A 72089-nucleotide genomic window follows, 5' to 3' on the forward strand; every position below is an offset into this window, starting at 1 on the left:
TTCTCTCAAGCAGGACAAATAAATATATATATACTTTCTCTCAATTTTTTAGTAAAATTTTAGCATATCTCTGATTATTGAATTGTATCGTAATCTCAGATAAAATTGCATATGATATTCTATTCTTGAGGCCGATGCTTGTTAGATAGGAGAGGTCAGAGGACTATGGTTAAGCACAAACAAATGTTGGAGAAATAGAAGTCAAAACAGAGCCTATTTAAAGCTCAACGTGAAGGGGTCGACAAGCAAATATATTCGGTCGATCAATCATTATATTCGGTCGGACAGCGGTCGAGACGGTAGCGTGGGCATCCTCTGTGTTTAATATGGGTCAAATCATGTTGTATCACATATATTGAATAGATTCTGGACGCACATGATGATTCCAGTCTTAATCCAATGGTGAGAACGATACTTTCTTCTCTACCAAATGTCGTACTAATCTTAATCTTACATTATGACAGGGATGTAATCATGTTTATAAATTCGAATAATCACAATCATAACCTTTGAAATAATATGATAAAATCTCCATGGAACAAATTTCATAATAGTGGAATTTAGGGTTTAGGGTTTTGAATTTAGGGTTTAGGGTTTAGAATTGTTTGGGGTTTAGGGCGTCTTATTGCGGGTCCGGTGAAACCCAACAAGTTCAAGCGCGCAATCCCAAAAAGACACGCTAATGAGTCTGGATTCGATTCTTTATCACTATTTTACTTTCGCGGTATTCGAGGTTATATAGCAATGTAAAGTACAAATATTCACAGGATTGTCACGTGGCCTTCTAATAAACATCAATCGATCACGTTAGCATATCAAGTTTTCAACAGTCGACAGCCAAATAATGATTAGTCGCCTATTACATAGACGCCGACTGGTTAATAACATATACATATTACGTAATACTGTAATATTAATCATAATCGTAAGCAATAACGTGTAATTCATAATCATAACCCAATTGGTTAAGTTGAATAACCAAATTTATTTATATATGATGGTTTTCCATAAAAATTAAAAAAAAACATGTTTTCTTTTCTCTCAAGTAGGACAAATAAATATATATATACTTTCTCTCAAGTTTTTAGTAAAATTTTAGCATATCCAATGGTGAGAACGATACTTTCTTCTCTACCAAATGTCGCACTAATCTGAATCTTACATTATGATAGGGATGTAATCATGTTTATAAATTCGAATAATCACAATCATAACCTTTGAAATAATATGATACAATCTCCATGGAACAAATTTCATAATAGATTATTCTCCACCAAATTAGAATCCAATTTAATCCTACATTATGATGATTTTAGTACACACGGACGGAAAATGCCAGACTTTATTTATTGCCCTGTTCAGTTCATGAATAATATTACTCCAAAAAAGACACGCATACCGAGGGATCAGCACGCATGCACATGATTATTTATTTCCCGGTTCAGTTCATGAATAATATTACTCCAAAGAAGACACGCATACCGAGGGCTCAGCACGCATGCGCATGCTGTTTGCGCAACCCGAAGACGACACGCAAATCGAGGGATTTAAGAACCGCAATTGTATTTATTTTTGTCCCATTGTTCATTTTTTATTTTTTTCTTTTGTTTTCTGGTTATTACTAGGTTCCCTTTATTATCTTAATGTTATTATTATAAATATATAATGTTTATAGGCGAAATTCGTTAAAAAGGCCGGTACACGCACTCTGAGAGGCTCTGAACTCTCATCGTCTGTCTTTCTTCCTTGACATCTCCACAGAATAGTATCTATTTTCAAAATACGTATTATGGGTTCCATCAGTACTGATAGATTTTTTTTTCTCATTCCGATATTGTATTATTTCGTGTTTCCATTACTAATTTGTTTTGTTTTTCTTGCATTGTAATGTTAAATAGTATCTATTTTCCACTATGTTGGTTATGTTGGTAATACAAGAAGAGTCATTACGGACCTTACCTGCATGTAACTGGGTTTCCATCAATAGGGTTTTTTCATTTGTTTTCCTAATGATAATAATAATGATAATAATAATACCGTGTAAACAGTACTTATGAAATTACGTTTACGATTAGTTCACCGAAGAGACGTCAACCAATTAATAAAGCATATTAATTGAGAACATGCATTCAAAACGTCCCATCGCATCGGATACTCACGATAAGGATGAATACACATTTGCAACTTTCAATGTTTGTCTATAAATAGTGCATTTACGTGTTTACGTAATATTACGTTCTGCTCAAACTCTTGCCCTCTTCTCTTTATTTTCTTCTCCTCTCTCGCATTCACTTTCCAATGGCAGGCGACGGTTCCAACGTCAACCACTACATACAACATGTGAAGAGGATGTACGAAGACTTTGTCTATGAGAAGACAATGTCTACATGGTCGAAGATTGAGGAGCTGAGGATGTACAGACAAGCGCCAATACCTCCTCGGCGAATGTCAGACGCCAGAAGACTTGATCGCATAGAGGAAAAATTTAAGAGGAAGCTCCGCATTTCGAATTCCATGGACATTTTCAAAGATGAAAATGTTCGCCGTTTAATGTTAATGAAAGAGTCTAAACATGTGAGGAAAATTTTTTACTCTTAAAATTTTATGAAAATCGCCTATGATCACCCTAACTCTGACTTGTACTCTTGGGTTTCTGAATGGAAACATTCACTACTTCAAGATTTAGGGTTGTAAAAATTTCCTTTTATTATATAAAATTATGTTTCGTTAATGAGTTTTTCGTTACACATGCGTTGATAATTCTTGCAACTGTAATGAAGATAATAATAACAATACAACCTAAATGTCAACAGTCTTAGTTCAAAATATTATATCCCCTAAAAAAAAGGCTTAATATATTATATTTAATTACAAACGGTAGTCGATTGTGAATGAAGGTTTACTCCACATAATAACCGATCGTCGATGATTTTGTTACCGAACGGAGAATAATTAAATATTAAATAATGCCCTTGGTCAAATGTGAAAAATGTCGGTCGATCCCATATATTAACCGGTCGTCGCGGAATTTGCTATCGACCAACGAATTATATTCGTATTCAATGTTTAATAATTTATTACGATCTAAAATACGTTTTATATTGTACTTATATTAAATCTCATATCAACAATCTATTTTTGTTATTATATAAATTATTTTTTTGTATTTGTTCTGTTAGAATTTTATTGTGAATTATGACGGAAAAAAAAAGAAAATCTTAATCTACAAGTTCAAAGAGAGAAATAAAGAATTGCAACACGTATTATCTGTAATACTAATCATCAATTTAATAATAATAATTATATACAGACGTATTATTTCCTAATTTTTTCTATACCCAATGAATGTGAATAAATTTCAATTTCATAACCAAAACATTTTGTCTCATCTCTATCTCATGCCGATCGATAACTGTTGCGCACGTATGCAACATTCACCGCCTCAATGTTCAGGGGCGGATTTATTTTTTATATATATTATTATATTATTTGACCGCCTAAAATTAAAGAAGTTTGCATTTGACGTAGTGGTGGGTCTTCCAATTTCATATCATTTGGTTCAAGTTCGAATCCTTGCAAAGCCATCTTTTCCTTTTTTTTTTTATTACGTATTTCAATTTTTGTCTATAAACAGTGCCCATCGAATAGTCACGCGACTGTTCGGGTTCCCAGACTCTTCACCCTTAACCTACCCTGACTTCTAATTTCTGATTATAAAAGCACAACATCTGTGATCATTTCGAAACAAACAAATCGAAGGTTAAGTATACAATATGAGCAAATATGGACGGAGCAAGTTCTTTAAGGTGATCACACACGAAGCAGATTATGCCAGAAGCCTCGGAATTTTCAGCTTTCTCCTGCCATTCCGAGCAAAGTTTAGCGGTAATGCAAATAGAGTTATCTGTCACTCAGATTGATAGAGAACTCTCTTTGCATGATCATGGTTCGTGAAAGACATGGTACCCAAAAACTTTGATCGGAATGGCAGGAAAAACATGAAACATCCTCAAGGTGTTGTTGCCTGTTGGGGATATCAAGGAATACCTTAAAATTGATTATGCTATCCTCAAGGTCATTTCCATGCCAAATTCACGGGTAAAAATTTAATTATTATTTTTTTTGGAAAAGTTGTACAAATTTAATTATAATTATACATAATAAATAAAATAGGAATCCGGTCGATTGATGGTCCAGTCGGTCTACTACATATAATAATCGGTCGTCGATGATTTTGCTATCGAACAGATTACAATTATACATATCAGTTGATTAAAATAATAGTATTTATATTCCTCGTCCTCCTAATAATATTCGTACTCATCGTATTAGTTTACAATTATAATTATATATATTAAATAAATAAAGAATTCCTTCGGTCGAGTGTGAATAACGTCGGTCTACTACATATAATAATCGGTCGTCAATAATTTTGCTATCGACCACATTACAATTATACATATCAGTTGATTAAAATAATAGTATTTATATTCCTCGTCCTCCTAATAATATTCGTACTCATCGTATTAGTTTACAATTATAATTATACATATTAAATAAATAAATAATTCCTTCGGTCGAGTGTGAATAACGTCGGTCTACTAGATATAATAATCGGTCGTCGATGATTTTGCTATCGACCACATTACAATTATACATATCAGTTGATTAAAATAATAGTATTTATATTCCTCGTCCTCCTAATAATATTCGTACTCATCGTATTAGTTTAAAATTATAATTTTACATATTAAATAAATAAAGAATTCCTTCGGTCGAGTGTGAATAATGTCGGTCTACTACATAAAATAATTGGTCGTCGATGATTTTGCTATCGACCACATTACAATTATACATATCAGTTGATTAAAATAATAGTATTTATATTCCTCGTCCTCCTAATAATATTCGTATTCATCGTATTAGTTTACAATTATAATTATACATATTAAATAAATAAAGAATTCCTTTGGTCGAGTGCGAATAACGTTGGTTGACTTCATATAATAATCGGTCGTCGATGATTTTGCTATCGACCAGATTACAATTACATATATCAATTGATTAAAATAATAGTATTTATATTTCTCGTCCTCCTAATAATATTCGTACTCATCGTATTAGTTTACAATTATAATTATACATAGTAAATAAATAAAGAATGTCTTCGGTCGAGTGTGAATAACGTCGGTCGACTTCATATAATAATCGGTCGTCGATGATTTTGCTATCGACCAGATTACAATTACATATATCAGTTGATTAAAACTCATTCATACTGACAAAATTGATTTCTACTACAAATAAATATAGCGTACAATGCCAATTTTATATTGTTCGCATGAACAAATTAATTGTGCTTACATCAAATCTTATCAATAGCTGGAAGGGACCAGTCATTGAGCCAAATCGCTGTGGTCAAAAATTTTCTGAAATCGGCAATGACATCATCATTCAGTTGATATGGATCGCCATTGCTCATCTCAGCAGCAATTGACCTCAAAGCATACAAACCACACTCGCCACTGCACTTAAAGAAGATAATTAGCTTTCACTATAGACCAAATATTACTTAAACATTATAGTACAAAACATTGATGACAAGTAACGTAAATGGAAGACCTTGTTTTTTGCTGGGGAAATGCACACAACCTAACGCACGTCCATCTCCTTTCTGCACCTTCAAAATCCAGGGATCTCAGAGTTTCCGGGACCAAGCTAATGACGCCCTTCACAGCTTTGTCGAAGTTGCTCCGAGTTGTCGCACTTATATCTGAATCCAAAAAGTAAATTAGTTGTTCCTTGACGTAAACCATCATCGTAACCCAATGGTTGGGTAGATGGATAGGAGCTAGAACCAAACTCGAAGACCACCAAGAGGACGAGGGCCAATCTTCTACACATCCAGTAATGTGGCTTGTGAGTTGCTCAACGTCAATTGGCTTGTCCATGCTTGAGTACTCTATTTGGAACAACTGTGCGAAATTAACGTTCATCAAAGAAACGTTCTCAGCTAATATTTCTGGGTACAACTTCTGTAAGCTCAGGAGGCCACGAATACACTCTGTCATATGCTGGATCATAAAAATATGTTAAAGGTATATATAAAACACAATACACATGCATGTAATGACAATTGAATCAAAATATGTTGACATGGGGCACTCACATCATATTCTAACCACTGTTCAGGGGTCATAAGAGTATGAAAAAAGTTTCGATCATATTTCCCATGTTTTTGTTTGGCCCGCAATTTCCTTTTCTCCATCTCAACCTTGGGCCAATCACGCCTGACTCTAAGCAAGTACCGCTTCTCAAACTCTTGACCTTGAAGTGCAGTGTTGGTGCCATACATGGGTGCGTGAAAGGGGGTTGAAACGGCAGATGATCTCAGCACCTTCCTCCTGCGCTCGGGTGTCAGGTGACTGAATACAATCATCTTCGGCTCATCCTCAACACAGTATTCTTAAACACATTGGAATAAATAAAATAGTCAACTACATGTAATAAATGGCCCAAACCATATTTAATTAAGGACTTGAACCATACCGGTAGGTGGTGGTCGTCGAAATTGCATTGTACTACCTGCAGCCTCTTCTTCATCTGTCCGGGATCCAAGCTCCGCATTAGCCGGAGTGACGACTAATCGTCAAAGATTAACACAAGTGATTTTAGTATGTTGTTAGGATCACAAAAAGGGTAAGGAATTTGAGATTGAGGATCGAAAGATGCAATTGATCTAAGAATGTTGTTCGGAGTACAAAAAAGTAATGGATTCTAACATGACGAACACGTACGTGGTTCATGCTGAGGTGGTGACTGAGGATCCTTCTCTCTTCCCTCATTGGAATACATTCCTTCTGTATAGAGAAATAAATAAAAAAGTCAACTAGATGAAATAAATGGCCCAAACCATATTTAATTCAGGACTTAAACCATACCGGTAGGTGCTGTTCGTCATAATTGCAGTGTAGAATCTGCAGCCACTTCTTCATGATTTTTTGCCTGACTGACGACTAGTGATCAAATATTACAAGAAGTGAGTTTAGGATGTTGTTAGGATCACAGAAAACTTGGAGATTCTAATACGTCGGAACACATACATGGCTCACAATGTGGGGGTGACTTTGGATCTGCATCAACATCCACTTCTTCATCTGTCCGGGATCCAAGCTCCGCATTAGCCGAAGTGACGACTAATCGTCAAAGATTAACACAAGTGATTTTAGTATGTTGTTAGGATCACAAAAAAGGTAAGGAATTTTACATTAAGGATCGAAAGATGCAATTGATCTAAGAATGTTGTTTGGAGTACAAAAAAGTAAGGGATTCTAACATGACAAACACGTACGTGGTTCATGGTGAGGTGGTGACTGAGGATCCTTCTATCTTTCCTCATTGGAAGACATTTCTTCTGTATAGAAAAATAAATAAACATGTCATTTTAGCGTGTTGTTAGGATTCAGAAGAATGGTATGGTATTTGGACACAAACAAAACAAATTCATACGTGACTGGTGAGGTTTTGGCTGCTGCTGAGTGCTACTAGAAAAGACAGCAAGATGGGCTCGCAATATATCTTCCAACTCTGTCATCTTCTGTCTCATATCAGCAAACTCACCACGCATCTCAGTGACCTCACCTCGCACCTCAGCAAACTCGGCTCGCATCTCGTTCATTGAAATTTGCATCACCGTCCCCATGAAATCAATGGATGTCTGCATGGAACGCATCATGTCTCCTAACATCTGAATTTCATTTGGCTTAGGCGGCTGCAAGCCACTGGCATTGATTGGAGATGGTGGCGGGATCGTGGAGTTATTGGGGCTATTGGACACCAGAGGGTTTGTCATCTCATTTTGGGCATCAGGTGACCGATCATGGATGTGTGACGACGGGTTCCCCGGAGGAATATTCACATTCGGTGTATGAACAAAACGGGAAGGGGGACGCTGGCAGCGCTACACCTTCTTCCCCTGGGCCATAAAATCAACGATTTGATCAATCACATGATCTGGAGAAGGGTCTTCAAATATTCCAGTGCTGAAGTGTGCTGACATACGCTCCTCGTCAGTGGGAGCAAGGATCCCGACAATGACAGCCTACAAGTAATACTCATAATTTAATGCGAGTAATGGATTTATGAATGAATACCATATATCTAAGAGACAAAACAATTACTTTACTTACATTGTCAAGGGATTTGAAGCATGAATTAATTTCTTCCTTCTTAGGAGCATTCTTGCTGCTCCAGTCCTTCGTGCTCCAATGACACATACGCGGAAGTGGTAGACCAGCCTCATCTAAATGAGTTGCAAAACTGTCCACAACGCCAGGTATGCATTCGTAGGACAGGATCTGCAATTATATAACATTTCTATTTAATAAAAAAATATGACTCAAATGATATTATTACAAAAAATGACAAATCAAGATGACTTCTTACTTGTAATGGATTGATGAAACCTGCAATGGTGTATGTGAGCGAATTCTATTTTTTTTCATTCATTTCTTTCAATTTGTCACTTAAATTCATCGACCGCAAGCTAGCAAGGACTACATCATATGCGCAAGACCCCCAAGGATATCTATTAAAAACATCAAAGTCTTCCACTAACCTAAGACACTCGGTGCCCACGGTCACAGATTGCCAAGTTCTCTTGGTCAACAGAACACCAGCGACAAAAAGAAGGCACGCTAGTTTTAACTTCTCAAGATTTACCTCATCACCGCCCTCGCTGCTCAACACACCAAGCCTATCTTCCAAGTTCCGCACAAAGACCACATCCATATCCCCAAAATGTCTAGCTTTAAAATCTAAATTCATTGGAATCTCAGGAATATCTTTGGAGCAGTTAAGTCCTGAGATCAAACAAAACTCTAGTTTTGAAAATCTTATAGGTCTCTTTCGAATCACCATCCAGAAATCATTTTTCGGTGAGTCTAATGTCTGCCTACTTATCAAATACCATAACAAACTCCCAGACAATTTATAATAATTTGCACTACATATCAGGTGACCAAATTGTGTTCTGCTCATCATGACTTCCATCTCGGCCGGATTAAGATACTTCATTATCTTTTCAGAAACATCTACGTACCATCCCAATGTAGTCAGTTTGCAAGAAAAACGATCAACTTTGAACCCTTTCCTTTTAAGAACAACCTGAAAATGTATTAAATCAATGAATACCTAATTACGACTGAAATCAGAAGCAATAAATGTTCAAAAAAAAGTCAATATCAAAATAATAAGTTAAATGAATCAGTCGAGATTAAAATATGATACAGTCGAGTTAAGAAAGAAATCGGTCAGGAAATGGTCGATAATTCCTGGTAAGTAATACAGTCGAGATTCATAACTTCATCAGTCGATATATGAAGAAAATCGGTCGGCACATAGTCGAGATTCGTCCAACGTAATGCAGTAGAGATTCATATCAACATGCTAAGTAATACAGTCGACATTCATTACAACATAAGTCGAGATATGAAACAAAACATTTGGAAATGGTCGAAATCTACTATGACTGTACTACTGTTTCCCTAGGAATGGACAAACATATGAAAATAGAAAAACCTAGGTTTCTCGATGACTTACAGAAACGTTTTCCTCTGCCATTGCTGCAATGCTTCTTGTCGAGAACGAAAGAGGTTACGGGGAGTAAAAGAGCTACGACGACGACGAAGGAGGGCTTCAACGGCCGTTCAATAGGGTTCCGTTCCGACGGTTCCGTTAAAAATTGAAAAGCAGACAGAGGGAAAATTGAAATTGCAGTAAACCAGTCAATTACATCAGTCGAGAAATCATTTACCGAGTCGACGAGTGTTAAAATGGTTTGTATCTCATTTTGGATTTTGTTTTATTCAACTTAAGATTTTTACTTAAGGATAAAATTGTCTTTTTCATTCTGAGATATATTTGCTCAAATAAAAACAAGACGGGGTCCATATCCCTCATTTTCCCTATACCTACACATAAAATAAAAAATAAACCGCCAAGTGCAAGCCGCCGCCTCCCTCCCCTCTCCCCCACCTAAACCGCCACCTCTCCTCCTCGAAGCCGCCGGAATCACCTAGTCCCTCAAGGAAAAGTCTTCATCTCCCTCTCCTCTAAAATTTAAGCTAAGTTTGGGCATTATTTCGAAGGTTTGAGGCAAGTATACATCTTCCTTTTCTCACCAAACAAGCATATTATGTTGTGTTCTTGTTAAGGATGCTTGTGTTCGGTTTTCTCCATGATTGAGCTAGGGTTTTGGGTTGGTTCTTGAAATTTCAGTTAGGTTTCATGTATATTTCGAAATATTTTGTGGGTTTGTGTTGATTTTGAATTATGTTAGAGGTCTTTAATGAATTTATGCATATAGGTTGGTATTTCGAATTGTTGGTGGAATTTTATTGTTGTTTTTGTATGTATTTTAAAAAATAATGCTTTGATGAATGAGGGGCTGCCCTAACTATGAATTTAATCTTGTTGTTGGTGTATTTTGTTGGTGTATTTATGGTGGTTGAGGTTGCATTGAGGGCTGGATGTGAGGAGGATCATTTCTTATAGTTGGTTAGGTGATTGTGCATGCGTGTGGGTTTGGCTTGAGAAATGTGGGTTGTGCTTGGACCTGGGCTGGTTAGGGGTCTGGAAATGGTTCAAGTGATGTCCCATGGTGATTGTGTAGAGTGGTCATAGGCTGGCTGTGAGGGATAAGATCGAAAGGGGGCTTGTTGTTGCATGTTGGAGTTGTGCAGATTTTTCCGAGCCATGTGTAGGGCTGTTGGCATTCGGTTCAGGTGGATGGTTCGGGCTGCAAGGGCTGGGTGTGGGCTGGTCCTAACTCAATTCCCGGATGTTTGGAGTGTGTCGGTTCAACTTGAGAGCAATTCGGTTATGTTTTGATCGAGTTAGGAGAGTTACAAGGCGAGGTGGTTAGTGCAGATTTTTGTGCCGTGTTTGATGCTGTTAATGGTTCGGTTCAGGTGAGTGGTTTGGGCTGAAATGGCTGGCTGTTGGCTGGTCCTAAGTCAAGTCTAGGATGCGGGGGTCATTTTGGTTCAAGTGGAGAACAATTCGGATAAGTGTTGGTTAAGTTATGGGTGGTTTAAAATGGAGTGGTTAGTGCAGAATTTTGTGGAGGATAGGGGCTGTGTGGTGTTCGTGCAGGCTACTCGGTTTCGCACGAGAACTTAAGGACTGATCCTTGGGTTAGTTCAGGGTGTGTAGGAAGTGCCGGTTCAAGTAGGAATCATTTCGGGTAAGAGATGACCGAGTTGTGGGTTTTTCGGGTCCGGTACTCGGATTGCGCCACTTTTGAGAAGAGAGGAAGTTGAGAGAAATAAATTCTTAATTTTGGGGCAGCACCTTAACCATCATTTGCATCATTTAAAGCTCTCATTTTCAAGTGTGTAAAGTATATTCTTTTGAAGTCTATTTTTAAGGCGTTGGTGCATGATTTTGTAAGTTGACTCTCTTAGTGATTTTTTTTATCATGTTTACAAAAGAAGAAAGACAAGAAATTTATGTTGAGTTATTTTCAAAGAAATCCTTTTTTCAAGATAAGTTAAGTTTTACGCAAGTTGAGTCAAGAAAAATATTTTGAATGAGGAAAATTTGTTGTGACTATATCAGGGCAATGTGGGGTCGGAAGATGTCTTGGTGTCCTTGCCAAACTCAGGATAGAGTGGGGCCGAGAGATATCTTGGTTTGCTACCAAACTCAGGGCAATGAGGGATAGGGAGAAATCTCAGTGTCCTTGCCAAACTCAGGGCAATGTGAGGTCGGTAGAAATCCCGGTGTCCTTGCCAATCAGGGTAATGTGGGGTTGAAAGAAATCTTGGTGTCCTTGACACTCAGGGCAATGTGGGGTCAGAAAAAATCTCGGTGTCCTTGCCAACCTAGTACTATGGTTTATATATTGATCAATCAAAACAGAATTCACAATCGAGGATCTAAAGTCACAGAAAATGATTCAAGTAAAGTTCAGTTAAAGTTCAGCAGTTAAGTCTCATTTTCAGTTTAAGTTTCAGTTTCAGATAGGATTTCAGTTAAAGTTACAAGAATGAGTTTCAGTTAAAAATTCAAGTTTTAAGTTCAAGCTGGTTGAGTTTAATGCATGTGACCTCTTTTAGTTCAAGTCTTATTTCTAGTGAAAGAATTTTTCGAGTAAAGTTTCAAAGTAGTTGATTACAATTATTTTAAATGCATGTGCATGTATTATTTAGTATTTGCTATTAAAGGTTTAAACTTGTTGAGTCTTTAGACTCACTACACTTGTTTGGTGCAGGTTCTCACGTTGAGATCGAGGGGTGGGACACTTGAGGAAATTGCAATGCGGCAGAGCACGACACCCTTCGACCTATGCTAGCTTTCCGCAAATGTTTTATATGTAGAATTTAATGTCATGTATTTTATTTAAGGTTTATAAGTTAATTTAAAAAATTGTAGAAACCGTTTAGTTTGTTGATTAATATTTTTATGTTATGACTAAATTTGTAAGTTTACATCTGAGGACGTCTTATCCATAATTTTTGCATTTCAGATTTTTACTATTTTATTGTTTAATGATATTTATGAAAATGATTTATGTCAGTGAATATTAATATGGGTTACTATTGACATTTAAAGTACAAGTTATGAATTTTTTTTTCGCGTTTATTAATTTTAAAACTTTAGATTATTCAGTAAAAGATTTAGAGTCCTCTCAACATCCATCCGACAAATGTCAACGATATGGTCATTGTAGATACATTTATTTTTTTTGGCATTCCTGCATTCATTCTCATTGATCAGGTGCATCGCATTATTTTATTTCTGCCTGGTTTGTTAATCTCGTCATAGATTATCGTATGTGTAGTCGTCCGACTCCTAATTAATCTAATCTACTACTTAAACATGATTAAGGGATCCTCATTTGGGTTTAAGAAGTTGAAAATCGGATTCAAAACGATCAAAAATGGTTCCGAAGGCTCCAAGTGTTGGGACAGTTCAGAATCTCCGAAGAGTAGTTCGGAAGCACCGAACTAGTTCGGAGGCCAGAGTTGGTAATCGGAAGTATCGAGCAGTTCAGAAGCTATGAACTAGAGATCGGAAGCTCCGATATTGTGCCAGTAAGACATGGTATGGGTTTTGATTGTGTGATTGGACTTGAGAGAGGTCGGAAGTTCCAAACTAGAGTTTGGTAGATCCGAACTGTGTCGACAACAATGTGTTGTCCAATCAGAGACATGCATTCAATAGAGGGAGTTCGAAAGGACGATCGGTAGTTCTGAAGTGCGTTCGGAAGATCCGAACTAGGGATCAGACATTCTGTTCGTGGTCTATAAATAGAGGCCGAGAGCTTCATTTTATTCACTCATTCCTACAAATTCTCTCTCGTTTCTAGTTAGATTTAAGGGTTTTTGGGTGACGTATTCAAGGCTAGGCGGTGACAAAATGCTATCGGGATCGTAGCACTGTTGCGCCTTGAGTTTAGGGCAATCTTCATCCAAAGGCTGACTACGGACACAGGTATATCTCTAGACTCTGATTAGCTTCAGTGAGTAGCTATTATTCAAGTTAAGGCATTTAGTAGACGTTTAGTGATACGGTTATTGTCTGCTTATAGGATTGGACTAGAGAGCTAGTATCGTTAGGTTGCTTATTTTGAGGTACGGACGTACTATCCGAGATACCCTGATTGAGTATTCATGTTCTATGCTTTCATGATTTATATGGTATGGCTTATGTGCATTTAATGTGTCATGACTATTATGCTGCATGCATTATCACGTTGAGCCTTTACCTTGATATTACCTTTAGAGGGGTTGCTCAGCCCCGAGGTTTTGTGGATGTATGTCATGGATTTGAGTCCGGATATTCCACATATTTCTTAAGGTATTGGAGTACCTCCTGATGCAATGACCCAGTGTACTACATACCATAACGTCATTTATTGAGCAAGAATTTCTACCGTGATAGGTTTCTGGAACCCGTTCATTTGCATTTATCATTCATAGTTTTCGTATACTCATATTTTCGTACTGAGTGTTGTTAGCTCACTTCTTTGGTTTTGGTTATGGACACCCCATTCTACGGGGAAGGACTTAGGTTGGACGGACCGGGTGAAACGTCCTACAACTCCTACTGAATTTTTTTTTTAAACTCTCAAACAATAAAATAATGAATATATATATATATATATATATGCCCATACATATATATATATATCATACTTAAAAATAAATTTTCTTAATTTAATATACATATACCCAATAAATACAATGAAAGTACACGGATGAAATTAAATACTTAAAATTAATTACTAAATAATCCTTTATAAAAAATCCATAATGAAATTTCTAAATAATAATTCTACTCCAAAATCCATGCAAACTTTAAAATAAATAATTAAATCTAACATCCATGCATATACTAAAAATCTAAAGTAATAAAACATGTGCGGAAATGAGTATCCTAAATCTCAACATAAAAATCATCATAGAGCAATGGTCACAGGTTCTAGCCGCCTGGATACTCATACGCCCTCGCCTCCAGTCGAGAACACATTATCCTCATTGACATTTTGCTCACCAGCACCATTTAAATCTAGTGAGCCTAGAGGCTCAGCACGTTCTATCCTTAAATAACAATATGAAATCACATACAAGCACACATTATATAAAATACGTGAATATAACTATACGTGCATGATCTTAAAATTATATGCATATAAACATGAAATAAATAACTATACTGCTTAATCATCATGCTATAACAGACATCATTATACTTAATAAATCTCATAAAATGACATAACATGAATTCTTAGTTTTCAACAGGTCGTATCCATGTCGGTGGCCTCATACTAAGCGATTAAATAATCTTAAAACCAACGTACGTGGCGGTGGGGTTTCCACCTCTGTGCTGCCATTTCACCATTACTCAATGCTGGATCCATAAGCTCATCATAACATAAACATTAACAGAAAGGTCACCGGGCCCAGTTATCCCGGCTTCCAACCACATCACTTTCCACCTTCACTTTAACTTCCATAAAAATATTATTTTTCTTAACATATCTTTAAACTTAACATAAAAATTCTTACATGGTGCATGAACTTAAAAATTCTCATCATTTCTTTATTTCATGAAAATTTGCCCGTAAATATATATTTAATTTATTTTCTTAAAAATCATACTTATATATCTAATAAAAATGCATGCATGGATTAAATATATATTTACGGACCTTTATTTTTTCAAGGACTTGTTCGAGCTACTGACCACTTAACTTAAACCCATAAATTCCTAGACTGACTCAATAAGCATTTAGCCTAGTAAGACTTGGCCCATATATTATCATGGACCCCCAGGCCCATGGAAAACTAATGGGTTCACTAAAAATATTATTTAAGTCCATATACTTATTTAACTCAAAATTAATCTAGTAATTATTAACTAGACCATTAACATAAAAATTAGATCATTAAATTACTAAACCCAACATAATTTGGCCCAATAATTTTCATGGATCACACGGCCCATGAAAAATTAGTGGGCTCACTTCATTAATTATTTAAGCCCATTAAACTAGTCCAATTAATTAATTAACCAAGCCCAAGCCCATTAATTAACACCTTAAACTTTTAATAAATTAAAAATAAAAATAACCGAGTCCAAATAATATAATCTAGACCCGGAAAAAAATAATTTGACCCAATATATTTTAGACCCGACCCGGACTCGAAAAGCGGAGCCCGGCCTGCCAAAACACAAGAAACAACCCTAGCTTACCTCTCCCAAAGCCCAACTCAAGGCAGCCTTGAGCGGCTTCAGAAAATCTGATCGTGCCGCCTTCTTAGGCCAGATTTGGCCATGAAATAACCTCCCATACTTAGCCAACACCCAGACGGTTCTAATACAACAAATTTTACCTTAAACCGAGCCCTGTAGAAGGAGAACGAATCAAAACAACAAAGCCCCTCTGCTGTACGTGCAGAACGCGACGGCTGATTTCCGGCCGTTCGGCCGCCCAGATCCTGCAACCACGGCTGGATCACCACCTGAAAAACCTTCGCAATGATCTTGGGGTTATAACTCAACTGGAACCAGCCTAAAACGCATTTTGTGGACCAAGAACGAGCCCTCGCACGCAAACCGCTCAGTTTGCATCTAAACCCGCGTCCAGCATGAACCTAGCCCAAACCAACGACTAAAGCCACTGAGCCATCATCCAACCATGACCCTAGGGACCCTATATCAACCCTCAACCCGTTGGTCAGCAAGCTAGAACAATCCATGATAGAAAAACGTGAGAAAATTGATTCATAAGCCTTCAAAACGTATGTTCTATGCATGTTCATGAGTTTTCTTCATTAAAACCACATACATCATGCAAGATCATAATTTTCATGCTAAAATCAAAATAATATGACTTAAATGGTGTTCAAGAAGGGATTCAAACGTGCCTTGTGAAGTTTTAAATTCAAAAACACGATGCCGATGCGTAGGAGGATCTCCGGGACGAACGACCTTTGAAACCTTGCTTAAATCTTCAGAAAAATCATGTGAGATGTGTGTGCGGTGATGAGGGAACGTGAAGGAGTCTGCAGATGGCGGCTAGGGATGAAAACGCGAGGATGGAGAACAAGAATGAGGGCCAAACTTAATTATTTGTTTGTGGGTTAATGGGTTGGGTTTTTGCTAATTAATTAAAATATTTAAACCCAATTAAAACCCTCTAAAATCTTATGCATTTTATGTAATTTTCGAATTAAACTAATGTGGGTTTTTCAAAGGCTAATAAAAGCTCTTAAAATGAGCTATTTTGGTGAAAATTGGGCTTCTACATATGTATATATATTAAAACTCTTATTTTCTTAAATAAAATATTAAAATACTAATTTATAACTTTTAAAAATTCTAGTCATAAATTTTTTTTGATGAAACCTTTTATCTCGTTTGTTCACGGTCTCGTCTACGCGATCGCAAAATATTCTTATCTCAAATCGTAAATCTCATAATAACGGGTTAAATGTTATACTAAATTTAAAACATGAAAATAAATCACATAATACACATAATAACACATAAAAATCATTTAACCCCTTATTCTTAATTTTCTTTAAAATTCATTAAATCCCTCTAGTTATGCATGCGGGTTTACGTAGCAAATTTTCGGGCGTTACACCGGGAGTAGCGGTCGTTGAGCAACAGTAGTCTGGATTGTACTGTACCAGGTTTCCATTTGTGGAGTTTTAGTATTACTTCGATTGAGTTGTATAAACAATTATCGTTAATTTCTTTTGGACCGGTTGTATTCATGCCGGTAGTTTTTAGTTGAATTAATTAAGTTTCTGCTGGTTTATTTTATTATTGAATATTAAGTTATTTTGCGTGCTTAAGCTTTGATTACTTAGTGATTCTAGGAAGGGTCACTACATTTTTTATATCAGGGCATGCATTGATATTTGGGATCTAGATAAACTTTATTGAGGTTAAAATTTTGTTACTTTTATTGATGGAAGGACGTGGAGACGAGAGCCATGGGAGTGTCGGTGGCATTGGGGAGACGACGAAGAGAGAGATCATCCTCAGAGACACCGTCACCACAGAGATTATAGACACCGATTCGACTTACGTAGGTTTGTGCATATGGATCCTAAGCCATTGGCAGACGGCGAGACTTCGGAAGACGTGGAGAACTGGTTAGATAGGATGGAGAACTACTTTGAGGTCTATCATTGCACTGATGAGCAGAAAATGCAGGCTGTTAAATTCCTTCTAGAAGGGAGTTCCCGCAAGTGGTGGAGGTCTACTTCCGTGCCTTTTGTATTTGCGTGAGGTTCAGATACTTGGGCCGAGTTCCATGAGACGTTTATGAAACTGTATTTCCCTCCAGCACTCCATCGGTCTAAGATGAACGAGTTGATGAACTTGAAGTAGGGCAACATGACCATCGAAGAGTAAAACTAGAAGTTCTTTGAGCTGCTACCGTATTGTCCATATGTTGCTAACAGCTTCGAGGCCAAGTATGAACAATTTCTGCAGGGCCTTAATCCAGAGATACACAATCGAGTAGCTATCTTCGACACTCTGACGTCGTATGAGGTGCTTGTTAACCGTTGTCGACAGACAAAGGACAACATTTAGCGGAACATGAACTTATCCTCCTTCCGACCAGGTAACTCTTTTGGTCCTAAGACCCAGTCTTTCAAGAAGCCTGGTGCATATTCTGCTTCAGGTTTAGGCACTACAACAAAAATGGAATACGACAACGGATGTCGTAGGGGTCTCAAAACCATTGTACTTTTGGGTGTTGTAAAAAATATACCCAATGACAAAGGTTTTTATCCGTTGTCGTATATCAAACTTTTAACAACACTGAAAATTACAACAGTTTTAAAATGACAATGACAACGGATTTTATCCGTTGTCGTTGCTAAAAAAACAAGAAAATAATTTAATATACATATTTTCAATATTATAAATAAATCAAAATTTAAAATTTCTAAAATAAAATTTAATATACAATTTTTCAATATTACAAATCCATCAAAATTCTAATTCTAATTCTAAATCAATCTACACTAGAAAATATATAGAGTTATCAACTAATCTATATAAATTAACTTGGAACACTTCTTCCAGCATAGATTAAAATCCACCATTATCCCCTGCAACAATTCAAAACAAGATTACAGTAGAAAATGAAAATTATCGAGAAGTGACACAAACATAGAATAAATGCGAATTTTAGTTTTCCTTCACAGGGAAAACTTATTCCAGCAATTCTCTCACACACAACATTACTCGAGTGACGTACAAAAGAAAATAACTTAATTTTTCAAGTTGATTTACCCATTTTATCTATTAATAATATGTTTTCAATGAATTAATTATAACAACAAGTATATTACAACAAATTTCTTTATCAGATAAATATTTGACACAAATAATCTTGGATAGTGATATCATTAAGAAATCAAAAGATATAATCCAGAAAATTTCACATTCTTGAACTGAAAATAATCAAAAAACTTACGAGATGTCTAGTAATGTGGACAGTACTGGTGCAGCGAGTGGAAGAGGTAATATGAAGAAGGAGCAGTGATGAGGCTTTTCTTATAAAGATGGAGTAGCTCTTGCGGTAGCAGCGCCAGCAATCATATGTCGGAAAATCAAAGCCTGCAGTTCAAAATCCTTCCATTGATCCAAGCTGAAATGGCTACCCTTCATGAAAGGAAACATGCCCAAATATAAAAGATCCAGCCCACAAAGCCAAGCCAACACACTGACAAAAGCTACAAACTTGTTAAACTTGTAAGCTAAAAAAATCCTAGAAAACTTTCGAACAAAGCAAGCAAGAAAGAAAAATAAAATTGAAGAAAACATGCTTTAAACTGCTAGCGCACCAACAATTGGGCGTGTAAAATGTGTGCGAGCAGCCTTCGATTTCCAGTTCCCCTGGAGGCGCCGCCGCCAAGCTACACCACTCATGCGAGAGCAATACTGCCGATGAGTCTTCACCACCAAACATGAGTAAATAATTTTCTTTAACATTACAAATTGCATTAATTAACAGAGTAGATTATTTTATCTTTAGGAGTGGAAAGTGCAGAGGCAGACCTCAAAAAATCATAGGTAACAGTGAGAGGCGTTTTTGGACCCGAACCTATAGTCGAATACGTGAAGAAAAGGACTGGAAAACAATCCGTCTTTATGGGAGCAGACACGGAGAAAGAAGGAGGAAAGGGAACTGAAGGTGGAGAACAAGAGAAGAAACCGAAGGAAGGAGAAAAGGATGGAGAAGCCAAGAAATCCGGAGAAAACAATGAAAATGGCCGTGGCAACGGAGGAGCTTACACACCTCCATTTTTCTAAAGTATCAATAAATAGTGACAGAGTATGGGTACACACATTAATAAGCAAGCACTCGAAACAATAACAACACATGGCACACAATATCAAACCACAAAGCTTTGAAATCCACCCCAATAAAAAACAAGAAACTCTTGATTCGCAAAAACCACGAGAACAGAAACACGAGAAAAGATTTGATGGAAAATTCAGCTCCATCAATATACTTAAGCAAAAGCTAAAAAGAAAACAGCTTGATCGCCATTAGCACACAAACCTCTGTGGCCAGAAGAATGAATTTGAGGTAGGCCATGAACTTGAAGCCTCGTTTTCTATTCAATAATGAAAATATCTACACTGACCTGTTGAAGAAACGAAAGCCATTAATGGTGAATCGATCTCTCCTTGCTTTCTGCAAGGCACTCTGCGGTGAAACAGATAATGTATATAATACACTTGTTCATGTAAAAGATAAAAGTAAATACTTTTTGTTATATATGATTTTAATTATTATTTACCGATGGAAGTTTACGGAGACGATTCCGGCTCGATACTGGGCTATTTTAAGGAACATGGGCATGGCGAGATCGAAGTGTGTCCTGGGAGGATTGCACTAGCAGCCATTATCGTTTCTCCTTTATTTTCTTAATCAATCTATCCATCAAGTTGTAAAATCAAATGTTAGAATCCCATAAGTACATCGGCTGATAGATCTTGCAAAGAAGTTCATCATGAGCAAGTCAAGACATTAATGCATCAACATAATATTCAACGAAATATTTATCAAGCTAATTAGAAGATCAATTTCGGGCAATGCACTCAGACAGATTTATTTTCATGTTCCATATATGATTTAGCATGTATCAATGATTTATTCGTTTGTCTTTACGGTTGGAATCTTACCATGGGAACTAAAATATCTTCCTTCCCAGTTTTTTGCAAGAACGTGAAGGATAGCATTCCGATACTTTGTGTAGCACTACAAGGGCAAAGAAAACAAAGATGATCGACTTGTAAAATTTTTGAGAAGATTGTGGTAACATAATTATAATCTACCTTCCCCCCGTCTTTCGTGGATTGCGTGAGAACACAATGACATCTGCCCCAAGTCTCATAGTTCTAGTCTTAAAACCATTTCCATCAAGTAAAAAATAGAGACCCTTTAGCATGTCACTGAAACCATTCATAAAATGTAATCACTCACATTAACCAATTGTGTTCGCCAGCTTGCTTTTTGCCGAATAGCCTAGAGACATAAAGTGTCGCATTTTATTAGGAGCCATGCCACCGTCATTATCTGTCAGTGGATAATTGTAGTCTGGACAGAAATTAGTATAATAAAAAAACAAAAATTAATTCAGACAAACTAATCGCCAGCATCTTGCAATCTCACATGATGAAAAAATTAAGAAATTTGTAATACTACTATGTAACTTCCACTAACAAGATTTTACTTTTGTCCTTCACGTTGTCTAGCACATCTATGTTGACATAAGTAGCTCCATGGAAAACCTGGTGAACAATCGAAGTTATCTAGTTCATAAACAACTCAGAGCACCTTTTCTCTATTGGATAGACCAAGAAAAAGAACAAATTTTGACAAGAAGAAAATAAAAAAAATCAAGAGTCCTTTGAGGCCTTCATGCATTCTGCTCATTAATCCAATGACTTTGAAATATCATGAGACAGAGAATCACATGAAAAATGAAAAATAACAGGCATGAATAATAGCTCTTCCCTACGACACTTAAAATAGGCCATGTATCAACTGATATATTCTAAAATGCAACACTCACGTAGAAGAGTTGGATCAGTTAAATAGGAATAGAATCTAAAAATACCCCAACATGGTTCTTCCAAGTAAATGTGTAAAAGAATTAAGTTGTATCAAATTAAATCATAAGTTTACCTTCGGATAAGATTAAGAAGGTCTAATGAAGGATGCAAAACTCAGTATATCCAATATCATTCAGAAATCAGAAGATATAATCCAGAAAGTTTCACATTCTTGAACTGAAAATAATCAAAAAACTTAGGAAATAGCTGGTAATGTGGATAGTACTGGTGCAGGGAGTGGGAGAGGTAATATTAAGAAGAAGTAGCAGCAATTAGGATTTTCTTAAGAAGATGGAGTAGCTCTTGTGGTAGCAGCGCCAGCAATCATATGCTGAAAAATCAAAGACTGCAGTTCAAGATCATGTCATTGAGCCAAGCTGAAATAGCTACCATTCCTGCAAGGAATCATGCCCAGATATAAAAGATCCATCCCACAAAGCCAAGCCAACACACTGACAAAAGCTACAAACTCCTGAGACTTGTAAGATAAAAAAAATCCTAGAAAAATTTCGAACACAGAAAGCAAGAAAGTAAAATAAACTTGAAGAAAACATGCTTTAAAATGTCAGCACCAAAAAATTATTTACTCATGTTTGGGATAGCGGAATTGGGATGGCAGAAATTCGTGGCGGTGAAGAAAATGGAGGGGCTCCCCAGGTAGCACCACCTAGGGGCGTGGGCAGCGTCGCATTTGATCTCAAAGCACGCCCCGCAACTCAGCCCATTGCTGAAGAGCGCGGTGCTCAGTGCTGCCATGTTCACGCCATAGCCTTGGCTGTACAAATTCCCGTACCCACAAGAACAACCTAATTAAAGTAATTAATTTACATTAAAAACCAGAAGAGAAAATTTGGAGGAGGATTTCCAAGAGACGACAACTTACCCATTGATCCTGAGGCGTTGCTGCCGTTGTAGAAGGTGGCGGGCGGATTTCCAAGAGACGCCGGTGTACACGCCGAGGATTCTGTCCTATATAGGAGCAAGAAAATGGGGCGAAGGGTTGGGGATAGGGTTTGGGTTTCCCCTTATTAGTGAATGTGTACATATATTTTTTAAAAAAGCAAAAAAAAAAAAAAAAAAAAGAAGACAAAGACAACGGTTTACAAAAAATGTTGTCTTAAACTGCATAAAACAATACAAAAAGACAACAGTAAAAAAAAACCATTGTCATAGGCGATAAAACACCCACTCATAGAAAAAGGTTTTTTAAAACCGTTGGCTTTTTAGTATTGTTAATTAAAATAAGTCCAACGACAACGATTTTTGTAAAAACCATTGTTAAATTCCAAAAGACAACAATTTGTGTATAAAACCATTGTCTTTTTAGTATTGTTAATTAACAGTTTTGTTGTAGTGAGGTTCCGATGGAGGTGTGTTCCACTTTGGGAAGAAGAAAGGTTAGTGCGATAAGTGTGGGGGACGTCATCCTACAGACAGATGCAGTGAAGCAGGTGGTGCTTGTTTCTGTTGTGGCTAGATGGCTCACATGAAGAGGGACTGTACGCAGACGAGTGGAGTCTTAGCATCCAACTCTGGTTCTCAAGCATCAGTTCCACAGAGGCCATCAGGACAGTCAGTTGGGAGCAACAACCAGAGGCCACGTATTCCCGGAAAAGTCTTTGCGCTGAGCCAAGATCAGGTTCAGAAAGAGAATGAGGAGGTTATCGCAGGTACATTTATTTTCTGCAGAATTCTTGCTTTCGTTCTCATAGATACTGGTGCATTGCATTCATTCGTTTTGGCACATTTTGTTAAGCTCCATAGATTGTCATACATATCCCTAGACGTAGTACTTTCTGTATCTACCCCGACAGGTCATTCAGCTTTGGCCAAGCGTCTAGTTTTGGGTTGTTCATTAGAGTTTGAAGGCTCTAAGTTATCAGCAAATCTTATGATTTTAGCGATGGAGGATTTTGACTGTATTTTGGGTATCGACGTTTAGAACTCTCATCGAGCTATTGTGGATTGTTATCAAAAGGTTGTTCAGTTTCGTCAAGTTTAGGGAGATATTTTGCTTTTCTATGGTGAGGGAGCGCGACCCTTTATGCTTCTGGTATCAGCTCTGAAGGTTTGTCAGGCTTTAGAGGCAGGTGTGGAAGGCTACCTTATCTATGCGATTGATACGTCCACAAGGGATAAGTGTGTTGAGGAGTTACATGTAGTTTGCGAGTACCTAGATGTCTTTCCGGATGAGATTACAGGGTTTCCTTTAGTTCGAGAAGTCGAGTTCGGGATCAATCTTGTACTAGGGACGACACCGATTTCTCGTTCAACCTATCATCTAACACTATCAGAGATGAGGGAGTTGCAGCAGCAGTTGCAGAATTTGTTGGATAAAAGATATATCCGACCGAGCATTTCACCTTGGGGAGCGCCAGTTCTTTTTGTCAGGAAGAAGGATGGTTTCATGCGTCTCTATATCGACTACAGACAGTTGAACCAAGAGACAGTTAAGAACAAGTATCCTTTTCCATGTATTGATGATTTGTTCGACCAACTTCAGGGTACCTCTGTGTATTCTAAGATTGATATGAGGTCAGGGTATCATCAATTGCGTGTTCGAGATGCGGATGTCTCGAAGATAGCATTTCGTACCATGTATGGTCATTAAGAGTTTTTAGTGATACCTTTTGGACTGACGAACGCATATGTAGTGTTCATGGATTTTATGGACATAGTTTTTTGCAATTATATAGACAAGTCTGTCGTGGTTTTTATTGACGACATTTTGATCTACTCTTGTAGTATAGACGAGCATATGCATCACTTGAGGCTTGTACTGCAGATTCTCCATGAGAAGTAGTTATATTCCAAGTCCAGCAAGTGCGAGTTTTTGATTGACCAAGTGGTATTCCTTGGTCATGTAATTTCTCGGAAGGGTGTATCAGTGGGGTCGAGTAATACTGAAGCTATATTGAATTGGTCGCTTCTACGACAGCTTCAGATATTCATAGCTTTTTGGTTTTAACGGGGTATTACCGCCGATTCATTGAGAATTTCTCACAAATTGTTGGACCATTGAGGCAGCTGACGAGGAAGGATGTTCCTTTTGTCTGGTCGAGCGAGTGTGAGTAGAGCTTTGATGAGTTGAGGAGTCGACTGACTACCGCGGGTGTTCTTGCGTTACCATCTGGACTTGGGAGCTATGTGGTTTACACCAAAGCATCTCTTTAAGGGTTGGGCTGTGTGTTGACACAGAGTGGGCATGTGATTTCTTATGCTTCTAGACATTTGAAAGTTCACGAAGGGAACTATCCAGTGCACTATCTAGATCTTGCAGCGACCATGTTTGCACTAAAGATTTGGTGTCATTATCTGTATGGCGAGCGGTTAGAGATCTATTTGGACCACAATATTCTAAATATTTGTTCACTCAGGAAGAGTTGAACATGCGACAGCGTCATTGATGGATCTTCTTAAGGACTATGATTGTTAGATTAAGTATCATATGAGTACTGCGAATCCAATGGCAGACGCACTTAGCCGCAAGGTGAGAGTGGCTAGTAACGTTCAGGAGTGTTGTTCTCTAGACTTTATGTTCCGACACTATAAAGGACAATAAGGGATCCGAATGTTTTCAGTGCTAGCTGAGCCATCTCTATTTGCCCGTATCCGAGATGTGCAGTTTTCTGATCCGAAGATGCTAAAGTTAGCGAGACTTTCTCAGGGAGACAACACATCCGATTTTCATTTTCAGACAGACGGATTGTTGTGTTTTTCTGGTATAGTGGTGGTACCAGATGATTTGACCTTGCGAGATGAGATTCTGTCTTAGGCTTATCGTAGTAGAATCACCGTGCACCCAGGAAGTGTCAAGATGTATAAGGATCTACGTACCAGATTCTGGTGGAAAGGTATGAAGCATAGAGTTTACCAGTTTGTCTCTCGATGTATTTTTTTATCAGCAGGTCAAGGCTGAGCATCGACGAACAGGTGGTCTGATGCAGAACTTGAAGATTCCGGAATAGAAGTAGCATGTGATGATGGATTTTGGCACCCACTTTCCAATGTCCTCCAGACAGTGTGATGCTATTTGGGTTATTGTGGACAGACTTTCCAAATCTTCTAACTTTATTCTGTATAACCACGAGTTCACTTTTTATCTCATGACAAGGTTATACATCTAGGAGATTGTGCGATTTCATGGAGTTCCTTTGATCATAGTCAGCGATAGAGATCTAAGGTTCACCCCAACCGAAAAAGACGAAAAATAAAAAATAAAGAAAATAAGAGCGGGTGAAGGAAGTTGTGTTGCTTGATTGCTTGAACCAGGTCACAGGTAGGATTCTTTATACTTTAATATTAGTTATTAGTTTTAATTGAAATTTATTTTAACAAAATCTTAATTAAAGGAAAGAAGTCCTCACCCTCTTCCTCTTTCTAGAAATGAGTCTTTCATTCGGGCCGGGATATGGTCTATGGGGGCACCCTGTGGGCCAATGCGTAGTTGCTTGGGCTTTCTTAACGCAACCTGTGGTGGATCCCGGGAGACAAATTAAAAGTTCTTGATCCTTTTCCCCATACTTTGTACTTTGAGATGCGGAAGGGAATACTTAACCATGCCTCGAGTCCCAGTCTCCTAGTGGTGGGATTTTAAAGGGAAATGTCCGGTTCTGGCCAAGCCTGTCCCACTTTTCACAGAAAATGGAGATATTAATTGATGTATTTATTGGATTGGTAGCTTTTAGCGAGTATTGGGTACTACTTTGAGTATGAGTACTGCGTATCACCCAGAGACTGACGGTCAGTCCGAGAGGACTATTCGGAAATTATAGGATAAGCTGAGTATTTTAGTGATGGATTTAGGGTTATCCTTGCAGGATCACTTGCTGATGATAGAGTTTTCTTACAACAATAGCTATCATCGTAGTATTGGAATGACATCATTCGAAGATCTTTATGGTCGCTGTTTTCGGACACCCTTATTTTGGGATCAAGTAGGGGAGTGACAAGTTGAAGGACCGGAGTTGATCCAACAGATCGTGGACAAGGTTGAGTTGATCAAGAAGAGGATCAAGACCGCGGAAGATAGACAGGCCAGTTATGCCAACACCAAGAGCAGACCATTGTATTTTGAGGTGGGAGAACATGTTTTCCTACGAGTATCGCCTTTTTGGAAGGTGATGAGATTCGGTTTGAAGGGCAGGTTAGCGCCTAGATTCATTTGTTCGTTCGAGATTCTACAGAAGGTTGGAGATATGCCTTACCGTTTGGCATTACCCCCATATCTCCCCAACATTCGGAATGTGTTTCACGTATCGTTAATCTGTCAGTATATTGCAGATGAGTCGCACATTATTAATCCGACAGAGGTCCAGCTTGAGCATGACTTGTCGTACATGGAGAAGCCACTCAAAATTCTCGACAAGAAGTACAAAGTACTTCGGAATAAATGCATCCCTCTAGTTATGGTTCAGTGGAAGCGACGAGGCACCGAGGAAGAAACTTGAGAGTTAGAAACTCGTATGCATTCCGAGAATTCGGAGTTGTTTTTTTGTGTTTTGTTTCCTTGAGCAGTGGTAGCATTTGAAACTACGGTATTTTAATAAGAGTGTTCTAGTGATTTTTTGTTCTGATTATCTTAGCATTGGATTTCTAGGACGGAATCTCTTTAGTTGGGGAGAATGTAGTAGTCCGACTCCTAATTTAGCTAATCTACTACTTAAACATGATTAAGAGATCATCATTTGGGTTTAAGGAGTTGAAAATTAGATTTATAATTATAATTAATTATAAATTAAAAAGATATTGAATAAAATCTGGCAATAAAATAATTAAAAATGTTAAATATATAAAATGAACCAAAAATACAAAAATAAAAAAGGACTATTATGAAATTTTGAAAGTGATGTCCTTGTGTCATGTGCTATTATATTTTACGCATTCTTGAATCAATAGGTTAGCATATGTTTGAGTAATTCTTCCCGTGTCTTTTAATATCATTAAATTCATTATTTTTTGCATATTTAAATAAAGAAATTGACATTATATTATGTATTCGGAATCCAATGGTTAAAATTTAGTATAGAGAAACACCAACCCATTATTAATATCAGTGTTCTAAAAAGCACGAAATAACACCTCTTAAGCGTGAGCAAAAGCTTCGCTTTGGGTTAAAACGTGCAAAAAGCGGTCAACTATTTTGGTTGACCATATTAAGCGCATAATTTAAAATAATATTTAAATATTTTTTATTTTTTAAATATTTTTTAACTTTTAAATTTTATTTCCAATAATAAATATAATATAAGTTTTTTAAACAAAATAAAATTTTAAATTGAATCTACTTCGTACATTTCTTTTCTCTGCGACTAAGAGATGAAACTTGACCAAACATAAATATTTTACTATAGATAATTTGTTATTTTGAGACTTATATTTTTTTATAATTTGAAAAATTATGTATTTATTTTAAAATCTTTAAGTTTATATGTTATTTATTCTATCAAGTACTACCAAGGTCTATGGTTCAAGCCTATATCCAAGTGAGTATCATATAACTATTAAAGATCTAAAAGCTTTAATTAAGCTTGTAGTACCCCGTACCCAAAATTGGTAATTAAGAGATTAATTATGTTAATTAAACCAATTTGGTATCGGACGGATCGGAAGCTCTGAAAGTGAGATCGGAAGTTCCGATCAGGATCGGAAGCTCCGATCGATATTACGTCATGCATGACGTGTGGCAGGATCGGAAGCTCCGATCGGGATCAGAAGCTCCGATCGCCCTATCCGAAGTCAACCAGTGATATTTTGACACGTGGCAGATAATGCAAGATCGGAAGCTTCGATGGCAGGATCGGACGTTCCGATCGCGGTTCGGAAGCTCCGATCGCCGTCTATAAATAGGGGGTGCCGAGCTCATTTTTGAAGTGCACCATTCACCTCTTCTCTGCCGATTCCTTAGCCTTCGATTTTAGATCTAGGGCATTCTAGGCGTTCCGTGAGGAATCCGAAAGTGGCATAGCAATCCAGGCGTCGTAGCAGAGTTGTGGCCAAGTTTTGAGGCTATCTACTACAAAGGGCTGACGACGGACGCAGGTATAGCTATGGTCTCCTTAAATTATTTAGGAGTATGCAATAGCTTAGTTAAGGCTTTTAGAGCTTATTGAATGATGCATGGGTATTTGCATTGCAGACTTGATGATAGGCTTGGAACCTAGAGTGGGACTACTAGGACTGCCTTAGAAAGGTACGTAAGTACTGACTGAGATTGCCAGCGGATATGCATGCTTATATGTTGCATTTATGTGTTTGCATATTATTATTGTTATGCGGCATGTGCATATCATCTTGTGCCTGTACATCTGTATATCTTTCGAGATGAGCCAGTTAGGGTTGCTCAGCCCTGTTAGGACGTTTGATATCGAGTACCCTTAGGTACTGATACCTCGAGGACTCCGTGGTCCGCGTCCGGGATTCGGGAATGAGTGGTCGCACACAGTGGTTAGCTACCCCGATGTGATGAGCTTATATCCCAGGCGCCAGTTTGAGCAGTTTGTATACAGTTATCCCAGATATGGATACCCGATCATTTTCATGCATCATATTTGTATGTTTATCCGTGCTTCCATATTGAGCTTAGAGCTCACGTCCAGTATTTTTCTGTGTATCTGGATACCCTATTCGATGGGACAGGTGTAGGTGCAGGATTGAGCACCAGGATCCTGGAGTAGCCAGTGACCTTGAAGACATCATGATTAGTTGTAGGTTTTATTTAAATTAATTCGATTGGGTTGTATAAATCGAGTTTGATTAGCCGGTTGTATTCTGCCGATCTACTTGTATTTAGTCTTTCGCAGCGATTTTATTTAATGCATGCTTAATTATGCTCTTAACTCTGATTAGATAGTGGATCCGGGTCGGGTTGCTACATTTATGGTATCAGAGCACTGCATGCAAGGGACTTAGGAAATTGATAATAAGACTTCTTGATTATCCTTGTAGGATTGATTGAGGCTAGCGAAAGAAGATTTGGTTCTTCTTTGCCAAGGTTTGCGGCAGAAGTTTTTACTATAAGGAATGCAACAGTGATGAGAACACCAGTAGTAGCATATCGATAGATAGACTAACTGATGTGGACGGTTCATCATTCGATGCATTGGGATGTTGAAGAATATATGGATTCTAGCCAGGGAAGACTGGAAGAGAAGATCGGTTATATCGCGTCAGATAACTCTGAGGGCTTTTTGGAACGAATGGTGTTTAGTAATCCATGTGGTTCCAGTCCTTGAAGATTCTTCACTCGTAGTTGGAGAGATTGTTAGATAGACCTTCACCAGAGAATGCCTCGAGTGCCTAAAGCATGACAGGTTTCGAGCGCGAGGTCTTTAACCTCATGCAGAACATGGTTTTGCCGGTATGCTAATATCGATGCGTTCGGTAGGCACACTGGAAACTTCATGTTCAAAAGCATGATTTGGATACAAGAAGAATGCTGATGGTAGATCGTGGGAAGAAGAAGTCGACTGACATGCACTGACGTAGAGCATAGCTGGTTAGCTTACACGTGCCATTTCTCCGGAGTTCTTCGCTGGAGGACATGTAGAGAGACTTGGACGGGAGTATGCTTGTATCGATGCGTGTGTCGATTGGAAGCTTCTTACTCGAGGAGCGAAGACAAGTGAGATGATTTTAAATACTGTATTGAATTATTTGTAAACAGTATTTCAGTTGTAATATATCATCAGAATTTGGTTGTATCATTTCAAGTTATTGGATGTACATGTTGTTGTAATTTCGGGATACTGTAATGATATTACATGGGATTGTAATAAAGAAATTGTACAAACTTGAAGTAATGATACATGTGTTACTTATTCAGCAATTCGTGATTGATTGCAAGTAATTTTATAAAGTTTGGCTTGGAATTAGTTGACTAATCAACTAGGATAGCTCTTGGATTTTGAGTAAGTCAACGGTAACGGGTTGACATGGGGTTAGTCTAGGTGTTTTCCTAGGGTTGACCTAATTAGTCGTTTTATTGGGTTAGTGCCAGTGATGAGGTGATTCATCTGGGAGCATGGAAATATCGATCTTGTTTGGAATTTTGAGTTTTTGTTCTAAGTTGTTTCCTTAAGACAGTAGTCTGATTGACCTTCATAGGGTGAGACTTCGTGATGATGGGATTTCATCGGGATACCAAGTCGGGTATATGCCGAGAGTTGTGGACTATGACCATGACTAGACATGATGGAGCGCGACCCTATGCCAGCGTTACTCTGGGAGTCTTTCGTACTTCGGAGAATGCCTGGAAGCCTTCGTGCTTCAGGATTTGGCGGTGGGAAGGCTACTTAGTCTAGAGTTTTGGTAACAGTCACGACGGGGTATGACATTGGATTGGATGCCTGGTTAGGTGTCAACGGTTTAGATATCGACTGACTTTCATCAGAGATGTTGGTTTGTGGTTTTGTCATAAGGACCGGTCTTGGAGGGATTTTCCTTGACAAGTGCATACTCTGAGCAGATAGTTTTAGTCTATCGGATATTGCTAGACTAGTGGATCTAGTTGGGGTTTGGATGCTCTTGTGATAGGGGCTATCCAGGAGATGGGTTTGTGAAATTCCTGAAACATTTGACTCGGGGATGAGTAGTTTTCAGCATTGATGGTTTCCTTCAGTGATAGATTATATCTGATGCGTAGGATTGTACATGACTATTTGAGGCGTGAGGATAGCGTGATTTATGCCAGTGTACACTTGGTGGTAATTTCAGGTGGGACACCGCGGCAAGTAACCTCAGTCTCGATTTGTTGCAGTCTTAGAAAGAAATATAGTTATCAGGATCATGTTCAATGATAGTTGGAATCTTTCGGACTTGTATTGCGTCTTGGGTTGAACAAGTCCTTATGATCATCTTGAATGAATATAGACAGTGGATAGTATGTCTAGACTGGTGTAGGTTTAGCACTAGTGATTACTTGTAACTGTTGTCTGACTCTGTCAAAGATGAGTGATTGAATCAGCTGTGATTCTTTTGATTCCAAGTATTTGGGATATGCGGACGTATGGCAGTGAGATCATGATTATTGATCGAGCCATGTGAGATTTCAAAATGACCAAGACCTGGCGGATGGTTTCCATATTTTGGTTGGTACTGACAGGTTGTGTGATAGTCACAACTTATCGACGAGGTCGATTGGTTGAGCAAATCAGTGATTGAGATATCATGAATCGAGAGATACTTGGGACGATACTATAAGCCGTCATGCTTATGAGTTTGGATCCTTTAAGTAAATGTCTCGGAACAGTAAGAGAATTATTTGCATTAAGGATTCTCGGGTGGTTGAGATTTTCGGAGTGCAGTCGTTTGGACTTTCAAGTTCAATAGATCACGGGAGGTGATTGCATGTTTTGACTTTGGTAAGTCATGGCTAGTTCGATAACTCGGGTAAAGTTATCAGTGGTAAGCAGAGACATTCGTATTTAGTGACGTTTCAGGAAGAGTATCTTCTCGGTAAGAGAAGACATAATTGATCTGAACGTTGCTTGGTATTAGCAATGGTTGACCCAGTTTTGGAAATAGAATTGTTCCATGCTATTGGATTACAGTTTTGGGAACTGTTAGCCGAGTACTTGTTTAGGCGTTTCCAGCAGTTTTCTCGGAGGATTTTCGTTAAATTGTGATTCGACGAGTGTTGCGGAATTCAATGAGCATTAGAAGGCCGATATCAGTTGTTTGTTCGTGGGATGATACGACAGCTGAGACTGTGTTCAGAGTCTAGCGAGATTGTTGTCGGTGATTTCCCAGTACGTTCTGATGTGCTATGCCATTGAGGTGTTGGGATCAACCGAGATCGATTGGGTAAATTCGTTGGTTTACCGCATGTGTCGTGGATTGCACGAAGGGTTGAGGTGAACTAGTTTTGTTCATCTTGGTAGCAAGTCTAGTGTGACTTGGGATTGTTATCTATGGTTGGATAACCAGTGTTGCGAATTCAATTGATATCTCGAGTGACGAGATAGTGGTGATCTTTAATCTAGACTACTAATGTTGTAGATGTTGCGGTCCCATCTATGTGTTCAGCATTATAGCGGTGATATTCTTTGAGAATATTAGTCAGCATCGAAGAAAATAAGTACGGAATATAAGTCTGTCGATGCTAGGAAGTTTCGGGATTGGTTGTTATCTGTGGCAGGACGTCAAGTGGGAATCGATTGGTTAACACTTGCGGTTACCTCTGGGATTCGATGTCAGTGTTAGACCAGTGGAGATACAGGTTGGTTGTATCTGGATTTCTCGTTAGTACAAACTGATTCTAGCAAGAGGGATAGTCGGTATCAAGTGGTATACTTGACGAGGAACTATCACTGCTAAGGTTCGCAGGAACAGTGGGTATTCGAAGAGCAGTCGAGATCACTCTATTGATCGTAGGGCTCGGTTATACATCCAGAAGATCGTTCTACTTCATGGATGCCGGTGGGCATTGTCAGCGATCGAAACCCAGGTTTACTTTCATATTCTGGAGGAGTGTCCAGCGTGCTACGAGCACTGCTTTCAGTTTAAATACTGAATATCATCCAGAGACAGGTGGTCAGATGGAGAGCGTTATCCATACCTTGGAGGACATGTTTTGGGCGTGTACTATGGATTTTTGGTTCAGTTTAGCCAGATCAGTTGTCATTGATTAAGTTCGCGTACAACAATAAGTACCATCGTAGGATTGGGAGGACACCTGTTGAGGCGTTGTAAGGGCAACTTGTCATAATCCATTCTTCTAGGAAGAAGTGGGGGAGACAGTATTTTTGAGAATGTCACCTTTCCGTAAGATTCTCAGATTTGGTCTTAAGGGCAAGTTGTCTCCCAGGTTTATCGGTCCGTTTGAGATCTTGGAGAGCATCGGCGATTTGGCTTATCGACTAGCTTTGCCACCGCATCTATCCAGTATTCACGACGTGTTCCACGTATCTCTGTTGCGACAGTATGTGGCGGATGAATCTCATATTCTGCAGCGGTCTGAGGTTCAGGTGAACAAGGATTTGACCTATGCTGAGAAACCTATTCGTATCCTGGATTATAAGGATAAGGTTTTACGGAACAAAGTCATTCCTTTGGTTTTAGTTCAGTGACAGCGCCGAGGCACTGAGGAAGCTACTTGGGAGATTGAAGAAAGGATGCGTGAAGACCATCCTGAGTTGTTTTGATTTCAGTTTTGAGTTGTATTCGGGTGTAACGTTTGATTTGAATAAGGAATGTTTCTATACCTTGTATTACATTCAGTACTTAAGATCTGTTTTCGAGGACGAAAATATTTTAAGTGGGGGAGAATGTAGTACCCCGTACCCAAAATTGGTAATTAAGAGATTAATTATGTTGATTAAACCAATTTGGTATCAGACGGATCGGAAGCTCCGAAGGTGAGATCGGAAGCTCCGATGCAGGATCGAAATCTCCGATCGATATTATGTCATGCATGACGTGTGGCAGGATCGGAAGCTCCGATCGCCCTATCCGAAGTCAACCAGTGATATTTTGACACGCGGCAGATAATGCAAGATCGGAAGCTCCGATGGCAGGATCGGACGTTCCGATCATGTTCGGACGTTCCGATCGCGGTTTGGAAGCTCCGATCGCCGTCTATAAATAGGGGGTGCCGAGCTCATTTTTGAAGTGCACCATTCACCTCTTCTCTCTCGATTCCTTAGCCTTCGAGTTTAGATCTAGGGCATTCTAGGCATTTCGTGGGGAATCCGAAAGTGGCATAGCAATCCAGGCGTCGTAGCGGAGTTGTGGCCAAGTTTTGAGGCTATCTACAACAAAGGGCTGACGACGGACGCAGGTATAGCTATGGTCTCCTTAAATTATTTAGGAGTATGCAATAGCTTAGTTAAGGCTTTTAGAGCTTATTGAATGATGCATGGGTATTTGCATTGCAGACTTGATGATAGGCTTGGAACCTAGAGTGGGACTACTAGGACTGCCTTAGAAAGGTACGTAAGTACTGACTGAGATTGCCAGCGGATATGCATGCTTATATGTTGCATTTATGTGTTTGCATGTTATTATTGTTATGCGGCATGTGCATATCATCTTGTGCCTGTACATCTGTATATCTTTCGAGATGAGCCAGTTAGGGTTGCTCAGCCCTGTTAGGACGTTTGATATCGAGTACCCTTAGGTACTGATACCTCAAGGACTCCGTGGTCTGCGTTCGGGATTCGGGAATGAGTGGTCGCACACAGTGGTTAGCTACCCCGATGTGACGAGCTTATATCCCAGGCGCCAGTTTGAGCAGTTTGTATACAGTTATCCCAGATATGGATACCCGGTCATTTGCATGCATCATATTTGTATGTTTATCCGTGCTTCCGTATTTAGCTTAGAGCTCACGTCCAATATTTTTCTGTGTATCTGGATACCCTATTCGATGGGGCAGGTGTAGGTGCAGCATTGAGCACCAGGAGCCTGGAGTAGCCAGTGACCTTGAAGATAGCAGGATTAGCTGTAGGTTTTATTTAAAGTAATTCGATTGAGTTGTATAAATCGAGTTTGATTAGCCGGTTGTATTCTGCCGGTCTACTTGTATTTAGTCTTCCGCAGTGATTTTATTTAATGCATGCTTAATTATGCTCTTAACTCTAATTAGGTAGTGGATCCGGGTCGGGTCGCTACAAAGCTAATAGATACTCCTATTATCTAATATGCATCTCGTACTATACTTGCGTCCGTTGTTAGCCATTTGATGTTAAAGGCTCCAACTCTTGGGCATGGCTCAGCTTCTATCTCGGAAGTTTCTCGTTATCATCCCGTCCCTCGAAAGAACGATAAAACAATCTATATAGACTTAAAGGAATAGAAAACACTTGAATTTGCAGCTCAAAATTGAGTCTCAGATGGCCTATTTATGGGCGGAGTTCGGATGCTCCGAAACATATTTCAGAAGTTCTGAACTGCTGACTTCGGAATAGTTAAGGCTTTTAGAACATGTGTAGTGATACGATGAATACTTGACTATAGGCTTGGAACCTAGACTATGATAGACTTGATCTACTACTAGAGGTACGTAAGTAATGAATGAGATTGTCAGATGAGTATGCGTGCTTATGTCTGGCATTTTATGTGCCCCGATATATGTTTACTGTTTTATATACATACTGCATGTGCACATACATGTTGAGCTGTATCGCCTTCGAGATAGCCTTTCTCGTATGGTCGCTCATGTAGTGACCCGAATCTAGATATTTAAAGTTGGAAAAACATGGTTAAGAAATCTCCAATTGGGATTAAGGAGTTTAAAATCGGATTCAGGACGTCTGAAAATGACCCGGAAGGTTCCAAGTGATCGGGTGGATCAAAGGACCCGGACCCTAGGATCGGACCATCCGAATATGTAGAGTTTGGAGGCTCTGATCAAGTTCGGAAGGGGACAAGATCGAACGATCCAATCATGAGTTTGGACGATCCTAACTATTGAAAGTTCGGAAGCTAGAATTGAGTTCGGAAGCTTGGTGAGATCGAATGATCCGATCTAGAAGATCGGACGATCTGAACCCAAGTCAGGACAGGTGGTCGGTTGCATGTAATTTGTTAAACACGTGGCTATAGATCGGACCATCCGAAGGTAGAGATTGGACTATCCGAAGTCAATTTCCAAGTGTTCAAGTGGGAGTGACGTTACGAATGACGTATTATTAGGACCGGACAATCCGAAGTTCAGTTCGGGCGATCCAAAGTGCAGGCAAGGACATGTGTAGAACATGCAAGTTCGGAGGATCCGAAGAGGGGGTTCGGACAATCCGAAATCTGCCTATAAATAGAGGGTTCGAGGGCCTCATTTGGGGCACCTCTCAAACTTCTTCCTTCCTCCTTTAATAAGGTATTTTAGGTGTTCTAGTCACCTAGGTAGGTCCGGGAGTTGACGGATTGGTCTCCGGAGTAGTAGCAGAGTTGTGCCCAAGTTGTGGGGTCATCGCTAACAGCGGGCTGACGACGGATGCAGATATGGTCCGAGATCCCTAAAAATATTAGGGAGTATACATTAGTTTAGTTAAGGCTTTTAGAGTATTATTTGAAACGACTCGAACCTACTACTACTATTTTTTTTAAAATACTTTACTTTAAAATATTGATAATATATATATGTATTTATACTTCAAATAATTCTTCATAAACTACTTAAAATACTCATTCATAAACTATAATACATAATAATTTTAAAATATTTATACATAAAATAGTTTTTCATAAAATATACTATATAATAACTATATTTGCATGCAATTAATTAAGTTACTCAAGCATAACTAAAAATCTCATGCAAACATTAAAATCCATGCATACAAATACAGTAACTTAAACTCTTCATAAAATTTGCTCGTTAAATTCATAAAGAAAGGAAATAGTAAAACATGTGCGGAATAAATGTATCATTATTCAAAAATCACTAAACTACTAGCAAAGGTCACGGGCTAGCCGGCTGTCGGGAACTCATACGTCTTCACCGCCAGTCGGGGCTACATTCTCTAAATCATATTCCACATGCTCACCTGCACCATTTATTCTAGTGAGTCTAAAGGCTCAACACGTTCTATCTTATAATAACAACATGCTAAAAATTCATGCAACATATTGAACATGAAAAATACATAATAAATAATATATATACATGCATGTCCTTAAAATTTATAATTCATGATCATCACATAAGCATATCATACATACTCTTAACATAACATATTCTTCATGCATCATATTTAGGGCATATCATAATTTAAAAACTCTAAAAGTTGTATCCATGCCGTGTGACGAGTCATGTCGATTGATCAATCTAAAACCAGCGTACGTGGCGGTGGGATATCCACCTCTTGGCCCCTTCACCAGGCTGACCCCGGATCCGTAGGCAATCATAATCATAGTTTTATGGAAAGGAAATCGGGCCCCAGTATCCCGACCCACAGTCCCGTGTCATATGAAAAGATCTCCGGGCCTAGGCATCACATCTTCAATCCCGTAGATTGTCACACACCCACTTCAACTCCCTTAAAATATTTTTCATTGCCCAGCATCACACATATACATATAGCATCATGCACATACATAAAAATTTTCATAATCTTTTTTTCATAAAATATTGCTCGTAAATATATATTTAACTAATAAATATAAAAATTATACTTTTTCATACATAAAATATTCATGAAATAATTAAATATATATTTACGGACCATGCATAATTTTTTCATGGATTTGTTCAGGCTGCTAATTTCTTAGACTTAGGCCCATAAACTTCTAGATTGGCCCAATAATTCAACTTAAGCCCATTAACTTAAATTTATCCCAAATAATTTATTTAAGCACATTAGTACATCTCTGGGCCATTAGTGAACTCAAGCCCATTGTTTACCTAGACTGGCCCAATGAGCCCAATTTACCAAAAACTGGCTCAATAACTTTCATGGGCCCTAGACCCATAAAAATTATTGGACAAAATTAAATAATTATTTAAGCCCAATTAAATAAAACTCATGTAGCCCATTTATTTAATCAAATTAGACTTAAGTCCATTTAAACACTTAAGCTAATAATTAACTTAAAAAATAAAATACCCAAGCCCAACTAACACAACTGGACCCGGACCCAACTAACTTGACCCGTGACATTTTAGTCCCAACCCGGACCCTAAAACCCAAGCCCGGCGCGCCTAAACACAAGACACAACCCTAGCCTTCTTTTCCCTAAGCGCAACTCGCGGCAGCCCTGAGCGGCTTCAGAAACTCTGATCGTGCCGCCTTCTCCAACCACCTTTGGCCATGAAACCATTGCCCGTACTTAGGAAACATCTATACGGTTCTAACACAATGAATTTGACCTCAAACCAAGCCCTGTAGAAGGATAACGAACCAAAATAATCTACCCCTAGTTCCTGCTCATGCACAGAACGCAAGCCGCCACTTCAGGCCGTTCGGCCGCCCATATCTGGCCACCACCTGCAAAAGACCCACCTGGAATACCTTTCTCTCTGTCTTGGAGTTCTAAGCCAACTGGAACCAAGCCTAAACTCGTCATGTGGACCAAGAACGAGCCATTTTTCTAAAATTGCTTAATATGAGACATGTTGTGCATCAGAAGCAAAAGGCTTCGTTTCCAGCCTGTTAAACCCATAAAACCCGACCAAGCTCAACCCTAGGGACTCTAACAAACCACCTAGACATGCACCAGTAGCCTTGACCGAACCATATCAGAAAAATGAGAAAAACGTGAGAAAGCATAAAAAAGAACGTATACGGTTCAGCATGGTTGCATATTCATCATAAAAATCGAACACACATGCAATATCAAAGTATTTCATGTAAAATCAGAATATCATGACCTAAATGGTGGCCAAAAAGAGAATTCAAACGTGCCTTGGTTGATTTTCGAAGCCAAAAACGTGATCGCGACGCGTACGACGAACACCGGGACGAACGACTAAAAATCCTTGGATAGAATCTTCAAAAATTGTGTGTGATATTGTATGAAATCTGATGAGTGTGATGGGAGGGAGATAGATGGCGGCTAGGGTAGATTTTACGTGAAGAAGGATTGAAGAAAATAATCTAGATATATATTATTTGTTTATTAACTTGTTTTATTTAGATTTTTGAAGATAATATATCATGTTAATATAAAAATATAACTCTTAAAATTAAATAATTTCTGAGTAATTTTCGTAATTTTATTTTATATAATTTTTAAAACTCCTTAAAAGCCTTTAAAATAGCTTATTTTAGTGAAAATTGTTCCATATATATTTATATATATCAAAACTATTATTTTCTAAAAATAATACCTTAAAATAATATTTTAAGGTTCATAAAATAATCATAAAAATATTTGGAATAAAATTCTTTTACCTCGTTCATCCACGGTCCCGTAAACGCGATCGAAAAACACTATTTCTAAAAATTCAGTAAATAACATAAATGTGGGTTAAATGCTAAAAATAATATTTAAATCATGCAAATAAAATAACATAATTCACATAAAGTCATTTAACCCATTTTCTAAAATTTAATTTAATTCTTTTCCTAGTTATGCATGCGGGTTTACATAAACGAATTTTCGGGCGTTACAATTCTCCCTCCCTTAAATGGAATTTTGTCCTCGAAATTCGAATGATCAAATTCTAATAACGAAGTCTCTAAAAATTCAATTTACTAAATCCTCATTTACATACCTAGTTCCCAAGTTTCACTATTCCAAAAATCATACTGCCGCTACGCACTCTGATAAACTATTTTATCTGTCCCAATTGTCTACTTTATCTCTATCAAACCTAGATTTATAAATCTTTGCTGATAAACACCTAGTAAAGAGAATTATTACAAGTTACTTACTACCTATTGTAACTCAAATTTGACATCTTATATAATCATTAGTACTATACTGAAAGTACAACTATATGTTTACCTCAACTTATACATAAAACCCAATTATTAACTCTACTTCTCATCTTTCCAAATACAACAATCACATTATACCCTTCCAAAATACAACAATCGCATTATACCAAAACTTGACTGGTTAAATATGCTTATACACTCCACTTATATATCCCCCAATATTCGCGAGCTGGACGTTTGTTCCCAAATTTGTCATGTAAACATGGCACGTAAATTATCAAGTCAAATAAAAAAAATGAACATATTAAAACCTTTCCATGCAAACTCAAAAATAACTTCGCATATCAACTATGTTTCTCGTCAAAAATAAATCCTAAAAATCATAACCTATACGCGTAAACCATTGTTCCCACATAATTCCACTTTCGACTATTCAAGCTTCTAAAATCATTTAAACTCTCTTCCAAAATTTCATATGTCCGACCCTCTACCACAACTCCTTTGCGAGTCCTAAACTCTGACTCATACCCAATAATCAAATATCAGACCTTAAACTCCAAAAAGACAGCAACTTAAACAGCCGATACCTCAACTTACGACAAGTTACTGTAACTAGGCTATCTGCATCTATCAACAATGTAGTAGCAACTTAAAGAAGCAAAAACTTAAATTTTTGACAGCCACTGGAAAAACCACAACAACCCATGGATTGAACAACAATAATTTTTTTAGTGATAGCAGCCTAGCAGAACCGATAGACAATTTGTATATTGTTGATTGCAAGAACTCACTTCTCAAGTCTTACCTATCATATTAGCATGCATCTTAAAAACTAAGATCAAGTCTTGGCTATACTACCAACTCAAAACAGAACCCAATCCAAAAGCAACATGACAACAAGTTAAAGAATAAAAAAAATGGTACCACAACTTGCTTAATCTAATGGCTTGCTTAACTCGACTTCTAGACTCTTCTCTACTCAAACCAATGTTTCTCCAACATTTTAACTTAGGTCTCAATTCACCCCACTTAATTCTTAACTTCTCATACTAGACAACAAGTCCTAACAACGCAAAACACAATAACAAGTTATAACCAACAACCACCGAAATAAGATCAAGTAGCAAAACCAAAATTTATCGGCGACAGGCAGTTTAAAGAAAACAGAAATCAAAATATTAAGGAAATGTTTTAAACAGTATTTAAAACTTGATTTTTCAAACACGCCCATAATCAATACCAACACTATGACCTCCTTATGTGGTACAAAAAATAGAAACATAAATCTTTAGATAGATAGGTTTGAAGCTATCAATTAGAGTTATAACTGTATTATAAACCCTTTACTCTATTTTTAGCACACAACATTCCCAATTTGATTGTCACACAGCTTGCAATGATACTTTAAACTTATCCACAGTCCTTGCATGAGTTAAGAATTATTAATTAACAGGCAAAACTTACGTCTATCAATCTGTAAACAAGATAGCCACTTACTTAAATTTGACTAACATTCATTATAAGAAAATAACTTACAATAGTAACAGTACAATTAATATCTCATAATGCCCTACCTTCTCATCAAAATTTTTAATGCCACTTAGTATCTTAAAAAAAATCCCACGAGTTAGATATTAAATTTATAAAACAACTCTAAGTGCTAATCCCACAATATATTAAATAATCTCACCCATGAAATCATTCTAACTTAAATCAATAAGTTACTTCAAAATTTCAAATGTTAAACTTAATCCCAAATTTTGAAATTCCTTGCGGTCATCCTTTCGTACAACATGATTCAGAGATATACTGTAATTTCCATAAATTCCTTACGTAACCGCAATGCATAACTAAAAATTTTATTTTAAAACTTCCATACTTCAAATTTTCATAGCATAAAATTCTCATAACATAATTCATGTGCCCCCTACATAAAACATAACTTAAAACATTAAAGCGTAAATCCTGAGCCCCACAACATAAACATAATTAAAACATTAAAACTTACAGACTGGTAGTGCGACTTCTGAGTTCTACGTAGAAGGCTAGTACCCTCCAAGGACCTTGCTCTGATACAAACTGAAACGACTCGAACCTACTACTACTAATTTTTTTTAAATACTTTACTTTAAAATATTGATGATACATATATGTATTTATACTTAAAATAATTCTTCATAAACTACTTAAAATACTTCTTCATAAACTATAATACATAATAATTTTAAAATATTTATACTTAAAATAGTTTTTCATAAAATATACTATATAATAACTATATTTGCATGCAATTAATTAAAGTACTCAAGCATAACTAAAAATCTCATACAAACATTAAAATCCATGCATAAAAATACTGTAACTTAAACTCTTCATAAAATTTGCTCGTAAAATTCATAAAAAAATAAATAGTAAAACATGTGCAGAATATATGTATCATTATTCAAAAATCACTGAAACTATTAGCAAAGGTCACGTGCTAGCCGGATGTCGGAAACTCATACGTCTTCACCGCCAGTCGGGGCTACATTCTCTAAATCATATTCCACATGCTCACCTACACCATTTAAGTCTAGTAAGTCTTCTATCTCATAATAACAACATGCTAAAAATTCATGCAACATATTATACATGGAAAATACAAAATAAATAATATATATACATGCATGTCCTTAAAATTCATAATTCATGATCATCACATAAGCATATCATACATACTCTTAATATAACATATTCTTCATGCATCATATTTAGGGCATATCATAATTTAAAAACTCTGAAGGTTGTATCCATGTCGTGTGACGTGTCATATCGATTGATCAATCTAAAACCAACGTACATGATGGTGGGATCTCCTACTCTTGGCCGCTTCATCGGGCTGACCCCGGATCCATAGGCAATCATAATCATAGTCGTATGGAAAGGCAATAGGGCCCCAGTATCCCGACCCACAGTCACGTGTCATATGAAAAGGTCTCCGGGCCTAGGCATCCCATCTCCAATCCCGTAGGTTGTCACACACCCACTTCAACTTCCTTAAAATATTTTTCATTGCCCAGCATCACACATATACATATAGCATCATACACATACATAAAAATTTTCATGATCTTATTTTCATAAAATATTGCCCGTAAATATATATTTAATTAATAAATATAAAAATTATACTTTTTCATACATAAAATATTCATGCAATAATTAAATATATATTTACGGACCATGCATATTTTTTTCATGGATTGGTTCAGGCTGCTGACTTCTTAGACTTAGGCCCATAAACTTCTAGATTGGCCCAATAACTCAACTTAAGCCCATTAACTTAAATTTAGCCCAAATAATTTATTTAAGCACATTAGTACATCATTGGCCCATTAGTAAACCAAGCCCATTAATTATATAGACTGACCCAATGATCCCAATTTACCAAAAACTGGTTCAATAACTTTCATGGGCCCTAGGCCCATAAAAATTATTGGACATACTTAAATAATTATTTAAGCCCAATTAAATAAAACTCATGTAGCCCATTTATTTAATCAACTTAGACTTAAGCCCATTTAAACACTTAAGCTAATAATTAACTTAAAAAATAAAATACCCGACCCCAACTAACACAACTTGGACCCGGACCCAACTAACTTGACCCGTGACATTTTAGACCCAACCCGGACCCAAAAACCCAAGCCCGGCCCACCTAAGCACAAGACACAACCCTAGCCTTCTTTTCCCTAAGCCCAACTCGCGGCAGCCCTGAGCGGCTTCGGAAAATCTGATTGTGCCGCCTGCTTCGACCACCTTTGGCCATGAAACCACTGCCCCTTACTTATGAAACATCTATACGGTTCTAACAAAATGAATTTGACCTCAAACCAAGCCCTGTAGAAGGAGAACAAACCAAAACAATCTACCCCTAGTTCTTTCTCACGCGCAGAATGCAAGCCACCATTTCAGGCCGTTCGGCTGCCTATCTCCGGCCACCACCGAATGGATACCCACCTGGAATACCTTCCTCTCTGTCTTGCGGTTCTAACCCAACTAGAACCAAGCCTAAACTTGTCTTGTGGACCAAGAACAAGCCATTTTTATGAAACTGCTCAATCTGAGACCTATTGTGCATCAGAAGAAAAAGGATTCGTTTCCAGCCTGTTAAACCCATGAAACCCAACCAAGCTCGACCCTAGGGACCCTAACACACCCACCTAGCCATGCACTAGCAGCCTTGACCGAACCTTATGAGAAAAACGAGAAAAACATGAGAAAGCATGGAAAAGAACGTATACGGTTCAACATGGTAGCATATTCTTCATAAAAATCGAACACACATGCAATATCAAAGGATTTCATGTAAGATCAGAATATTATGACCTAAATGGTGGCCAAGAAGAGAATTCAAACGTGCCTTGGTTGATTTTCAAAGCCAAAAACGTGATCGCGACGCGTATGACGAACACCGGGACGAACGGCTACAAATCCTTGGATGTAATATTAAAAAATCGTGTGTGATAGTGTATGAAATCTGATGAGTGTGAGGGGAGGGGGATAGATGGCGGCTAGGGTAGATTTTACGTGAAGAAGGATTGAAGAAAATAATCTAGATATATATTATTTGTTTATTAACTTATTTATTTAGATTTTTGAAGATAATATATCATGTTAATATAAAAATATAACTCTTAAAATTAAATAATTTCTGAGTAATTTTTGTAATTTTATTTTATATAATTTTTAAACTTCTTAAAAGCCTTTAAAATAGCTTATTTTAGTGAAAATTGTTCCATATATATTTATATACATAAAAACTATTATTTTCTTAAATAATACATTAAAATAATATTTTAAGGCTCATAAAATTATCATAAAAATATTTGGAATAAAATTTTTTTATCTCATTCATCCACGGTCCCGTCAACGTAATCGTAAAACATTATTTCTAAAAATTCGGTAAATAACATAAATGCGGGTTAAATGCTAAAAATAATATTTAAATCATGCAAATAAAATCACATAATTCACATAAAATCATTTAACCCATTTTCTAAAATTTAATTTAATTCTTTTTCTAGTTATGCATGCGGGTTTACGTAAACGAATATCCGGGCGTTACATTATTAGTGATGCATAATTATCTTGCATTGTAGTGATTGGACTGTAGATGCGGGGACATCTAGGAGTATAATATTGAGGTGTGTAAGTACTGACTGAGATTGCCAGCGGGTATGCATCCTTATATGTTACATTTATGTGACATGATTGCATGTTACTACTTTGAGATATTATGTTGCAGGTGCATATCATATTGAGCCTGTGTCTATTTGAGATGACCCAGTGTAGGGTCGCTCAGCCCTTGTTAGGACGTTGTGACACTGAGAGTCCTGGCGACTGACGGGTTGCATCGACTCTAGTGATCCATGAACATTCTAGATCAACGTCCAGTAGGAGTGAGTGGTTGAACCCAGTGGTTTGATTCCCCGAGATTACAGCTCATGTCCTAGGCACCAGTCTGAGTAGTTTCGATTTGTATATCCCAAATATGGATACCAAGACATTGTACTTGTGCATGCATCATATTCATATGTTTATCCGTACTAGTGTACTGAGATTTAATGCTCAAGTTCAGTATTTCTGTGTTTTTAGAAACCCATTCGACGGGGAAGTTGCAAGTAGTTCCTCCATAGATTTGGAGTGGTGACGAGGATGTGGCAGCAGGACTAGCTGTTAGGTTTTATTTTAAGTTTCATTCGATTGAGTTGTATATATTGGATTTGTTTAACCAGTTGTATTATGTCGATCTAGAATTTATTTGGGTTTTCCGCAACTTATCTTTGATTATGTTAATTGCATGATTAATTAATCTTTAATCCATGTTTAGTAGTGGATCCGGGTTGGGTCGCTACAGCTCAGCCCTACACCTGATTATACTATCTGACACCTATAGTTACCGCACGGAGCGGAGATTGATACTACGGTGATGTAGGTGAGTGTGTGAGCTACCAAGAGGACGGAGTCCCAGATGGTGCTACATACTCATTGGCGCCTAGTCTGAGCAGGACTTGGTTGTTGACCAGTCACCCGAGTTATCCCACGCTGCATAGCCCACTGATGTCGATAACCTAGTTTATATTCTCGACAGGATATTATTACCAAAGCACCTCACTTGTGTAACTCCCGAAAATATTAATTTATTAATTACGAGATTTAAGATTTAAATGAATTTGAGAATTTATGGAATTAGAGATTTAAATTTCGGATCGAAATTATTTAATTTGATGATTTACGGATTTTAAGATTTTAATATCTGGAATTCTTAAATTAAAAGAAGAGAATATTTGAATTGATTATTTTTTGTATTTAAGATTGTAATTATGAGTTAAATTATGCAAAAGATGGAATTAGAAGCAAAGAATTGAAGAAGGACCGATTTGAAAATATTGAGAAGTTCAAGGACTAAAATGCGATAAGGTCCGAAATGATTTAATTTTAATTCGAAAATATTTAATTTGAGAATATTCAGAATTTATAATTAAATTATACTATTCTTAAATTATTAAGGATTTAAATTGAATTAAATCGCTTGTCCGGAGACTAGTTTGCAAATAGGCCAAAGTTCAGGGACCAAAGTGCAATTTTCTTTGCAACTTGCCATTTAAACGTGTTAATTGTAGAAAATTGATCAGAAACTCAGACCAACTACATATTGCACGATAGAGAGGAGAAAGAAAAGGGTTTAAGCCATTTTCAACCTTTCAAGCTCCGATAAAAATTGATCTGCCCGGTAGAATTTCCGATTGATCGTATATTTGCGATCACGGATCCGAGTGATACCTTTTGACGTAATTTTTATGAAGTTCTACGATGTTTAAATTTTAAGATGTTTTTAGAATTAAGATTTTCTTGTATAAATATGTTCTAGCATATACGACGATAGCATATCTAAGACGGATCGAGAAAAGATCGTCGTTTGAACATGTTTATGATTTTTGAAAGATTTATCAAAAATCTGAAAATTATGGATTGATTTTCACGTGAATATGCTGCTGAATATATGATGATAATATGTTGAGATGATGGTATGAATGATGTTTACGTTTTCGGAGATATCGAATTCAAACCGTTACGCCGTCGGTCTGTGTTTGTCGAATATTTGGAATACATGCAGTTGAGTTCGAATTTGCAGCAATGAAATCATAATGATATGAGTTATATATCAATGTTTAGATGATGATTAAGTTGTTGGAATTGTCGGTTACGAATCACGACGTCGTCGATTGGAATGTTGATCATTTGATCAACATTTGAAGTTGTTTAAGCCTTGATGAATTGAAATGAGTGTGGGAATTGATATGATATTGTTACATACTTCATTTCAGACTTGAATAGGTTATAACGAGATTGAATCAAATATTATCAAAGTCGAATCGACGAGTTCGAGCAGTTTGAACAATTAAAGTTGAATCAAGACTTTGATCAACTATCAACGTCGATGAGCAAGCATGGAATGAATAGACGTTTAGAGATGCCATCTGATTTGAAGCTAGCATGCTTGAATATGTCAATACTACTATTGAAAGGTATGATTCGACATTATCTTCGCCAGGTAGAACAACTCGAGAACGTGGTGGTTTTCGATTTTTCCTAAAATCACATACTTAATTGTTTATATGCTTTCATATGAATTGCTATTTGTTATTGCTTGGCTTGATTAAATGATTTGAGTGTTCAATATGTTTTACAGTATTAATCCATACAAATTATGTTGCATTCATCTTGAACCCTACCTTGAAAAGCACAGAGGGCTGATTGGCCTAGAGTGCATATGACGTTTGGAGGACTGTAGTTGAGTGGCACGGAATGTAGATTTACTTCCAGAGCTAGAAGACTCAGTATAGTTGCACCAAAGTCAGGAGAATTGAGATATTTAACGCCACCTTGATTGGGTGAGTTGGTGGTTAGTTAAAGATTTTATTCCTCGGGATCCCAAGAACCAAGTTTTGATTGTTATCAGACTTGATAGCCTATTCCTTGAAACATGCATTTCATTTATGCATTAACCTAGAGATTTCTATGGTTTAGAATATGCGTTTATAAATGCTAGCATGTTATTAGATGTCATTCAAGATGTGAATGTGTTTGTATGCTTGATGAACTGATATGTTATAAGAATTTAGGAATCGATTATGCTTCATGTTTTTCATGTTCTGACATGTTTGAGATTTAAGATTATTATAGCACATAGAATTATTATGCTTAAATGATGTATATGAATGTCGTTCATACTGAGATGTATTTCTCATTGGAGTTATCCGGATGTTGCTTTGTTTGTATGTGTGCATTGCATCAGGTTTGGGGCATGAGCGAGTCAGATGTGGCTTGGATAGCTCGAGATTGAGAAAGATTAGCATGTGGTGACTTCGGGCCAAGAATATATTGCTGTCAAATGCATGTTAGAAGGTGTTGGTTTAGTTTGAGCTTTGAAAACTTAGAATTGAGTTTATTGTATTGCACCTTAGAAACATGTATGTGATTATTTTTATGTCTAGATATGCATGTGTTTATGCTTGGGACATGTTGAGATTATGTATGCAATTTTTCAGATTTGAAATAGTCCTAGCAATTTTGATATTTGTTGCAGCCTTTTGTAATTTTTGTAAATTTCTGCACCAACCCTTCTTGGTAAAATGAGTATAACGTTTTACTAAAAATTTTGATTAGGGTACGGTCGGCGGAATTGGAAAGATAAGACAAAGATCTACAACTGTTATGTTTATTATTTTTCCAGATTCTGCCCGAAACCCATGCGCGGGCGCGCCTGAAGAGGGGCGCAGGTGCGCATGGGGTCCTGAAAAAAAAAATTTGGTTCTTTCTTCGACGTGATTTTGCGTCTCCAAATGTATAGTTTTGCGTCGCCAAATTTTTTGGTTAATTTTATTCCGATTGAATTATTATTGTCTCGTTAATGATGCTTATTCATTAATTGCCCCTTAAAATGAGATTAGCGCCCGAGGTCCCCACAACTTGTATCGTCAGGCCCACAATTATAGATCAAATCAAGAAGGGAAAATTTTGAATTGTGTCTAAAATCTGAGGCTCGATACCCCTATTTATAGACAGAGATTGGTAGTTCCGAACTGGAGTTCGGATCTTCTGGTATCTGTATGCTCGCCACGTTTCCGAATGCAAGAGTTCAGACGTTCCGATCAGGGCTTCGTTGGTTCCGATCTCTGCATGGAGTACACATGTACCGATTCGTTACTCAGTCATCGTGCCATTTCATCGGATGCTCCGATCTAGAAATTCGGTTGGTCCGAACTGCAACACATTTCAGTTCACCTTGTGACTACTTATGAATTGGATGATAGGGTTCGATAGTTCCGATCGTTAGTTTGGTCGTTCCGAACTGTACACTTTCTTTCAAATTTGACCATGTTGACTTCGCTGCTTCCGAAGCTTATGATGTTCGGATCTTCCGAACTACCAGAAATTCAATTTATAACTTTTGTTTTGATTGGTCTTGTTAAATTCTTTGTTGCTTGAGTTAGTAACCCTTAATCATGTTTATTCTTGTATTACTTAAAACTAGGGCTAGAAAAATTAATCAAAATACCGACCCTTCTCGAATTCCATCTCATTCTCGTCCCGAAAAAATCTTGACCCGACGTTTTTTTGAGCCGAATTTTTGGGATTTTTCCCGTCCCAATTAATATCGGGAGAGGGATCGGGAATAAATCCTCTTCCCGACGGGATTCCCGACCTGAAGTAATTTTTTAAATAAATTTTATTATTAATTTTATTCACATATATTTGGCTATATGTTTATTGGGCCTCATCTCATACAAAGATTAATTGGTCACTTATTTCACATAATTATGTATAGTTGAAATGATAGAATATTAGAATCCCGAAATAATATTTTATTTTTTTCTATATATTTTTAAAGAAATTATTAATAATTTGATTAATTCATATTTATCATTATTTAATTATAAAAAATATAAAATAAGAGATGCAAATTTTCTTAATCTATTTAAAAAAATTTAATAGTTAACCCGTATTTTTAATGTAATTTTTACCCAAACATTTTATTAATAATAATTATCTAGTTCACAGTTGATGTTCTTCTTCGACAAAAACGTGAAAATACAAGATTTTCATAATTTAATCACAAATTTTGTTGTTAAATTGGGTTGTACATTAAAATATTTGTGAAAAAATTGCTTGATTTTAGTTCTTGCGTACAATATTTTGAGTTTTATAATCATCAAATTTAATAATAAACATATATAATGATCTTGGTATGCACTAATATGTTTCTAGTTGAAATTACGGTTCTTATAAGTTTTTAGATAGTTTTTTTAAAAAAAATATATATTAAAAAAATAGTAACAATAGTTTTAGCCAACAATCTACCCTTTTTATTAATCACAAAACTTAGATAAAAATATGAACATTGAAACCCAATGCAAAAATCATATTTTTATCTAACATTTTATCCCCCTTTTTGTGTGAATAAAAAAGATACAAATAAAGCACAAAATTTTATCCCCCTTAAAATTATAATTAGGTCTCAACCTATATTTTTTATAGTTTAAAATCGATAAAAGTAGAGGGATAACAAACCAATATATTTTCAAAATAAGCAATGCACAAGAAACATCCAACACAAATAAAACAAGTTGAGCAACTAGCAAGATTAAAAAAAATTGGACAAATTAGCTCGAACGACCAAGCAACACAAAGTTAAGATTTACATGCCAACTGAAATATTCATAAATCATTTAAGCATCTTTATATAATATTTAAGCACAACCAATGATGTAAGGAAAATGACTTGACATGCTTAATATCAAAGACATGCTTTAGCACAAATAGAACATCATATTGCCAGTCAAACTCAAGTTCTCTCTCAAAGCTATATTTTAGAATGAGTGTACCGAGTTTTCTTGATGATGTATGGTTGTGATTCAAAGTAATAAGTCCCTTAAAATCGATACGTGCAACATCCTTGAGCTTCTTGACAAAAACATCATTTCTTGTCCATGTCCTGTTTTCTGCCGCAGCAATACTTGGTTCCACTTTAACCAATAAACTGCTTTTCCTCCAGCATGATTAAGCTGCAAATTTTATACCTTTGCGATCCTCTACAAGTCTAGTTTGAAATTCAAAAAGTGTTTTGTCATTTGGGCACTCGAGCAAGGAGTTATGTCAATTTTTCCTAAAATCGCTGCAAGCTACCAAAAACTAAACTAGACATATATATGTTAGAAAAATCGTGAAAAATAAAAATTAGTTTCAAATGCTCTTTCAAAAACAACAGCTCTGATACCAATTGATATGATCGGTTTGGGTGTGTATAGGGGTTGAATACACACGTTTAAAAATATTTTGGAGCTATAATAGCTCGGTTCTTGAAATGTTGAGCACCGATGAATTAAATCGAGTTTTATTTTCAAAACAAGTGGAAGAAACTCAAAATAATCTTTCGTAGAAACCGATTAAACATTTTTTAAATCATTTGAAGAAGATGCAGGTTGAAATGATGAAAATAATTTGGTTGAAGCATTTTATCAATCACTGTGTATGCAACATTTTGGTAAATAAAAAACACATAAAATGCTTAAACAGTGCATCTTAAAAATAGTAGTAAAAGTAAAGTAAATGCAATAAAGAAATTGACACAAATTTGTTTATGGATGTTCGGAGCTCAATCTCCTACGTCACCACTTCTTCCTCCTCGGAAGGATCCACTAGAAGACTTTGATTTATACAGTACATTTGTACAAACCCACTTCAAGAACAGGACTTATCCACTGCCTATCTTAGAAATCTTAGCCACTCGATTGTAGCCGCAACCTCACAATCCGTATAATTTTAACGTCTCTTATGCCACGGCTACAAACACAATTTTTAACGTCTTTGTGTTAAGACTCTTACTCAAATAATCTATGAAATTCATCTCTCTTGTATATGTGAGTGAGTTGGGTGTGAAGAACTTGACTAAAAAGCTCAATAAATCTGTTTATTCTTCACTTCAAGGGTAAGATCTTAACTAACTGATAAATTTTGTTTAGACGCCCTCTGCCTTTGAATCTCCCTTCTAAAGCTTTATTGGATCTTTAAAATGTTGTATTTATAGGCTCCAAGAGTGATATAACCGTTAGACACAGAAATAGAGCCGTTGAAAGATTTTTGTACTGTTGGAGCGAAACTGAACATTGGTGCGAAACTGAACTTGGAGCGAAACTGAACTTTGGTGCTAAACTTTTGCGAAACTGAAATTGAATTACTGTAGCAGTTGAGCAAACTTCGGTTTGGTAGCAGTTGAAAAAACTCCAGTTTGGGTAAGTTGACAGATCTTGACATGATCCATTAATATCTGGGCAAAGTGATGAACATAAAAGTTGTATTCCTTTTTCTTGGCTTTCCACAGAATCAAGAGTCTCTCAATTTCGATTTTATATGATAGAGTTAAACTCAAAATACCAGACTATGCCAGAAATTCTGCTCTGCAGAATTTTAGTTCTGAACCAAAAACTTCAATGTAGTTTATCAGCTTCTTATGCTTCGATTCAGACTTTGAATTGTGAATATGATTTGTATATCATTGTCGTAGCTTTCTAAAACATGCTGAATCTTTCTATTTGGATGATTGAGTTGCAAGATATGACAAAAATACCAGAACTGCTGGAGGTCAACTGCTTCTTGCTCGACTGGTCCAGTTTAGTTTGATATTGATACATCATTTTGATCTAGATTACATTCATTTTTTCCCAACTGACGTGAAATACGATATGTTCCAAATTGAGTCTTCTATGTAGTAATTTTTGCGGCTAATCATTTTCCTCAATGAGCTATGAGATACATCAAAACACTAGAGCTCGCCATAAATTCAGTTTGGCTAAATTTCATTTTTGGCTACCATCTTGAGTTTAACAACATCACAGTAGAGTAATATATGTTAGAAACATAATAAAAAGTTTTGTTATCATCAAAATCAAGATTACTTGTGTTTCACAATCTAACACTGTTGTGTATGAGCGTGTTTTTAATTGTGAAAGACAACAATTTTTATTAAAAACTACGTAGAGGCTGCTTTGCTTAGTGAATTGAATAAGAGATATGATTTTAATGGAATTATTCAAACTCTTACACTTGATGATAAGAGACTAGGTGATTGGTCAAGTGAGGATTGAGAGTCGGGGAAATGAGGATCATGTGAATACCATTAAAGAATACCGGGGTAAGATTGAGGTGGAAGTGGAACTTAGCAAAATCTGTGGTAGGATTTTGAACCTTCTCGAGACCCATCTCGTTCCTGCTGCCGGTTCTGCTGAATCCAAGGTGTTTTATTTAAAATGAAGGGTGATTATCATCGATATTTGACGGAGTTCAAGACTGGGGCTGGGAGGAAAGAAGCTGCTGAGAGTACTTTGCAGGCCTACAACTCTGCCCAGGCTAGTAGCTAATACGATGATGGCTTTGTGCTTATGGAGTTTTTTGTGATGACACCTTTTGAGTTCTTTTTCCCTTTGTTGTACAGGATATTGAATTGGCTGAATTGGCTCCCACTCACCCACTTAGGCTCGAACCTCCACCTAACTTCTCTGTTTTCTATTATGAAATCTTAATTCACCAGATCGCGCCTGCAATCTTGCTAAACAGGTAATCAAGATAGTTTTTGTCTCTTACCATTAGTTTTCTTGCTTATAGAACATGATTAATCCAAAGTCTCAGAATATAGAGGAAATATATTGTCTATTATTGGAGATTCATCCAGGAAATGTTGCCTAAAATGCATATCCATTGAAGACCAATTGCATGTCCATTTTGCATTGAGATTTACACACGTGACAGTAAACCTCTGTGGGAACCATTTCTCGCTATATTTTGCAATGTTTTTATGTTTATTTGATGTTGGAGGGTATATAAATCATTGTGCTTCTTTCATTGTTATGAAAGAATGTGCTTCTTTCATTGTTTTGAAATCTTTTGTTGTTTTGAAACAACAAAGCAAGATTTCAAATCTTGTTGTTCCTTGACATTTTTTCCAGGGTCATCATCCAAGAGCAACTGTACATTCCATGAGGGTAAATTTACAAACAAACTGTTTTACATTTATTTTGAGTTGAACTGCCATGTTGCCATTTCAGATTAAAAAAAATTAAGTTCTGAGTATCCAGGTTGAATCTCATTTTCTGAAGGAACAACAAAAATAACTCTCCAGCAAACACTGAAATGAATTTGCATAAATTTAATGCATATGAAGATAGAATTTAAGCAGAATGTGAGTGAATACTTTGGATTATCCTCTGAAGTATAAATTATCCTGCACAAATAATATTTACTTGATTCTTGAGGTGGACACTGTTAAAAAGTTTGTATAATTAAGCCCCGTTTTCATTTAAAATTAATCTTTTTTTATATTTAACTAACTGGACATATCATTTACTTGCAACTATATTCTTTCTATATATGATATGATGTTCTAAATTCGGTGGTTTACATTTTTGCAATTTGTGGTAGGTTTTGTTTATGATGTCCATTGAACCTGCTCCAATGCTTGAGAATTAAAAAAAAATGGTTTGTCCTGATATTATTTTTAATTTGTGGCATCTTTACCTATAAACTTTCACCTCACACTCCTATTATCCTACAATAGTTGCTTAACTTTGCTATGAACCAGATATTTCATTTTTGAGAATCAACAACGAAAACAATCTTATGAGTTTCAATTTTCTTCCAAACGTGCGATTATAATGAATAACAATTTAAGAGAGAATTTTATTTTATTAGTGGTTATTCCTAGGTATTCATGTATTGAAATTGATTTAAGCTTTTTTTCTGTGTTGTTCCCAGCAGTTTTTTCTATCTGTTAGCTTGCTATTGCAGGTCACTCGTGCTTCATGACTTCATTGCACGTGTTTCTTTGTGTTCAATCTTTTCTCTTATTTTTATTTCAATTATGTTTGAGCTAGGTATGCAAACGTAATAGTTTGTTTATTGTAACTATTTCTACTACTATTATAATTTGTTCCTTTGATCACTTTTCTCTTTGGCCTTTGTCCTGTATTTATTGCTATTTCTTGCATTTTTGCTATGTTTCCTATGTATATATAGAAGAGAGAAATCAGTGATTTTTTGTTTGTTTTAGATTCACATGTGAATGCTAATCTATGCTGAAATGAGAGTTCCAAGTTAATTTATAAAAATTAGTTCATAGCTCTATTTTCTAGTGTGCATTGAATTAGAATTAAAATTTTGAATGATTTGTAATAGTGAAAAATTTTATATTAAATTTTATTTTTGAAAGTTTAAATTTTGATTGATTTATAATATTGAAAATTTGTATATTAATATTTAATTTTTTTTATTTTTTATCTGAAAAAAGGTAACGGATTTTTTGCCATGTTAAAACTGTTGTAGTTGACTCTGTTGTTAAAAGTCCGCTAAAAGACAACGGTGAAAAACTGTTGTCTTTGAAGAAAAAGACAACGGATAAAATCCGTAGTTGTTGGGCGTGCTTTTAACAACACCATCAGTTACAACAGTTGTAAACCTCCCTACGACAACGGATTTTATCCGTTGTCTTTTGGCATTATTGTTGTAGTGATACTTTAAACATGTTGATATTTTGGATACGCCAAGGGGCGTGACCCCTTCCTTCATTTGGCAATCTATAATTTTGAGTCGAGAATTAATTTCCAAACGTGTGTGCTAGTGTGTGGGGGATGGTAAAAATGTTCGAGCCTTACAGATGCATGGATCCCGGGGATCGTCTCAGGAAAAAGTTCGGTGCATGACGGATAGTGATCTGGGTAGCATAGTGGCAGACTTTATTAGAACAGATGGGCAATGGGATGAACCAAAATTAAGTTTTGTAAGGGAAAAGGGGTTGCACATAAACAGTTTAAGGTGTTGTCACAAGGTATTGACAACACCTACAATAACACCTTGAGTAATTTACAGCGGAATACAATTAAAGCGTAAATAAAATAAACAAGCAACCAAATAAATATACTCAAATGATTTAAACAAGAGTATAAAATACTCTAGCAGTGCCTCAGGGCAAAATTTCACTAGAAAACTTCCAAAGAGTTTTACAAACCCTAACACTAGTGATTATTGTAAAATTCAATTTCTCAAACCAAGTGAGAAATTAAATAGTAAACGTTCTCCTAAAAGCATTCTATATGAAATAGAATAACGAAAACACAGTAAGGAGAAAAACAATGTTAAAGCCAAAATCACATGAGCAGCACTCTTCTTGATCTCCAATCTTCAAGTGTTCTACACGGCTTCAAGTTGTCACAGCTTCAACTAAGCTTAAGAGAGATCTTCAGCTTTCACACAATGTACGTACTTAGGTTCTCACGTTTTCTCTCTATTCATCTCACTATTAATCTATCTTCCTTGTGTACGCCTATCTCAAAATAAATAGACCAAGAATCCTTCTTCAATATGTTTTTTTGTAGGCGTAGGATTTCTTTTATTTGATCATATCAAATCTACACAAATAAAGAAAGATAAATATTAGATATGATATGATAAATATTCTAATCAGCTTATCAATAACGCAAATAGGAAATAAAGATTACTTCATGTCCAAGAAATGCAAAAGATATTAAATAAAACCTTTTTATATTAGGATGATTTTAAGGAATAAAATATTCCTTTCAATCTCCCCCTTTTTTCCTTTCTGGACAAAACACATTTAATCCAAAAACAGATCAACTAAACTCCCCCTTAATCAAAACTCCCCTTGAATAGATTCTCCCCCTATGTATATCCAGAGGTGTTGTCGCGATATGTTGGCAACATCTAGCTATGACACCTTAAATCAGAAACCATAAGAGCAAGGAGAAACACAAACAAGAAATCATATAAGAGTTAACACCACAAAAAGACAGTTTTGATTAGGATCAGAGAACAAAAAACAATACTAAACAAATAAACAAAAAAAATCAAACTAAACTAGCAAAAACAAATAGAAACTAAAACTAAGATTAAAATTGATTGCTCTCAGATTCCGTTTCTTCTGCTTCATTTTCTTCTCCCCCTTTTTGTTCAGAAGGGCCAGCTCCGCTTAGTAGTGATTCATAGTGAGCCTTTAACCCTTCATAATTGGCTAGGTCAGCATGTGCTTGTGCAATCTTCTGCTCAGCATGCACCAATTGAGCTTGTATGAATGCAGGATCAACATCATGAGCAGTGGAGGGGGGGGGGTACAAAAATAGCAGTGGCAGAGGAGGTGTTGGCAGCACCTGCCACAACACCTGCGGTATCAGCTGACTCAGACCAAGGAAGGTCTATCTTCTGATTTCCTTTGAGAAATGCAGGTGCGATCTTTAGCAACTCCCCTGTAGAAATAAGTGCTTCATTATCATCCTTCTCAATCTCTTGAGAGAGTAGCATAGAATAGATGAGTGATGGATAAGGCAGCTTCAGTGTAGGTTGAGCACCATCTGCAAAAGCCATGACAGTGTCAAACACGAGTCGGCCAAAGTTGAATGCAATTTCAGTACCAATAGCATACAAGACAGGGGCTTGATGCTTGATAACCACGCTGGAATTTCCGGATGGATTCCAAGTTTTCACGGCAGTTTTATGGAGGACAAAGTAAAAAGAAGTGAGCTTGGCTGCTGGAAATTTCTTAGGATGAGCTGGGTAAACAGTGACATTTCCTCTAGTGATGACATATGTCATCTCATCCATGGTAGGCAGAGCAGCATCATCAGAGGCAGGAGTCTGGAGAAATCCATTTATAATGGCAGGGCTGAAAGAGAAGATCTGCCCACGCACATAAACTTTCCCATACTTCATGTATCTAGGATCCTTCACAGCTTCAGTAAGATTGCAGTAGAACTCACGCACCAGTTCTCTGCAATAAGGACCAGTAGTAGTAACAGTAGACAGTATGTTCCTTACCTCGAAAAATCTCACCATGTTCTGAGCTCCATAGCTCTCAACATCAATGTTATGCTCCTCCAGAAACTCTCGAATAGCATAATTCTCCCAGCACTCAGCAATCTCCTTGGAGTAAAAATCAGATGAATAGGACGAGTTTACCTGATATTCTTCGCCTAAGGTGTTGTCCAGGGTGTCGGCAACACCTTCCTCAGCACCTTCCTCTTCTTGTTCAGAGTCATCAGAATTGGACTCTTCTTCCAACTCCTTCTCAGCATCTGAATCTTCACTTGAATCAGAGCTAGAACTATCAGAAGGTTGAGGGCGGTTGTCAGCAAATTCTGCGAGCATCTCCTCGTCTGGTTCATCTTCATATTCTTGGACAGGAGCAGTAGCAGAGGATGTAGGCTTCTTGCCTTTAGACTTCTTCATTTTAGCCATGAACTGGGCTATTGACATTTCTTCTTCATCGGACAGAACAGGAGGAACAGTATATGTCTCCTCAACAGTAGGTACAGATGCAGGTGCATCTGTCTCAACAGCAGTAGTAGCAACAAGTGGAATTCCTGATTCAGTGGACTCACTCCTAGAGGAATCACTTGATGATTTGCTTTCAGCGGCAAAAGGAACTGGAATAGATTCTCCAGACGGTTCCTGGGTACTTGAATTTCCCCTTTTTCGGCGTACAAGCTTGAAGTCTTCATCAGAGCTCTCATCCCTAGAGGTGAATTCAGTGTCCACCAGAGATGGTCTTGATGGTTGTCCTTTTCCACAGAATCGTTTGGAGGCAGTGTAATCTGGGTTGTATCCAGCTTGTCTCTTAGATCGGTGAGTTAAGGGTTTCGTGGGAAACACCTTATTCACCACGCTCATTTCTGGTAAATTCTCTACATCGATGGCATTCCCAGGCTCTCCTGGAGCGATGGAGTCCAGAGTCACAGGTTCCTCGGCAACAGGAATGATTGCTTGCTCAACCACAGGGTGTGGTGATGTAGGTGTTGTGACACCTTCCGCAACATCTTTCGTATATCCCATCTCAGAACGAATATCGTGTGAATCAAAACCCTTTCCTGCCATTAGAATATGAAAGAATGAAGGACACAGAAATTTTGAGCAATTTTGAAAATCGGGAGAACAAAGAATACTAGAGCGATACGAAACAAGGAAGTAGAATATTCCCTTAAACAGATAAGAACACAGATATATTAGGCACAAAATCTTTTCCTATTCTAGCTCGGATTCTGATTAGGCCCCAACGGTAACAAAATCCCCAACAATAACTCTTCAAAAACGGTAACAAATCCTATTTAAAATAGGCAATAAATCCCTTGAATTTCACCGATAATCTAGGCCCAAATATTTCACCAAATATTTCCAAAATTAACTCCTCATCAGAATACAACACCACTGTAACAAAATCCAATCACTTTCAAATTCAAAAATTCAGAGGATAGGGAAAATCGAAATTTTTATTTGATCAGAATTTGTAACCTTTTGGCCAAATATATTCACAAATATGCATGCCCTAATTATGTCTAAAAATAGGGCGTGACATAAAAATAAAATGCAATTTTATGCACAAATAAATGTTGACAAGTGAGGTGTTATCCACGATATTGGCAACATCTCCCAGCAACACTTCAGGATTCCGGAAAAAAAATTATTATATCCAATTCATTATTTTTGCAGAAGTGGTAGCCTGCACACTAAAGGAACGATCTTCAAATGGACCCCTTTAGGTAGCTTTTTCCATTTGCTTCTGATTATCAATCAAATTTGATGATTGAGTCAATTTAAGCTTCATCGTTTTTTGTTCTTTTGTTATTCTGAATTTTAAAGTCACTTTTTATTTGGGACAAGATCATGGAATACACGAACGTCCCTCCACTACTTCGTGACTTAGTCAGAAGTCTTCTTCAAATTATCTGAATTAAACTGTAAAATATTTTGCAAAGAATCCTGAGTGAAAACCAGTCAATGGTTACAAAGTATCCAACACATCAGAAAACAAAATGAATGCATGAGTGCAGTATGCCTAAGATCCTAAAGATGCACATGCATGAAAAGGTGTTGTCACAGGGTGTTGGCAACACTCCTGACAACATCTCGGTTCTGTCTATAATGCACACATACTGAGAGACTTCCTTAGACTGGAAAATCTTTCAAAATCCAAAGCTTTTCTGAATATATCAGCTAATTGGTTATTAGTTCCAACAAACTCAATTAAGATCATGCCTTTCTCGACCAAATCTCGAATGAAGTGATGTCTAATGTCAATGTGTTTGGTTCGAGAGTGTTGTATTGGATTTTTGGATATATCAATGGCACTAGAATTATCACAGTACACAATAGGAGTATCACTCTTAACACCATAATCATTTAGCATTTGATTCATCCAAAGGAGTTGTGAGCAACAACTACCAACACCAACATACTCAGACTCGGCAGTAGACAGTGAGACACAGTTTTGTTTCTTACTATACCAAGATACTAAGTTATTCCCCAAGTAGAAACATCCTCCCGAAGTGCTCTTTCTCTCATCTAAATCCCTAGCCCAATCAGCATCACTAAACCCTACTAAATTCGAATTGGTTTCTTTAGTGTACCACAAACCCAAATTCAAAGTCCCTGCCACATATTTTAGTATACGTTTCACATCTTTCAAATGAGTAACTTTTGGGTTAGACTGATATCTGGCATACAGACAAACACTATACATGATATCAGGTCTAGTAGCACTTAAATACAAAAGACTACCAATCATGCTTCTATAGAGGGTGTTGTCAACACTTTCGGAAACATCCTCCCTAAACAGTTTTTCATTAGACCTCATAGGAGTGCGTATGTGTTTAGTGTTATCATTCAAAAACTTCTTTACAAGATTTTTAGTATACTTTCTTTGACACAAAAATATACCATCATGCATTTGTTTCACTTGCAAGCCCAAAAAATATGTTAACTCACCAACCATGCTCATCTCAAATGTAGAAGACATGCAACTCACAAAATCATCAACAAGTTTATCATTTGAAGCACAAAAAATTATATCATCCACATAAATTTGACAAATGAAGATATTACCTTGAGACTTTTGTACAAACAAAGTCTTATCAACTTCAACTCTTTTGAAGCCAATATTGAGCAAGTACTCAGTAAGTCTCCCATACCATGCACGTGATGCTTGCTTCAAATCCATACAATGTCTTTTTTAACTTATACACATAATCAATATGATTTGGATCCTTAAACCCTTTAGGTTGTTTTACATAAACTTCTTCATTAAGGATCCCATTCAAAAAGGCACTTTTTACATCCATTTGAAAAAGTTTCATTCCCATGTTTCATGAAATAGCAAGCAAAATTCGGACAGACTCAATGCGGGCTACAGGAGCAAATGTTTCATCAAAATTCACCCCTTCAACCTGTGTGTACCCTTGAGCTACCAACCTAGCTTTATTTCTAATGATGTTTCCCGACTCATCTGTTTTATTCTTGAAAATCCACTTAGTTCCTATGACATTACCATGAGCAGGACATGGTACTATGTACCAAACATCATTCTTAACAATTTATTCTAATTCTTCATGCATAGCATTGATCCAAAATTCATCTTTTAAAGCTTCTTCAACCTTTTTGGGTTCAATGTTTGACATGAAACAAAAGAATCTTACCTGAGAATATGTAGAACTCATGCACAACAAACCTGCCATCTTTCGATAATCCACTTTCTCTTTCCTTCGAGTTTGCAAGTCTCCATGCACATCTCCAATGACCTGTGAGGTTGGGTGATTCTTCTGAATTCTGCTTGAAACATTCTTTGCAGCTTCATTTATCTCACTGTTCTCATCAATGTTCTCATCAGTAGGCTTTTCAACTTTTGATTCTGGATTTTCTGTAGGAGGTGTTGTCAAAGATGTTGGCAACACTCCTTTGACAGCATCTAAATTTTCAGAATTATCCAGCAGATCATTAACTTCATCCTCAGCTGTTTTCTTCTTTAGATCTGCAAAGTCATCAAAAACAACATTAATTGACTCAAAAATAGTCCTTGTTCTCAAGTTATACATCCTATAGGCTCGGCTATTTGATGAATATCCCAAAAACATACACTTATCACTTTTTGCATCAAATTTAGCAAGATGATCCCTATCATTCAAAACGTGACATACACATCCAAAAACAAGAAAATATTTAAGGTTTGGCCTCTTTTCCATGAGAATTTCATAGGATGTCATAGTAGTACCATTCCTAAAATAAACTCTATTTGAAATATGACATGCAGTATTCAAGGCTTCAGTCCAAAAACGTTTTGAAATATTTTTCGAACTCAACATCACTCTTGCCATCTCTTGCGAAGTCCTATTTTTTCTTTCAGCAATTCCATTTTGTTGTGGAGTTTTAGGAGCAGAAAATTCATGAGAAATACCTTTCTTATCACACAAACTTGCAAAAGAAGAATTTTCGAATTCCTTACCATGATCAGTACGAATTCTGATTACCTTCAGATTGTATAGGTTCGAATCTTAGTGAGCAGTTTCTTGAAGGCATCAAATGTGTTCAATTTTTCTCTCAGAAAATTTACCCAAGTATATCGTGAGAAATCATCCACACAAACAAAAGAATATTTCTTACCTCCAAAGCTTTCAACATCCATTGGACCCATCAAGTCCATATGTAAAAGCTCAAGGCAGCGTGTTGTCATAGATGTTGGCAACACCTCGTGTGACACCCTAGTTTGCTTCCCTTTCTGACATGCTTCACACACAAATGGAATACCAGATTTTAAGTTAGGCATACCTCTTACAGCATCTAACTTACTTAAGTTCTTTAATGTCTTGAAATTTGCATGACCCAATTTTTGATGCCATAGATCAAACTCATTAACTTTGGTGTGTCTACAAGCCATCTCTTCTTCGAGTTGATAGCAGTTGTCGGATGACCTAGTACCTGTCATGACACAGAGATTTGAATCATCAAAAACTCTGCATAATTTCTTATCAAATTGCATATGCAGATTATCATCACAAAGTTGGCTTATGCTTATTAGATTTGCGGTTAATCCTTCAACATGAAGCACATTGCGAAGCTTGGGCAGACCAGCAACATTCAGAGTTTCCTTTCCAACAATGTTTCCTTTTGAACCTCCACCATAGGTTACTTTTCCATTTTTTTGTTCAACATAGTCAGTGAGAAACTTTTTGGAACCTGTCATGTGACGAGAGCTACCGCTATCAAAGTACCATGCACCTGAAACATTAGTTCTCAAAGCAGTATAAATCATATGACATTGAATATCAGCTTTTGGTACCCAAATCTTTCGTACATAAGATCTGTTTCTAGGAATGTTGTGGGGAGGTGTTGGCAATACCTTAGGCAACACCTTCGATGCAGATCTATACCTGTAGTCTTCCTGCAGCTTAAAATAGTACAGTTTGATATGACCAGGTCTGTGACAGTAGTGACATATGTACTTACGTTTCCTTCTAGACATTAAAGGAGTAGCAGGCTGTGGCTTTGGTTTAGGAGGATCAATAGGTAAGACCTTTTTGCTTGAGCTTTATGTACTACTTCTTTCCTTGACAAACACAGGGCCTTTCGAACTTTCATCAACCTCAAATATTCTGTTTTCAAAACATAAACCAGTCGTGCCATCTCTTCCCATCATGAGTAACGAATCAAGCTTGGAAGTGCTTGAATTAAACTTGGCCAAAGTAGCGTTTGCTTTTCCGAGTTCTTTCTTCACTTGGCTTAATTCCATGTCTTTCTTACTCAGCATGACTTCCAGTCTTGACACATCATCCTTTAGATCAGAATTTTCCTTTGAAAGAATAGTATTCATCTTATTCCTTTCAACCCAATCAGTATGAAGTTCTTCAAACATCATCCGAGCTTCTTCCATAGACATTATCTCTTCACCTGTATCATTATCACACATGTTATTAGGAATGAAGGAATTCAAACATACCGACCTTTGGGAGATGTTGCGGCCAGGTGTGGCAACACCTAAAGGATTGACTTGAAACTTTTTCTTGCTCTTCAGTAGGACCGACAAGGCAGTATGACTTTCTTCATCTTCCTGTTCTTCTTCTTCAGACTCTTCATCACTCAAAGATGTGTTCATCCCTTTCCTAAGCGTGTTGGCACACTCATTTGTATAGTGTCCAAAACCTTGACAAGCATGACATTGAACAGTGTCCAACTTCTTTGAGACAAACTTCTTCTTCCCTTCCATCATCAGTCGAGGCTTAGGAGTATCAACAGGTTTTCTTGGTGATTGTTCTGGTTCAGTAATCCTTAAAGGCTTGTTAGAGAACATTGGAGCCTTGAGTTTTTGATCCGTCTTTCTTGACTCTTTTATCTTCTTCAGATAATCATTGAATTTCCTAGTCATGAAAGAGACCGAATCATTTTCTAAATCAGATTGATGAACTTCTTGATGAAATTGAACATACTCCTCATATGAGGGTTTCAGGACTTGAAGGGCTATTGATTTTCCTTTATCATTCTCTTGTTCTGTATTGTTCATCTCAAAAACTTGAAGAATGCTAATCAGTTCAGTTATCTTCATCTTTGAAGTGTCTTTTATTTCTTCAAGTGCCCAAATCTTCCCATTGAATCTTTTAGGCAAAGATCGAAGAACCTTGTTCACCATAGTTTCACTCGCAATAGGTCCTCCAAGAGCATGCGCCTCAGTAGCTATCTCCCTAAGTTTCTTATCATAATCAGCAATAGTTTCATTCTCATTCATCCTGATATTCTCAAATCTTGCGTTTAACAATCTCAATCTTGTTCTTCTTACGCTATCAATTCCTTCACAGTGTTCTTGAAGAGCATCCCATGCATCCTTAGCAATAGTGCAGTCAGCTATGATTCCATAAATTCTCATATCCACAGTTGCAAAAATAGCATTGAGTGCTTTAGCATTGTAGCTTGAACTTTGTGTTTCCTCGGCAGTCCAAGTTTCTTCTTGTTTGATGATATAGTCTCCATCTTCATCTAGCGTCTTTGGAGGAGTCCAACCAGTCAGAATACTTTGCCAAGCACGAACATCCATTGCTTAAATAGTATATCGCATCCTATTTTTCCATAGTGCGTAATTCGTGTCATCAAGAATTGGAGGTTTCAGGAACGAGTTCGCATTAGACGATGAGTCCATCTTATTCCCTGTAATAAAATAAACAAACCAAGATCAGTTCTTAGTATATCAAGAATATGGCTCTGATGCCACTTGTAAGGGAAAAGAGGTTGCACATAAACAGTTTGAGGTGTTGTCACAAGGTTTTGACAACACCTACAATAACACCTTGAGTAATTTGCAGCGGAATATAATTAAAGCGTAAATAAATAAACAAGCAACCAAATAAATAGACTCAAATGATTTAAGCAAGAGTATAAAATACTCTTGCAGCGCCTCAGGGCAAAACTTCACTAGAAAACTTTCAAAGAGTTTTACAAACCCTAACACTAGTGATTATTGTAAAATTCAATTTCTCAAACCAAGTGAGAAAATAAATAGTAAACGTTCTCCTAAAAGCATTCTATATGAAATAGAATAACGAAAACACAGTAATGATAAAAACAATGTTGAAGCCAAAATCACACGAGCAGCACTCTTCTTGATCTCCAATCTTTAAGTGTTCTACACGGCTTCAAGTTGTCACAGCTTCAACTAAGCTTCAGAGAGATCTTCAGCTTTCACACAATGTACGTACTTAGGTTCTCACGTTTTTCTCTTTATTCATCTCACTATTAATCTCTCTTCCTTGTGTACGCCTATCTCAAAATAAATAGACCAAGAATTCTTTTTCAATATGTTTTCTTGTAGGCGTAGGATTCCTTTTATTTGGTCATATCAAATCTACACAAATAAAGATAGATAAATATTAGATATGATATGATAAATATTCTAATCAGCTTATCAATATCGCAAATAGGAAATAAAGATTACTTCATGTCCAAGAAAGACAAAAGATATTAAATAAAACTTTTTTATTTTAAGATGATTTTAAGGAATAAAACCTTTCATGTTTTTCCCTTCTGTTGAAGTCCACGAGATCCTCAACATTCCTGTCAACCCGGGGGGTGGGGGTGGGGATTGTCGATATTGGAAATGGAACAAAAATGGCAAATACACGGTGAAGTCGGGTTATCAACTAGAATCGGGTGTGTTCCAACCACATCCGGAACAATCTTCGTGTTGTAGTCATTCTTGATCGAAGTTAATATGGAACTTGAAGTTACCACATAAAGTGAATATTTTTTATGGCGAGCAATCCATAATTTCATCCCGATGGAACTCAAGTTTGGCAAATCACCACATCCCAGTCCAAGGCACGTGTTTCTTGTGCCAATCATCTAAAGCATCAACTTGCCATATTGTGTTCTTTTGTCAATTCAGTAAGCAAGTGTGGAAGCGTGGTATATTTTGGGAGTTCCTTCGTGTGCGTCAACACAGCTCTTTCCTTGACATTATTTATGGGATATCCCAAGCTTTTTCTAAAGATGATTTAAATGTATTTTTTGCTTTGTCTCGGGCATTATGGGGTGAGATATGTAGAAACATGATTGTTCTGGGGAGTTCAAACCAGTGAATATTGATTGGGTGTATCCCCTAATCAAGGAGTTTAAGGGTGAGTGCTTAGTTCCAAAATTATAGTGTGCTGGATTGGATGAGGGAAGCAGAGATAGGTGGGAGAAGTCACCGTCGGAACACTTCAGATTGGACGTAGATGCTGGATATAATGAGGGCAAAGGTTGGTTTTCAATATGGGCTATATTACGTGATTGTTCAGGACAGATTGTGGCAGCTAAAACAAGCCCTTAGCAATCCTGGACCAGTTTTTAGGGGCGAGCTATGGGCCATTCTACACGGGTTGAGACTTTGCAAACAATATAACACTTGAAACATTTGGGCTTATTCCGATTCTCTAGAGGCAACCCCCCGAGCGGTGATGGATTTTGAGTACGTATTTGGGACCGGATGGGAGTTTGAATGCTGCCATTACTGATCTGCATGCTTCCGAGGATGCATTCTTGGGATTTAAGCACATGTATATGCAGGCCAACTCGGCAGCAGACTCGCTTGCAAAATTTGCTCTAAATCGTCCGATTCCTGTCTCTTGGTTTTTATTTGGCTTTCCAACTTGGCTACAAGGTGTTGTATTGAAAGACCTGTAATTTATATGAAGTGTTTTTTAATCTAAAAAAAAAAGAAAGAAAGAAAATTCGGGGAAATTTGGAGAAAATTTTGAACAAAAAAAAGTCCGCCAAGTAAAATAAAAAATTGGCCACACCATCATTCAACTTTTGTATTGTGGGGTCAAGTTTAATAAGATAGAAAGATAGAAAGATGATGATGATGATGATGATAATGATAATAATAATAATTATTATTGTCAAAAGAGTTAATAATTGTACTTTGCTTAATTTTACAAGTCCGATATTAGGGACGTGACACAACCCGCCTCTGGTTTAAGGATTAATGTTACACTTGCCTCCCTCGGGATCTGACATTATAAAACGAGACATAATTGTTATTGGTGAATTATTTATGTATCCACTTCCTCTTTAGGATTCCAAAATGGATCGAAATGCAAGCCGAAAGACGAAATCAAAGGCACCCCCTTTGCTTCCACAATCTTGATCCTCACACTCAATGCTTCCACAATACCCTTCTCCAATCTATGCAGCTTCTTGTATCCTACTGTGGTTCCCTTGGCAACCATCTCTCCGTCCACATAAATCTCGTGTTTCTTGATCCTTTGCCCTAGTCCAATGGCTTCTTGAATCCTAACTACATTGAACTTGATCTTCCCCGTTAATGCTCTAAACTCGATCCAATCACCCCCTCTGATCTCCTTTTCACTCGGAGTCCAATATGTCCATAGATGATCATCATCGAGCACGTTTTCCGGCTTATAATCACTACTTCCGACTCCACGTTGACTACTTGCATGGGCTGAGCATTTTAACGCCAAGTTGGAGGAAAAGATCGTGTCTATGGCTTGTCTGAATTGCTTCAATCTTCGCACATCGGATTCGGGAATTAATCCGGTCGAGTTTGGTGGCACATTGAGGAGTAACACGCAGTTTCGGCCCACGGATTTGTAGTAAATCTCAAGGAGTTCACTTAGCTTTTTGGGCGACTGTGATTTATGCCAAAACCAACCTGTTCGGATAGAAACATCGCACTCGGCAGGTAGCCAATCCGTCCCTTTCGGGTCACCCTTGTTGATATAACTGCACAATTATTATTGACAAGAGAAGACTACAAAAAGGGAATAACATATGCCACTTAATAATTTGAAGAGCAAGTCTCAATTATCCAACCGATCTATATATATTAATGAAAAATGCACACGTCTCGTGTTTGTTAAAAGATGAGTTTTTTTTTTCATGTGAAAGGTGGAGTGAGTGGGAGGTTTTCAGTGGGGTTGTGAGTAGAAAATGTAATTATGGATAACAAAAAAAGTAGGGATGTAAATGAGCCGAACAGTTCGCGAGCTGTTCGGGTCTCGACTCGTTAAAAGCTCGTCCGAGCTCGTTTAATGAGGCTCGTTAAGGCAAACGAACCAAGCTCGAGCTTTACCATATTCGGCTCGTTAGCTCGTGAACAGGCTCGTTATCTCGTGAACAGACTCGTTAACAAGGTCGTAAGTCATCTATTAGACGAAAAAATAATAGTATTGATATTTAATTTACAAATTTACACTTTACTTATGAAAAATATTGAAAAATATATAAAAAATAATTTATTAGAATAAAATTACAAACTTTAGTAATAATATTATTTTTTTCAAATATATAATTTAGTTTTTAATTAATTTAATGAATATTTAAATTTATAGTTTAAATATATTAAGCTCGTTTAGGCTCGATAAAAGCTCGAATAAGCTCGTGAGTCATGTATATATTCGTTAAATAAGCTCGGGCTCAGTTCGGCTATAAATGAACCGAGCTTGAACATTCAAAAGCTCGGCTCGGCTCGTTTACATCCCTAAAAAAAAGTGAAGGAGAGGCAAAAGTGGAAACAAAAGATTGTGTCTACACATATACGGTTTTTCTAGGTGTCTCAATTATTATAATATAATAGAGATATATATGCAGTCAAAAGTAATATTATGAGTCGGATGAGGTTGGCGATTTGTCTTATGAAATTATATCGTGAAACGATCTCATATGAGTTTTTATGTAACTTTAAAATATTTAAAACCACAAAAAAATGATATGTAACAAGAATTGTAAAAAGACGACTATTCTTTGTTATATTTTATAGTATATAACAAATGTCTCTCCCGGAAGAAATAATTCCGGGCAAGGTCATATTTAAACATTTTATTATATGTATATATATAAAAAATTAAGAATTGGTAGTATAATTAATTAAATTAAAATAAATTATTGAGAAAAAATTTACAGATAATATTCACTTAAATGAAAAAAATTTAATAACATAAGAATATATTAAACGAGATTTGTTAGACAAATGAATCAATTTAATTATTTTACCAAACGTAAGCTCCTTTCTACACCACACTCAATTTCTCCTCATTATTGTTTTAAGTGGAATTTTTTCGGTCCTATTATGTACATTTTTTTCATATTGATCATGTTATGGTAAATATTTTTTTTAAGCCTATAACATGTATTTGTTTTTTCCCCCATTTTTTGGAATTTTTTTTACTAGGATCCATCATGTTCATCATTAAAAAAAATGACCAAAAATGAGAAAAAAAAGTACAAGTTAAATGACCAAAAAAATGTACCAAAAGTGAAAAAAAAAATAAATGTATTCGCAATTCAGAAGATATGATGCCAAGTTACATAATAAAAATTCAAATTCACCATTAACAAAATTAAAAATAGAAAAAGTACAATTTAGATGACAAAAACAAGGAAAATAGTTTTTTTTGTCTATTAAATTGTCCATTATTTGGTTTTGGTCAAATTAATGTACCAAAACTAAACTATTTCTCGTAAAAAATGGACAACTTCATGAAGAAAAAAGACATTTTCTCGTCAAAAATTTGTTAAAAAAATCTCCATAATCACTTATTTTTAAAGGTTGCAAACACTACCTAAAAATCTTGTTGAATTACTTAAAAAAAGCTACGCATGATATAAATTGGAATTAATTAACTTTACTTACTCGACGATGCTTGCATTGCCAATCGATAGAGAGGTCCGATTGATGGTAGACCAACAAGTGCTCCCCGCGAACCCTTTCTCGTCCCCGACCCACCGGACATCCGGTCCGGCATCGGAGAATATGTTGATTGTACTTTGCAATTCCTTCACCATTGAGAACCAATCTTTAAAGTAGTAAGTCATGTTTGGGGTATTTGGACCCTTTGCTCCATCAAACCATATCTCTTTAACACTTCCATATCTGCACAGATTACTAGTAGTTTATGTTATATGAATTTAATTAATTCAATTTGACTATAGGCATTATTATTGGGTTTTGATCTCTTATACGTTTCAAAAACTATACGATAGAATTTTATATATTTAGGAAGATAATACGTACATGTCAAAATTAAAATTACATCCCATAACTAGAAGAAAAAAAGTGGTATTTGCGACGATCAAAACCGTCACGTAATATATGTGTGAAAGATGGTAAATTGCACATGGATCCCATGCGAAAATCTCTCGAGTTTTATATTGATGGATCAAATCTCTTCTAGATAATTTTTTGTGGTACACCTGCTTGTTATGTGCTTCAGTGTATAGGAAATTATTATTATTAAAAAAACACCAACAAAAGAATAAATATATTTCTTTTCCTTATTTTATACAACAATTTTTTGGTAAATATATTTTAACCTTTTTTGGAGCTAAAAATAAGGAAGAAAGTTAGCTAACATCAACAAGTTTTTAGATTTATTAAGTTATTTTCGACTTTAGATTATACTTATTACCTCATAAGAAGTTCTTGCAATTGAGCCAAGTAATACTCATTATACTTGTTAGCATGTCCATATCTAGGATCATGTCGATCCCACGGAGAGAGATACAAGCCCGAATCAATGTTTCGAGCCTTGAACGCATCGACAAACTCTCGGACAACATCTCCACGGCCATGTTTCCATGGACTTCCAATGACAGAATGATCAGTGTACCTTGAAGGCCACAAGCAAAATCCATCATGATGCTTGGCGGTGAGTATCACTAGGGAGACTCCGGCATGGGCCGCCGCGTCCGCCCATTGGTTGGTGTCGAGCCTCGTCGGGTTGAAAATATGGGGGCTTTCGCGCCCCGTTCCCCACTCCGAATCGTTGAAGGTATTGACACCGAAGTGATGGAACATTATGATCTCTCTTTGTTGCCATTTCAATTGGGAGTATGAAGGTAAAGGAAGAATTGGCAATGGAGGAGTTGTGACTTTGAGTTGATCATTAATATGCAATTCACTTCTTGATAAGATTAAATGCAATAACATAATAAAGATTGAGAAAATGGACGAGGAAATAATTGGCTCAGCCATGATAAATTGTAAGATGATAACAAATTGTGGTAATTCTATCTTGGTGGGATGTGTTGTGTTGTGTATTGATGATAAAGAAAATTGTGGGGACTAATGAAAATATGGGGGACCATAGGGGAGGGACTCTCTACTTATCAATTAGCAAAGTTATAATTGGATTGTATATATTCTGAAAAAAACCCAGCATTTATTAAATAAATTTTTTTTCAAACCATAATATCAGGAAATATTAGGAAGTAAAATATATGATTAAGATTATAACATATATATGTATATATATACAAATCATATAATAAATCATTGGTTAATAGATATTTCAAAGAACTTTATTCGTACTATAAAGTAGGAAAGATTGTTATACCTTATTTAAGTTTAATTTTTTTTTTCTTATATTACTTACACAAAAAGTATTTAAGAACTTATTTTTTTTAAAACAAAAAATTCATTTGATAATTTTCATGTCAAAGAGCCTATAGATTTTTTTTTATTTATTTTGTAATAACAGTATAACACCCACACAGCATACCATTAATATGATTTTTTTTCATTCCCACAATGCCCCTACTTAATGTATTAAAAAAAATGCTTGTAAAATATATAACTTTTTAACAAGTTAACTCTTTTCAGCATTTATAATCAATAAGTTAGTTAATTAAATATATTTAATATGTATTGTCATTGAATTTATAATATGTACCAAACTAATTGGAAATGTC

The 72089-nt window shown here is 36.7% G+C and overlaps 2 protein-coding genes and 1 pseudogene across 2 annotated transcripts; all 3 read right to left on the bottom strand.

Moving 5' to 3' along the window:
• Nucleotides 1–5365: 5365 nt before the first annotated feature.
• LOC140862716 (uncharacterized) lies at nucleotides 5366–7538 on the bottom strand. Its single transcript, XM_073265752.1, has 7 exons — nucleotides 7510–7538; nucleotides 7352–7414; nucleotides 6550–6642; nucleotides 6170–6465; nucleotides 5864–6074; nucleotides 5623–5773; nucleotides 5366–5525 (listed from the first exon to the last, which is right to left on the bottom strand). The coding sequence occupies exons 3-7, from the start codon at nucleotides 6575–6577 to the stop codon at nucleotides 5366–5368; spliced, it is 846 nt and encodes a 281-aa protein (XP_073121853.1). The 5' UTR covers nucleotides 6578–6642; nucleotides 7352–7414; nucleotides 7510–7538.
• A 12516-nt stretch (nucleotides 7539–20054) lies between these two features.
• Nucleotides 20055–22834, bottom strand: LOC140862717 (expansin-A6-like; annotated as a pseudogene).
• A 44420-nt stretch (nucleotides 22835–67254) lies between these two features.
• LOC140861812 (alpha-L-fucosidase 1-like) lies at nucleotides 67255–71487 on the bottom strand. The gene is made up of 3 exons (XM_073264818.1): nucleotides 70808–71487; nucleotides 70033–70272; nucleotides 67255–68123 (listed from the first exon to the last, which is right to left on the bottom strand). The coding sequence occupies exons 1-3, from the start codon at nucleotides 71371–71373 to the stop codon at nucleotides 67433–67435; spliced, it is 1497 nt and encodes a 498-aa protein (XP_073120919.1). The 5' UTR covers nucleotides 71374–71487; the 3' UTR covers nucleotides 67255–67432.
• Between the last annotated feature and the right edge of the window lie 602 nt (nucleotides 71488–72089).

Source organism: Henckelia pumila, chromosome 4 (assembly GCF_033568475.1).
Source record: "Henckelia pumila isolate YLH828 chromosome 4, ASM3356847v2, whole genome shotgun sequence".
Lineage (NCBI taxonomy): Eukaryota > Viridiplantae > Streptophyta > Magnoliopsida > Lamiales > Gesneriaceae > Henckelia > Henckelia pumila.

Bases quoted from the DNA above. Each gene is read 5' to 3' on its own strand.
- LOC140861812 (XM_073264818.1), bottom strand. From the start codon at position 71,373: ATGGCTGAGCCAATTATTTCCTCGTCCATTTTCTCAATCTTTATTATG. The intron at 70,273-70,807 runs GTAATAAGTATA...TAATCTGTGCAG, and splicing joins TTGCAAGAACTTCTTATGAG to ATATGGAAGTGTTAAAGAGA. The intron at 68,124-70,032 runs GTAAGTAAAGTT...ATAATTGTGCAG, and splicing joins GGCAATGCAAGCATCGTCGA to TTATATCAACAAGGGTGACC.
- LOC140862716 (XM_073265752.1), bottom strand. From the start codon at position 6,577: ATGCAATTTCGACGACCACCACCTACCG. The intron at 6,075-6,169 runs GTGAGTGCCCCA...TTTATGATCCAG, and splicing joins AACAGTGGTTAGAATATGAT to CATATGACAGAGTGTATTCG. The intron at 5,526-5,622 runs GTCTTCCATTTA...CTTTAAGTGCAG, and splicing joins TTTCCCCAGCAAAAAACAAG to TGGCGAGTGTGGTTTGTATG.